Genomic DNA, 72,089 nt, shown 5'->3' with positions numbered 1-72,089 from the left:
TTGCCCTTCTATATCTATCAATAGAGCGTGAGACAAAGGGGGCCCTGAGCGTGATTGGTGTTTCCTCAATCAATTATCGAGAGGTGAGGATTGAGGGATGTTACGGCACTTGGAGTCAGATACATTCCCGTTTCCCTATGTACACACGAGATGGGTTTCTGCTATCACAATAGGGCCCGTCACCCTGTTCTGTACATTACACAACAAGGCTCCTTGGCCTTCCTGCTTGCACCTATGCCAGACAAGGGTGGGACACACTAATGCACCATCAAGTGTGCACATCGGTATACTCCCTTTGAATCATTTCCCCCTTATTTTATTCTAAATCCGGTGTGAGTTATGGGCTCCCATGATTATTCATTGAGCAATGTAAGAGTTGGGGCGAGCAACTGTTTTTTCATCCTCCTCCATGAGCGACAGTGAGTTGAATGTTAAACCTTTCATCATCACCGACGGACTTTCTTGACAAAGATACTCCCTGGGTGCTTCTGCATGGTCTCTGCCACGTTGAACGTATGCTATAAAGACACCTTGGTACCTCTTGCAGCCGACAATGACACAGGATGCGACATTGACAAGCGACTTCACTTTTCAACAACATGGGCCAAGTTTTTCTAACCATACGCTTCTTGTTTATTAGTAACGGTCATGTTGTAAGTGTGGAAACATCAGTGGTTGGTCTAATGTGGGATCCTAGGTGTCTGTTGCTCAGTCCACCCTTCCCGTTAAAGTCTTAAGTATAGGGATGCGCCCTTGTGCATCTACGATGCATACCCTCATGCATATCCCAATTCTAATCATGCATCTATGCCATGGCCTGATTTTACCCTGATGGGGTCCCTTCCCCACCCACCCATCCTCTCTCACCCTACTCTTGAGGACGTTCCTTCCCCGTTTCTTATTATCCCTTAATTTGTCAACCTTCCATGTGAATGCATCCTATGTTCACCCGAATCCATATCCAACCTTATAACCATGTTCCTCCCTTTGACTAGTACACTTTTTCTTTTTACAGCCCCCTATTCTGATTAATGATTCAAAATTTATTTTTGATGAATTTTACATCGCCTTGATGTTTTTCCATGTGAACGCACCCTTTTTTCTTCGAAACCACTAATGGATATGACAGCCATGGCTTATACCTTCCACTTGCCATTTTTCCTTTTTCTTGCCAGTCATTCCGAGGTACAGTTTGTCTGTTATTAATTTTTGCGGGTTTTTATATATTTTTCATGCGTCTTTTTCTTATTTTTCCCATGCGAACCTGCCCTATTTTCCTCAAAACTTTCTTTTGATTTAATAGCCTTGTTCGAACCCCCTTCTTGCCCATTCTTCCTTCCTACTCCGCCCTCTTTCGACTTTCTAATTTTTCATTATTAATTTTTCTGTGTGTTTTCGGGCCTCGTTTTCTTGTTTTTTCATGTGAACGCCTCTTCTTGACCCTGGAAATGCATTCTAACCTATTTGCCCTATTACCCACACTTGTCCTGTCATTTTTCCTTTTATTGCCTTCTGTTCTATAGTACAGATCTTCCCCAATTAATGTCTATGTCCAGTTGCCGATGCATTTTTCTTGTTTTTCCCAGGCAAACGTGTCTTCCCATCCCCGGAACCGCATTCGATCTTTCCCATCCTGTTTGCCCTATCCCTTTGTACATTTTCCGTTTCCATTTCATCACGATTTGACTACTAGATCGTTTTCTATTAATTTTTCTACCTCGTTTCAGATATGTTTTTCTAGTCTTTTCCCTGTGAATGGGCCTATCCCTGATGGAACCATGTTTTGATGTGATAGGCCCATTTGACACGTCGTCTTGCACATTTTTCCTTTTTCCCCACCCTTCATTTTAGATGATGGATTTTTTGCAATTAATTTTTGGTTTATTTTTGCATCCTGACGTTGCGGGTTTGCGTGCACACGCCCTCGTTTCCGTCTTTCGACACGCGTGTAGCGTTCGTCCTATTATCCACCCTCCTTGCACCTGCCCGCATCCGTTCCATGTTCCTGACACTGCAAATTTTTTTACCCCCCACCCGCGCACACGCTTGGGACGGGGGGGACGTTTCTTTTTTCTTCCTATTCTTATTTTTTTTCTTTTTTAAAAACAAAAAACACTATTATTATTCTTATTATTGTTTATTGTTTTTTTTTCTTTTCAAACTTAAAAAAAATAAAATTCCCCCCCTTAACTGCCTCTCCTACGTCCCCTCACCTCCCTCCTCCCTCTTCTCTCTCTCTCTCTCTCTCTCTCTCTCTCTCTCTCTCTCTCTCTCTCTCTCTCTCTCTCTCTCTCTCTCTCTCTCTCTCTCTCTCTACCACTGGCTAGCTGCCCACCTGTCACCACCCAATGCCTTGGGCTATCCACCGTGGTCAACTGTCGCCCAATGCTGTCCACCACCACTTGTTCCCCCCCTACCCCACCCCCCAGTCCCACCTGGCCCGCCATTCCCATCCCTCCCCCCACCACCCCTTTACCCCCCTTTCTAAGCCGCCTTTCCCCCCCCCCCCCCCCATAAACCCCTTCCCCTACTGCCCCTTTATGACCCCCACCCCACCCCCAACTCTAAGCTCCCTTGGCCCCTATTCCCTCATAGAACCCCCCCCCCCCCCCCTTAGCCTCTATTCTTGCAGACCCCCTCCATTCCCGCAAAAACCCCCTCTCTCCCCTAGCCCTCTTTCCCACCATCCCCCGAACCCATAACAACCCTATCGCCTACTCTCCTTTCACTCAATTTCGAACAGAAATAGTCTTACACCAAATACCACAACACCGCTTGCAGGTGTTCATGGGCGCGCATGGGAGTCGCGAATGTTCACATGTAACCGCGTACCCCCATTTTTAAATATAAAACTATACAAAAACCCTCAAAAACACATTAAAACCATTGCAAAATCCCTAAAAAGTCAATAAAAATCTTTAAAATTTACATAAAAATAGAAAAACAATTCTTTGTCGACTTGGAAATTTTTTGAAATCTTTTTCCAAAATGAAATGCTAGCAACTAATTTTTGAAAATTCATAAACTCAAAAATTACTTTTAAAAATATTTTAAAAATAAAAAAAATCATTAAAAATCCATAAAAATCTGAAATTCATCCCTAAATAATATTGAAAAAAGTTTGACCCTTTTCTCATGCTGATGAATGATCAATGGATATCTAATTCCTCAATTCAACACTTAATGACTTTTTTTGTTCTTTGAAAATCGTTTTCAAATGCTAAAGTGCTTGAAAATTTGTTGAAACCTTTGAAAAATGGATTGTAAGTTCTAGAAAAATTTCAAAAAAATAATAATAATACCAATTTTAAAAAACAAAAAAACAAAAAAAAACACACAAACACTAATAACAACCAAACAAACCAACTAGGACCACACTAACCTTGCCTTGATATTTCTTTTTTTTAATGAGATGTCATTTTTTTTTCCAATTAGTGGCTTTTGTTTTTTTTTGGACTTATTGCATCTTGGGACTGATATGTGTGCCTTCAGTTGCTTACATACACACCCCTACCAAGTTTTTTTTTAATTTTTTGCTTTATTTATTATTGGTTATCCCACAACCACGATTAATTGTTAAAATAAAATTTAATCACCCACTTTTCCATGCGCACTCATGCTAAACACACATTTTTCTAATAAATTAAAATAAACGCGTCGCACGCGCTTCATGTGCTAGAGACACGTGTAATTTTAATTAAAAATGAACCAATCATCATAAAAAGTACGCGTTGGTAAAAAAAAGTGCTCCACACACCATTAATTTCCAATGAATGAATCTGTATTTAGAGACCTCAATCGGGGTATTAGAGTCCGGGTTTTGTTTAACACACAGCTTCACCCTAATAATTTATAATTAACATTTTAAGAAGAAACCACCATTTTCTTTTTAAGGTTTAACACCTAATAAAATTTTATCCATTTTTAAATAATTTCTTAAACCGAATCATTCATTAAACTAATTCTCCTCACTACACTTTTTCCTCTTTTCAATAAATGTGCTTCGTGGGATGGGCACGTGTAGTCTTTTGAGTCATTTCCATTGTACAATTTGATTACAAAAGTTCTGGTCATGTTATGAGTAGGTTGTTGTATTCTGGTTTGGTTGCTATGACATATTACATGTACGGTTTGTAGTTTTCTTTTATGCTTAATACGAGGCTTCAGGGTGTTTGTTTATCTTGCATCGCATGAAGCTTTCAGTTGCATATATGTAGAGGTCATGCCGAATTTTTTATGGGGTGTGGATTGCTTGGGGTGGTCAGTTGATCAGTCACGTCTGTGTGTGTTTATTCTAGTTGATCTCTTATTTATGGTTATTCTATTGGGGTCGTGATTGGGTGGATTATTGAAGATACCAAAGAAGATCGAGTTGAGCTCTTTAATGAATTTGTATTCCCTTTTTCTTAGGTCATGAGGACGCTCCCTTATTAAGTATGGGGATATGTTGAATACTGAATTGACTAGGTATTTTTGTTGATTTTTGTTGATTTTGAGGTCTGAATGGTTAACTTTTGAAGGATTTTGAATGATGATTAGTTGTTTTGGAAGTGTTTGAGAGTGTTTTGGATGAGATTGATTATGTTTTGGATGATTTTCAGTAGAGATATGAGGCTTTGTGATATTCTGATAGGTTCTGTTTAGCTTCTATTTTATTCTATTTTGTTATGTTTCTCTCCCGTATGAAGCATGGATTAATGGTTGATGAAGTTTAAGGTTCTTTGAAAGCTCAATGAATTGTTTTTGATAGTTTGGAATGGTTTTAGTATGAGTTATGAGGTTCTAATGCTTTCTATTGACCTTCTGTAAACCCCCTGTTGAGCTTTTGTAGAGTCTCTATTCCTATTCTGTTCTGTTATGTATGCCTCTGTAAGTGTTCTGTAAAATGTATGTGAGACTTTGGAGAAGTTTTCTAGCCTTGGAAAGAGGTGAATGTAAGTTCAAAAGAGCTCAAGAAAGTGGAAGAAGTGGTTGTTGAAGACTCAAGAGAAGACTGGAGTGAAGTGACAGTGATGAGCTATGAAGAGTCACTGTAGTGGCTCTGGTGTCCTTTCATATCGGACACACCTTTTGGAAGGGGTATCCACAACCAAATAATGATTATTATGAGTGATTATTGAGAATTGTAGTAAGGATAATGTCCTATTGATTGAGAGAGAAAGAGAGAGTTAGAGATAGCCAATTTGATGCCAAACAATGTATTTATCTATGAGAGACTGTGAGAGAAAACTATGAAGTCAATGAAGAAGAATACTGTGTGATATTTTTCCATTCAAAGTGGTGTTTCTCTTGTGTTATCTTTGTTGGTTGATGAATTTTATGAAGAATATGAAGAGAATGATGAATTTTGTTGAAGTTAAAGCTGTGGGAGAATTGTTTCTATGATATTCTGTGAAGATTTCTTGCTCGTGGTGTTCTTTTCCTTGTTGTGGTTCTCTAAAGAATGAAACAAAAGCTTGTTGATGTTACAAGATAGATTTTCTTACAGTAGAAACCCCTTTTCCTTGGTGTCTCTCTTGGGGATCCAATGAGCCTTAAAACTATTGTGGTATGGCTAGACAATGCCTAAAGATAGAGCAACCCTACCTAGATCCTCTAGATTTACAACAACCAATCTCATCTCCTCCTTAGTGACATGTCAAAGATGTAGGACGACTAATAGAAAGAAAAGGAACCAGTAATGCAACCTGGAATTCATGCAAGAGTGGCAGCTCTTTAAGAGTCTTGTTGCATACAAAAAGCAATCTGAAATATACACCCAATAGTCTAAATGGTTTTTTTTGTAATGTAGAGTTGGTTCAAGTGTTTTGCAGTGTAGAGTCCCTTCTCCCCAAAGTTCACTGTTGAGTTGTTTCTCAAGTTGTTCTTTTGTTTGTTGTTGTTGCTGCTGACCCTCTTAACAACATTGAACCTCATTGAAGAGCTAAGGGATTCAACCAAGAGCAAAAGTCATAAATACATGAGCAAACACCTAATTCAGGTTCATGCGCAATTGTCCATCCAAACTATTAGAGAATCCAAATAAGTTTACAAGAATTACAAGCTCAATGTCTAAAATTGCAATCCCATCCCACAAACCAAAAGCACCTCTCAAACACTTGGAATATCTAAGCTTAGTACTTGCCACCACAAGATTCCTAATGAAGGTTTGCCTGGCTGCAAATCATTACGAGTACTAAATATATCATTGCAAGTGATGAATGTATTAAGACGTCAAAGTGTTAATTATGGTGGTCGAGTAGGCCTTGTTGATTGTCTCAAAAGCCACGTGGTTTCAACTAAATTATAACCAGAGAACTGAACTACAAATAGAGACAACCGATCATCTATCTCCATGCTATCCCTTGCAAGTTAATACCCAAGCATCACTATAAGCTGAATTGAACCAAGAACTAAATCAAGAGAATTGCCATAGTAGGAATAGGCAACATAGATACTTCCTTCACTACACTCAATGAGTTTAGACTACAGCTTAGCTACTCCAAGGCGTGATGATCACTAAGATCAGTAATGTATGTCCATAGGTATATGTTTTGTTGTTGTCGTTGTTGTTTTTTCTTCTTTTCTTGTTTATTGTAGTGGTAGTGGTAGTGGTAGTGGTAATCTCCACATCGCCCAACTTGTCCAAGAAGGCCTCCTTCATCTTAAAGTGGAAGGGTCTAGCTACAATCACATGATAAGAAGCATACCAGGGCATCCTCCACTTGCAAGCTACATGTTTCAATTCAAACTATAGCCATTTCATCATTTATGTGAAGCAAATGCCATTCTTATTAACACATTCCTTCCTCTGGAAAAAGGAGTCTTGGAGGTTCTGCAAGAACAACATAGAGTTGTTCCAATAGGGCCCTTTATCCCACCAACATTAATGGGCATGAAAGAATTAATGGATAAGTGGATGGGGATAGGTTTGCGGCTAGAATATAATAGTTTCTTACCTTGGCTCATCCATAGCAATCTCCACAGGACAACCCATTACGATTCCATCTATCTACTTCTTGTAGGAGTAGCATTAGCCAGAAGGCAAAGGTAGAACCTCATATAGCCTCACATCATCTGCAAACTTCTTCTCATCTTGTTCAAATTCATCACCTAAGCTGTTGCTTCTCTATAGAGATTTATACGATGTGGAATGACTGTAACAAGGATCCTAATGTGTTGCTTGCAACAAGTAAACAAACCAAAGGCCAAGTAGGTATTAGTATCATGACAAAGCCCTTTCAAGTTCTTCCTTGACCAACATCATAGTTCTTCGTTAACCAATAGCATCCCTTTAAACATGTTTGCATAGATACACCATTTGATGTACTCACATCCACATATAGTCACCTAGTAGAGTTCCCAATTCCACCTTCCAACAATGGGACTCAATTGATATTTGATGTGCATGATGAATATATACTTTAATAATTACTTGATTGTATTGATTTTGTAGTGTAATGAAATGATGATGAGAGAGAATAGGAGAAAGAGAGAGGAACGTGCAAGTAAAGCAAATTGTGTATGTGGTTTCACTCAATTGCATATACTATAAGATGTGTAAACGAGGCACGTGTAAAGAATCGAGGGAGAGGTGGAATATAGATGTATGCGCAATTGATTGAGTAACAATGAGATAATATTGTTGTCCTGATATTAATTATTTGAACAATTTGAAAAACAATAGATTATATGTTTCATCATACCCTCTGTAGTAAGTTCATGCAATAATGCACAATTGAATCTAGCAAAAATATGTGCATTATAGTTTCACTCATGTGTGCACAATAGAAGTACTAATATATTAGGATGTGATTGCAAAACATATACATAAGAGCATAGAGGAATGTGAACGTATATATGCATATGAAAGTTCATGTGCACATGTAAACAAGTAACAATGTGATATTATTATCACCCGATATTAACTACTAAAAGTATCAGAGACAATGGATCTCATGCAAACCCTTGACCCTTGCAAAAATGTGAAAAACAGTTGCATCGTGTGAATCTGTGTTTGAGACTAGGCAAATGAGGATGAGAGAGATCAAGAGAAATAAGGGGAGAGAGAGAGAGAGAGAGAGAGAGAGAGAGAGAGAGAGAGAGAGAGAGAGAGAGAGAGAGAGAGAATGTGTTTGTGAGTGACATTGAGAGAGAGAGAGAGAGTGAGTGAGTGAGAGTAAGAGAGGAAAAAATAGGGAAGTTGCTATGTGAGAGAGAGAGAGAGAGAGAGAGAGAGAGAGAGAGAGAGAGAGAGAGAGAGAGAGAGAGAGAGAATGTGTTTGTGAGTGACATTGAGAGAGAGAGAGAGAGTGAGTGAGTGAGAGTAAGAGAGGAAAAAATAGGGAAGTTGCTATGTGAGAGAGAGAGAGAGAGAGAGAGAGAGAGAGTGAGTGAGTGAGTGAGAGTAAGAGAGGAAAAAATAGGGAAGTTGCTATGAGAGAGAGAGAGAGAGAGAGAGAGAGAGTTGTACTTAAGGTTCTTAACATGGGGGGCGAAACATGGGAGGTGGTGGTGGAAATGGTGGAGGTGGTGGGAATGGAACAAGTGGAGGTGATAGTCACAATGGCAGTGGAGGTAGTGGTGGTGGTGGTGAAGATGGTGGTGGTAGCAGAGGAGCAATAGTGCTACTTAATATATGCCCAGGAGAAGAGGAAGAATAAGTGGACTATGTGAAATAAGAATTGAAGGTTGCCTAGAAAAGCTCGCTTCTTGCACACACTCCTGGCATCAATGCATGAGCCACCTTTGCAATATGCTTGTTTTTTTGCATAGCAACTCCATTTTGCTACAGAGTACATCTATATGTATACTGCCTTTGTATACCATTTTTCTATAGAAAATTAGAAACTCATTAGAGAGATATTCTCCCTCTCCATCTGGCTTTAAGCATTTAATATGCAACACGGTCTCCTTCTCAACCAAATCCTTAAATATTTTAAAGTGAGTGAATACCTCACTTTTCTCATGCATAAAGTAGATCTATACTTTGCAATAATATGATCATCAATGAAGGAAATACATGTCTTTCAGTTGTTGCTGCACATTCACATGACCAATTCTCTTATGCTAAATTTTAATATCAACCACCACAATACTTGAACCTTGTGCAAACATGGCAGCATCCATTTTAGGTAGATTTACATCAAGAGTAATAAACAATCTACCAACACGTTTCCCTTTTATAATCAACCTGCAATCATTTTTAGGATCTTCTACATAACAATCATCGATCCTTCAATCCTTGTTCTACCATCTAATCAACAAAAATCAAAATTTTTGTAATATTTGATACATGCAGCATATCAACCAACTACTTAGTTTTACCATCTTGCATACTTAAAGGAACATTTCTAATATGAGTAATGGGGTGACCCATATCATCCCTTGTCTCCACATAGCCTAGAGACTCTAGATTGCATATCTCTCTAAAACCACTATTCATGAGAAGTCATGTGGTTAGAGGCACATGAGTCTACATACCATACATAATTATTTGATGAACCATCAATAGTCATAGTATTCATAAAATGCTATATAACAAACAGTTGTTTACTTTTGTCATCATTGTTTCTACTACTAGATACATTATTGCCTTAATACTTTTTCCCATTTCTAATTTCAACCTTATTTTTAAAGCAGTTTTTAGAAATGTGGTCTTTCTGACCACAATGCCAGCACTCCCTATTATCACCAAAATTATGTTGCCTATTAGAATCTATAACTTGGCCTCTTTGATTTCCCCTTCCTTGGGATTGTCCTCCTCTATTTTGCTATACATCATAACTTTGACCACAACCACACCTTGGCCTTTGCTAGTAAAGTAAAACACCTATTCATATTGATTATTGCTTTGAGAAGAAGAGGAATCCAAGCCAAGTTTCTTCTCCTCAAGTCTTAGCATAGAAATCAAGTCTGCAAAATCAAGAATATTATCTCTAATATTCATAAATGACATGAAGCTCTTGTGTTCATCTCCAAGTCCATCTAAGTATGCATGCACAACATCATCATCATCAACTACCACACTAATAGAACAAAGAGTTCCCACAATACTCTTGATCTTCAATGCATAATCATCAATGGAAGTGTTTCCTCTTTTCACTTGGTTCAACTATAGCTTTGACTTGAGCTACAGCTTTTTGGCCTTTGTGTTTACTTTGAACAACCTTGACAAATTCTTCCATGCAATAGCAAGGTATTGAATTCTTGCAAATAGCCCATTATGCCATCTATGATACTAATAGACAACCAATACACGACTTTATGTCTGCTCCCAATCTTTCCTAGCCTTTACCTTTTTTGCAATAACATTTCATGTAGGAACTTCAGATACTATAACCACATCTGCTTCAATGTAATTCCAAATACCTTTGCCCTTCAAGAAAGTTGTCATCTTGAACTTCCATGCAAGATAATTATTATTATCAAGCTTCTTATTGACAATCTAGTTGAAGTTGTTAGACATTTTGACAAAACAAACAACATGCAATAAACTATAGTATGCAAGTAAGTTGATACTAGTAGGTGCATCACAACTAAACACATAGCTTTTTCATAGATTGCACAATACTAACTGCAATCTATAGCATGTACATAAATGCCTTATGTGCATGTAGCCTAGCAAACATATGAAATCTTATAGATTTGAAAACTTTAACTTGTGCATTTGTAAATGGTCAACATAGCCAGAATTGAAGTATATCCAAAAATTGTTATTGGGACCACTTAGAGGTGCAAAATGGAGGCCAAAATGACCTTAGATGCCATAAATGACAATGGATAAGCCTAATAGGGCTTTGTTGTAGTATATACACTATTCTTCATGCTCACCAGGTTTCATTGCAATCAAATTGTAGCCCTTCCAGTCTCAATAGCCTCTTGCCTATAATCTAAGGCAAATCAAGCAAAGTGAGAGAGCTTCTTACCCATTGCTTGCTTGCTTACTTTGGTGCTCTAACACCTTCACCTCAGTCTTCAATTGAGCTCTGTGTAAATATGGGATGGCTTTGATACCATGAAAACAAACAAGAGAGGTGATAGATGAAGAAACCAAGAGCATACACACAAAAGAATGGCGACTTAAGCACATAGAAAGGTAGGGCTAAAATCTTCTTCTTCTTCTTTTTTCTTCTTCCACATAAAAGCACTAAGTCTATAATATAATAAAAGGCTAATATGAAAGTACTACTATATACATACACAAGGTTACTAAGTGCGAACTTGCTAAGGAATGAATAGGTGGCACAATGAATATGCCATAACCAAGGATGGACTGCATGGGCATAGTCCAACTGTAAAATCACTGGCATAGCCTCATGTCGGTCACCTAACATGCTAGTGAGTAATATCTTGCCACGTCACCAAGGCACATAGAGTATGCTAGCTCATGTAGAGCTCGACATCTCAACAATAATCGATCACCAAGAGGATTGATCGCATGGCTCTGGCAATATGCTAAAGGATGAAAAGGAAACATGGAATTGATTTAGTGGAGCACGTGACCTAAAAGATCTGGCCCTAACTTGGAGAGGGAGCAAATATATAAGCTTGACATGGCATAATTGACATGTCAGCCCTTCTTGGAGAGGTGTGATGTTTGACCGAATTTATTCATCCTAGGGAGCATGGTGGATTGAGAGCAACATCAAATATCATGCCCTCTATAGGATATAATGGTATAAGACAATGTGCCCATTTTGGTCTCATTCAAAATAATTTTGGTTATTGGTAACTCTAGAGGACCCCCTCCTTTTAGGATGAATGTTTCATTCTTTGAAGAAAAGAGGTTTGTTGAAGTGATGTGCAAGACATGGGAGGATGCAAGAGACCCTCCATGCACACCAGAATTCAAGTGGTTCAAATGTCAGGTGACAATCACCAGGGCAACCAAAGCTTATGGTAAGAGGAAGGTTGTGGCGAGGAGGATTACCACAAGCAAATTGAGAGGGCCAAAGCTACAATACTAGCAACATTTTAGGTATTTTCCAATGACTTTAAATGCAGAACTCCCTAAAAGCTATCAATGATTTCATAAAAAGAGAGTAGAACTCTGTGATGTAGGCAGCAAAAATTCAATTGAAAGGGTGAATGGGATTTGATGGGCAATGCACCCAATGAATTCTACTTCTCTAAGCTTAAGGCTAAGAAAAGGAAGGAAACAATCACTTCTGTGTAGTATAAAGATGGGAAACTGGTTTATGAGGAGCAACAAATCACACAAATTTTCAAAGAGCATTTATCCTCGATATTGGGCATTGAAAACCCTCATGTGATAAACTATGAGGAAAGAATGGGAAATTTTTTCAAGGGGGTTGGTATCCCCCATTCCACAAGAGCAGCTCTTCTACTAGATAAGCTATTCTCCTTGGAAGAAGTGAACTTGGTAGTAAAAGAAGGAAGAAGTGAACTTGGTAGTAAAAGCTCAAACCCAAGGGTGCAAATGGACTCTTGATAGAGGTGTTTTAGAAAATGTGGCAAGTCTATGGCTCAAATCTAGTAGAACTTCTAAACTACATAAGGGCATCAGGTCTTCTACTAGAGGCAATGAACCTAGGAATAATCAAACTTGTCCTCAAGTCATAGGACCACATTAAGCCAATTGGAGGCCCCTTACTATGCTCAACTTCACATATAAAGTATTGGCTAAGGCCTTTGCTCATAGGGTAAATAATCTTTTTGCTAGAATCATATATCCCAAAAAGTATGGATTTGAGAAAGGAAGGACTAAGCACTCAATAGACTATTTGACTTTGTGTTCATAAACATGGATCAGGACAAAGCATACGACCACATAAGCTAGCACACAATAGACTATTTGACTTTGTGTTCATAAACATGGATCGGGACAAAGCATATGACCACATAAGCTAGCCCTTCACCATTTCGGTCCTTGTATATCTAAGATTTGGGCCAAACTTAATCAATATGGGGATTGCTATGTTTAGGAGAATGGAGCATTAGCCATTAACATCAATGGCCAATTCTCCACACCATTCAGCTTATAGAGGTCAATCAGGCAAGGGTGCCCCTTAACACCACTACTATTCGTGCTTATTACCGATCCACTCCTAAGGAAAATAGACCAAGCTATTAAGGCCAGTACTATCAAGGGACTGCCTGTCCTTGGTGGGTCCCAAACAATAGCCTAATTCTTTGCAAATGATAATGCCTCTATTGTGAAGACTAACAAAGAATTTGTTGCCAACCTACTTGGAGTCTATAATGAGTTTTTTGAACCTTCTACCTCTAAAATCAACTATGTTAAATTTGAACAATGGCTTGTTGAGCTAGGTTTTTAGGTGATGAAGCCACAAGAGCTAGTTAGATATCTGGGTGTATCTATCGGGGTTGGCATTACCCTAAAGTAGCACTTCAATTGGTGCCCGTGTAAATTTCAAGAAAAGGTGAAGAAATGGATGGATGTCCCAGTGTCCTTGGTGGGGAGGGTCACAATTTCCAAGACCATGCTCATCTCAATGACAATCTATGTGGGCCCTAAACTGCCTTCCAGCCAGAGTGCAAGGATTGAGGTGGAGAAGGCTATTAGGGGCTTTCTCTAGTCTTATTAAGGAAAGAAATTGATGCCGCAAGTAAGCTGGGAGGCACTCACTGAGAGCAAGAACCATGGGGGTTGTGGGTCTAAACAACCTTGCCCTTAAGTTGTAAAGCGATGCTACAAAATTAATGAAAAGGATGAATGGAGAGTAACCTTGGGTGGTAATACTCTGGTGCATAGATTGGATGCCGCAAGCGCACGTAGTGAGCGTCTGAAGGTCCCCAAGAACAAAAGAACTCTACTTTTTACACACAAATCAATGTAGAAAGCTTTCACGACATGAACAAGAGACCAATTGGGTGCAATCTCCCCCCATGCCTTGTGTGAGCGCTCCAAAAAGCATGTATTTCATATATTAATCATCTTCAAGCTCAAATAATAGCCCAAATTAAAAAATAACACGCTTTAGCTTTTGAGTTTGCTTTTGTGCCAAATAGAAATAAAGCTAATGGGCGCCCAAGAAGTTAGGCGTACCCGAATACAATGTCCAATACAAATATCTAAATCGTGCGCCCATGCGCATACAAAAATAATAAATAAATATCAAGCGCTTCGATAAATAAGCGCGACAAAATATAGGCACCATGCCTAAGACACGTGCCCATCAAAATATTGACGATAAATTTGAATACATGCTATCCTCCAATGCTTTCCACCGCCACTGCTGCTATCTCTACACATCAACTGAAGCATTCACAATCGTTAGTAAAATAATACAATTAAACTGACAAAAGTGAATACCTAGCAATCTTCAGCTACATAAATAAATTGGTTAGAAATCAATCCTAACCTTAATTTATCACGAGTGCACACTCTAAACTCATAAACGTTTATTAATTAAATATGTATTTTGTGGAATCACCCGCTATGGAATTACCCATGTACACATAAAATTAACAAAACACCCGAAAAGGATAGGCGTCCCCATCGACTTCTCGCACAAAGAATCCACTTTGTGTATGAGCCCCGGTAATAAAAGTTTACGGAATCCACCGTGGCACGGAATCCACCGTGAAATATGCCTCCTGGCATCATACTCCAACACTTGATTGTTAATGCTAAGGCGCATGGGACTACTTGGGATGGGGCCCCCTTGTGTTGACCTCATTGTAGGAGTGCAAAGCCCTATCAAGCTACCACACTTTGAAGTAGCCCAAGCAATAGCCAACATAGGGCAGAAGATCCTCACAAATGCCACATGGAAACCTAGGTTGGGTAGAGGTAATGACTTCTTGTTGGATTGTAGTATATGGCTCTCCCCCTACTAGGTATGATCTAGAGTTGACCTTGGATTTTAAGGATTCAAAGATCTCAAAATCAATCTTCAACAAAGGGATCAAGGTATGGGTGGACATGTGGGATCCTGGCCCAAGACAATTAATTAACTCCCAAACTGCGGTCAATAGTTTTAGTCTAAGTAAGAAAGAAACTGCATGGCTAGAGACAGTACTCAGCTTTACGAAAGAGAACTAGCCTACCTCACTGGTCAAGATGATGGATAGCCCACTCAAAGATCTTACCACGCCAAATAAGCAGGCGTGTCATTATCCGTCTATAGTAATGAGTATGCAAACCCGTTGGAGGGAATTTCCCTCGACAACCGTAGAAACTTGGAAAAGTAGAGCCATAAGAGTTTGGAGAGCCACCCAATCCTATAGGTTTAACTTCTTGTGATGGAGACTAATGCACAAGAGATTGCCATTGAGGCATAGATTGAGCAAGATATCTATAATTTCTCCTATGTGCTCGCTCTTTGAGAGAGTAGAGGAAACATAAAAACATTAGTTTTGGGAGTGCATGAAAGTGGTGCCTCTTGTGGAGAGCAACTAAAAGATCGCTAAGATAAGCCAACCTCAGGGATGGCTTTGGTATTTCTATTGCCTTTTTTGGAGATCAAGCTCACTTGGATGACTCCTCGTGAAAGCTAACAAGCCTTGTATGTGGAATTGTCCTCAAGTTTGTATGATCTACGATGAATGCTATGATCTTTAAGAATCCGAAGAGGATGCCATTGGATGTGGATCTAGTTGCACTTAGGCAAGAAGTCCTCATTGTTTTGTCCACAACCAAGCCAAAGGGCTGGATGGTCGAGCTTTTTCACAAAAAAATTGTCTATCAATGCCCAGGTCTTTTACTTTACTCAATATATATTGAGAACGCATTAAACAAAAAAAAAAGTAGCCGAAACTGACTCTTAAGAAAACATTGTGGGGCTCATTAAAGCGTACCACTTCTCCTCTTTTTACGTGAAGGTCTTTCTTTCTCGCTTTCTGGCACCTCCCAGCCTCCAGGCTCCCCGCAGTCCGCCCCAACCCGCCTCCAAGAAAAAAAAAACATGGCCAAGAAACAAAAACAGAAGAAGAAGAAAAGCGTAGCGAAGCCCATGGCCGTGGATGGCGTAGACGAGCAGGAGACGGGGCCACAAGGTACTCTACATATTTTTCCAGCACACACAGAGAGAGAGAGAGAGAGAGAGAGAGAGAGAGAGAGAGAGAGAGAGAGAGAGAGAGTGTGTGTGTGTGTGTGTGTGTATCATTTTCAAGCAGATTCATCATTTCCATTAGCCAGCAGGCGTATGTCAATTGTTGTGCGCTTGTAAACGTCAATCATAACATAGGGGTGTATGGAAAGGTGCAAACAGTAGCTCAATGAGAGTTGATAGGTGAGCATACAGTACTGGGGTCTAGCTCAAGTGAGGGATGCGTTGACTATTATATAGGCTCGTTTTAAAAATGAATTGATGAGTCTAAATCAGTTGATTGGAGAATGAGTCAAGTCTTATATCTCTAGTATTCAATCTATATTGAAGAGATGATCAACTCACAACCTCGATGAAGCATCTAGAAGAGAGTATGTCTGAGAAGACTGCAACCAAAGGTGAGGAAGTTTGTGGAATTGAGATGGCTAGCAAATTTACAGAAGTTGTTGAAGATGCTAGATTATAATAGTAAAGTGGAGGCTAGATTAGCTATGATCCGAGGGCAGAGATCAATGGCTGAGGATGCTTCGATTATGCGAACGGTAGTAGATTTTGAGAAGTTTCACTTAAAAATAGTGCCCAAAAAGAAATAAAAATTTCTCTGATGTTGAGAGAAATGAGGACCAACACAAGTAATAATAATTTTGTATACATTGAGGCCAATGAAGGTGATTTGAGGCAAAAGCCCCAATTTTTAGGCCGCAAGGTGTGAATTTGGACAAAAGCCTTAAATTTTTGTTGAAGATTGAAGCAAAATCTATGAATTTTGAAGAAAATTGATTGGAATAGAGTTGTGAGAATTTTTCCAAAATCATTACTTGGATGATGCCAAATGTTATCAAAAGATGTTGAATGTCACATCTATTGATGAATTGGATATCAATTTTGATGAAGAACACCTAATTCTTGAAAAAAAACCAAAAATTTTGAAGAAATTCGGAGTAAAATTGAGCTTGACTTGGGAAAAGCCCCAAATTTAACCTAATAAATTTTAGCGATTCCTAGATGAATTTTTGGGAATTGATGAGAATCCCCTAATTTGTTTGGGAATTCAGGCCAGATTGAGTGGATTTTACGAAAGTCCCAAATTTGGCAAATTGGCCCAATTGGTGGTTGGAAAAGGCAAAGAATGTGAAAGGGGGCCTTAGATTGTCGAGAGAAAAACAAATTGATTTTAATGCGGTGTTTATTGGAGTTAAGGCGATCTATACGATAGGTAGGTGATGTTTGGGGTAAGTGGCATGACATTCGGTGTTGGAATATGTGTCGTAGCGTGGGCGGCGTGGCAAGTCGGCTAGAACTTGGTTGGATGATGTGTTGGGGGTAAAGGCGCTTGTACCTAGCTGCCTGTGTATTACTACATTGACAATACCCATACACCTGTATACTATGGGTGGTGGGTGTCCATTGCTGCCACTTCATTTTTTTATTCTTTTAGTAACATTTGAATAAAGAGAAGGCCGGTCACACATTGTGACTATTGAAGTTCTCACATCTTGTCTCTCTCTCTCTCTCTCTCTCTCGCTCTTGCCTCTTCCGCCATAGCTTTTGCTTTCACTCGCGTGCTTCCGCTCTAGGCTCACTCTCTCCAACTGGTATCAAAGCCAACCATTTGAGGAGCTTCTTCATCCTTTATTTCAGTCCGGATTCAAAGCTTCAACTCAAGGTTTTATGGTGGTCATTGTTTCTTTCTCTCAAGGTATGCATTGAGTTTTTCTTTCTTTCGGATTGCTCCAACTTGCTCCATGCTTGTTGAGGAGCTTTCCAAGGCTTAGCTGAGCCTTGTTGAGTGGTTATTGAGCTTAGGAGCAGTCATTAATAAAGCGGTACCGAACATCTATGTGTTTGGTACTTGCATGGAACATGGCATTCTTAGCTAAACATATTGCACTCTAGCTATCATAACCAAGCACTGGAGTACGTGAAGAAAGACCAAAATCCTTGACCAGATGGCTAAGCCAAATAGCTTCCTTAGAAGCTTCTGTGGCTGAAATATATTCAGCCTTTTTTGTACTTGGTGCAACAATTTTTTGCAACCTTAAACACCAAGAGATAGCCCCGCCAGCCAAAAGTAAAGACATATCCTCTGGTAGATTTCCTAGTGTCAAGATCTCTTGTCATGTCCGAATCATAGAATCGCTACAACTCTAGTGTACCCTTTCCATAGCATATACACTTCTCTTGTGTACCTTTTAAGTATCTGAAGATACATTTCACTGCTTTCCAATGTGGCTTGTGAGGGTTAGAGAAGAATCTACTAACAACTCCCATTGCATGAGCAATGTTAGGGCGAGTTGCAACCATGGCATATATCGAAGAACTGCAAGTTGATGCATAAGGTATGCCCTTCATAGCACTAGCAACTGCATCATCCTTTGGGCAATCAATTTTGCTAAGCTTTGTATGTGTGGTAAGGCACACTAAGAGGCTTAGCATTAGCCATATTAAATTTGTCAAGTACTTTGCTAATGTACTTGTCCTGTGAGAGAAACAACAAGTGCTGCCCTCTCTCTCTTTTAATCTGCATGTCCAAAATACGTTCAGCTGCCCCTAAATCTTTCATTGAGAAGGCTGAACTCAGGTGCCTTTTAAGAGCATTCAAAGTACTCTTGTGCTTTCTTTCAATCAGCATGTCATTCGCATATAAGACCAGCACAAACTCAGTTGCCTTTTAAGAGCATTCAAAGTACTCTTGTGCTTTCTTGCAATCAGCATGTCATTTTTATATAAGACCAGCACAATAAGGCTTCCATCATTAGCCTTTTTAGTGTATAAGCAATGATCTGCATGACTGCGTTTAAATCCACGGTTGAGCATAAAAGTATCAAACTTTTTATACCACTATCTAGGGGCTTGTTTTAGTCCATATAAGTTGCGTTTCAACTTACAAACCAAATGCTCTTTCCTTGGAATAGTAAAACCTTCGAGTTGTTTCATATACAAGTCTTTATCCAGGTCACCATGAAGAAAATGTTGAGAATAGCAAATGATGCTTAACATGAATGCTTGTAAAGGCTGGATGTGTGCCTAAAAGAGGCTTGCCCATAAGTGGCTTTGTATGAGAGAGAGACAATGATGTATGCTTTAGGAAGAGATATCTAAAATCCCATAAGCACAGAGAGGAAAAGTGGTACTATCTAAAAAGCTATAATTGACACTCATTTCAATACAATGGAACTATCAGTTTGAGTTACTTAAGATTGCTTTTATGAGTCCAAGTTAATCTATCTTGGAATCTAATTCACTCGAGGTACAATCCCTCATTTTGATAATGTATCGTGTGTTTAATTTGCGTCCACCATAGCTAACTAGCTCTAGATCCGTGTTTCTCAACATGGTATCAGAGCCATGGCTGAGTTAGGTAGCTAGTGGGCTCCAGAACAAGTGCTTGTTTAAGATCTTCATTAGCCTCCTTGTGGTAGCCAAGGAATTCCCGTGCAGTGCCTCTTCTTAAATAGGCTTTCACATTCTTCTTGTCGAGTTCAAGTGCCTTGCTGTAGTTAGCCTCTGCTAAAAGGAAACTGGACAATGCTAAATATGCAGCAGCTCGATTACTATAATAAGTTGCATTTGTTTCATCTTGTCTGATAGCTTTAGAATAATACTCTATAGCTGTTCTATATTCTTTCTTTTTAAATGCTGTCATTTCCTCCTCCTCCTTCCGAGAAGTCCTGGTATTCCTCCTCAGCTTGCTCCTCCAAGCACCCTGCATCCTCTCAGTAACCTCACATTATGGCACTCCAGTCAATCCAGCTGCATCATCTCCACTGCTTGGTGGCTCTTCCAGTGGTTCAGCTGCTGCAGTCGCAGGTTGTCTCGTTGATTTTGCTTTAGGCATAGATACTGGTGCTAGTGTCAGGATACCAGCAGCATTCTGTGGTATTATGGGATTCCGTCTGAAACCGGCCTGTTCACTGGAAAGGGCAGTAGTGTACAACCAAAATATATAAATGCTTTCACCCAATTCACAGTCGCCCACTTTACCTGAACTTAAAGACACAGAACCAAGAAGAAATACAGGAAGCTAGAATGCTCCTGTTGCGACACAGACACCCTGTTGGCCCCTAAGTCAGGCGCCCCTTGTGGTATTTCTTTATTCATTAACAAAGGGATAATCCCACAATAACCTGCCTACAAGCTGTCCCTATACAAAGTGGAGAAGGAAACACAGTTCCAACCCGATTTCGACAGCATAACGGCAGTACAACTTGACCTGGTCATTATCCCTACTCAATAGGTGCCTCCATACACCTAAACACACTCAATGAAGTGCCTGGTAAGAAATTCGGCACGCTGAATTTTCTGGTTTTTTGTCTTTAAACTGCTCCAAAATACATGTACAGTGTCCCTGGAGCTTCCTTGAAGCTTCTGGAGCAAATAGACACCAAAAATGTCCAAAAACCTAAACCTGCAAAAATATACAGCAGGCTGTAATTTCCTGTTTTGGGCCTTGTTTTACCTGCCAATCACTTGCGTGCGTAGCCAGCGGGCTCCCACACCTTATGGGCCACCTTTGAATCCTGCGAAATTTCACGTGAGAAATCTCAGGAAAACAACATTTTCCACACAAGTATTTGCTTGGGAATGCAATTAGCAAACCCTGTACCTGTTCAAGAGGCTCTTGCCTCGGCAATTGTGCATAACCCCACAACACTGTTCATGATCCATTTGATCAGCCCACAACATTGTACATAATCCATCTGCTCAGATAAAGAGAGAGTGACCTAGGAGGAGCAAGCTCAACCTCTGTACATGAGTCAGAGATGAAGAAGTACCCTCCATAGTTGATGTATTTGCAGCAATCTGCCCTCAGCCCCCATGAGTTCCATGCTCCAATCTGCCCCTCATGCATCGAAACTCGTCTTTGTGCTGCTCTCTCTCTCTCTCTTTTGGGAATTTATGCCCAAATTGTGACACATGGCATACATGTAACAATTTTCCTGTTTAAACCTTTCGGTCTAAAGTTCTTCATGATCGGTGCAAAATTTGACCTCGGCACAGACCAGAGAATTCATCCTCGTGCAAAAACGAAGATAATGACGCGAACAGATCTTGGGGTCCAAAAATAGTAACTCCCTAAATTTTAGGAGCTGCTTCCATTGCATCCCCACTAGTCTTCTGACCATCTTTGCAGACTATGGCTACATCCAAATTTGCAATGTAGCTCAACTGAAAGTGAATTTCCACTGATGACCCCACATGGACTAATCTCTTGCAGATTTGTCCATCTTCACTTTGAACTAGTCTCTTCCAGGCTAGTTCTTCAACACACTTGTCCATATACACTTTCACAAGTCTCTTCCAGGCTTGTCAATCTACAGTGCCATCAGTCTCTTCCAGACTTGTACTGGGACCTTAACTGTCCAGTCTTGACTCACTGGACATTCCTGTCCGTTTCACATACTGGCCACGCAACTCAGGCGTTTAGATTTCAAGAGGAAACCTTCCAAAAATAAAAACCAAATAAAGTAGTAATAAAGAAATCAGCAAAAAGGTAATAGTTGTCACAGTCTTGTGACATACCTCCCTCTCGAAATCGCAAACATCCTCGTTTGCATGAATGTCATACATGCTTCCAGCTAACCCTACATGCCCGATCGAGTAACCATTGTTACAACATGTATTCAATTCAATAGAAGTAAAAACTGTATTCTTGCAAGCAATACTTACTTCTTTAGCACTGAGAAAACCATATGGACACAATAAGTGTTAACCTGTACAAAATCTGTTTCTGTACATAATTTCTTTCTTGAGCATTGTCACTTTGACAATCTATTTCAGCTTAGAGATACAAGGGGTCAAGGTAGGTTGCAAGCGAAATGCTTCAAGGTAAAGTTCCAACACATTAGGTGACTCTGCAAGTTCACCTTCGTCCATCCACTTAGCATCTATAGCTGGATAGTTCTTGAACTTAACCAAATACCTTCTAGCAACCTTGCCTTTCACTTTCCTTTCCTTGCGTGCCAGTACCTGTTCTGGAACAAGAATTTCATCAAGTTCCTCAACTTCGGGCTGTTCCTCAGCTGGCATATCTTCTGGCACATCACCCACATAGGGTCTGAGAAGACTTACATGGAAAGCATTATGAATCTTCCAATTGTCAGGCAATTTCAGCCTATAGCTGACATCACTAATCTTCTTTGTTACTTGAAAAGGGCCATAGTATCGCATACTAAGCTTAGTGAAAAGACTTTCCTTGCCTTTCCGCTTCTTTAAGCGTGCCTTTTCAAACCGCAACAGTACCCAATCACCAAGTGAAAATAAGAATTCACGACGGTGATGATCAACAGCTTTCTTTAGCTTTGCCTGAGTCCTTTCAAGGGCATGCTTAACTTTCTAATACATTTCATCCATACTTTGCACATACTGATCTGCCTGAAAGATCTTATCCTTTGTATGCAAAATGGGAGGAACCTTTTTACCACCTTCAACAATTTCAAAAGGGGCTTTGTCTGTTGACGAATGCACAGTATTATTGTATGCATACTCAACCAAAGGCAAATACCGCTCCCACTTTGACTTGTGCTCTGACACATAGCACTTAAGCAGATCCAAGACAATAGAATTTGCCTCTTTTGATTGTCCATCATTCTGTGGATGAAATGACGATGAGAACTTAAGCGTTGTGCCCACGTTCTCAAATATGCCTCTCCAAAATAGACTTGTCATCCGTGGATCACGGTCACTGACAATAGACTATGGCATACCATGATACTTAAAGACATTGCACATAAACAAACGTGCCATCTGATCTGGTTTTATCTTCTTCCTGACAGGAATGAAATGAGCCTGTTTGCTAAACCTGCAAATAATAGTCCATATCCCATCATTTCCTGTCGGTGTCCTTGGAAGATCAAAGATAAAATCCATAGCTATGCTTTCCCATGGTTTATCTGGAATAGGCAATGGCTGTAAAAGCCCTGGTGCTTTTTGCTTGTCAAACTTGACCTTCTGGCAAATCAAACACTGCCGCACAAAAGCATCCACGTCTCTTCTCAAAGTAGGCCAATAAAAGAATGTCTCTACTGCTTTGACTGTTGCATCAATACCACGATGCCCTGCGTACGGTGGGGAATGACTTTCTGTCATAACTTTCCATCTCAATGGCGTAGTCACACATAGTCTACCATGCATCAACATGAAACCATCCTTGAGAAGATAATGCTCATGATGTTGTCCATTGACAAGCTGATCAAAGATCCTTGCAAAATCTTCATCATTAGCATACTGTTCCTTCATATCATCAAGCTCATGATGATAAGGAATTGACACAGCTGAAATTTGTGGCTTCCTTGACAAAGCATCAGCCACAACATTCTTTTGGCCTTCCACATGCACAATCTGAAAATGGAACATTGACAAAAAGTTTGCCCAACGCATATGCTTTTCTGACAGCTTAGTCTGAGTTAAGAAATAACGCATGTCTGATGATCTGTCTGGACAACAAAATCTGCCCCAAGTAGGTAGTGTTTCCAACTAGAAAGCGCATGAATCACAGCCAGCAATTCTTTCTCATAGACCTGCATAGTCTTCTCTGGCCCTCGCAAGATTTTGCTTTCATAAGCCACTACCCGGCCATCTTGCATTAGCACTGCACCAATGCTATTGCCACAGGCATCACACTGGACAACAAATGACTTCCTAAGATCTGGCAGAATGATCACTGGACTAGAAGTCATCTTTTCTTTAAGAAGATTAAAAGCTGAAATCTCTTTCTGTGTCCACTGGAAAGAGACTCCTTTCTTCTGTAAAGCATGTAAAGGTGAAGCAATCTCTGCAAAATTACGAATGAACCTCCTGTAGTAAGAACACAAACCCAGGAAGCTTCTAACATCATGGACAGTCTTCAAATCTGGCCATGTTCTAATTGCTTCAACCTTAGCAGGATCCATTCGGACACCATCCTTTGACAGTATGTGCCCCAGGAACTGGATTTCTTCCAAGAAGAACTCACTCTTCTTGCCATTGATAAGTAACCTATTACTACGAAGCTCATCAAAGACTGCTTTCAAGTGTTCTCTATGCTCCTGTTCATTCTTTGAAAAGACAATCATGTCATCAAAGAATGTACCAACAAACTGCCTGTATGGATGAAAAATCATGTCCATCATTATTAAACGTAGCAGGAGCATTAGTAAGTCCAAATGGCATTACCAAGAACTCATAGAGACCAAACGTGGTCCTAAATCTAGTCTTGTGCACATCCTCTCGCTTAATCCTGATCTGATGGTATCCACTCTTCAAATCTATCCTGCTAAAAATTGACGCTCCTTCCTCTTCTTGATGGTACTCTTGTTCAACGCACGATAATCTATGCACATGTGCCAAGAGCCATCCTTCTTCTGCACTAAGAGCACTGGTGAGCAAAAGGGAGATGAACTTAGCTGAATCAACCCTTTTTCTAACAGCTCATTCACCTAGCTCAATATCTCTCTCTGTTGGGCTGCACTAACCCTATACGGAGGTCTATTTGGTGGGCTACTGCCTGGCACCAAATCTATCGCATGATCCTCGGACCTCTCTGGTGGCAACTGTGATGGTAATGAGTCAGAAAAACAATCACTGAATTGAGACAAGAAAGCAGACTTGTCTCTATTTAACATAGAGAAATTTGACTCGTCATTATCCTTGACATCACGTGCAAAAATCAAGTACGAGAAAGATGATTCTTTATTACAGATGTAATGGTAGAAGCCGATACAAGAGGTATAGACTCTCCTTTAAGCTTCACATCAAGCACATGAGTCTTTCCCCTATGTTCCAAAGTCAGTGTCTTGTTAAAGGCATCCAATACACCATGCTTTTTGAACATCCATGGCATTCCCAACAAGACATCACAGCCTTCAAGTGGCATGATATAAAATTCTTCTGCATCAACATAAGACTGTATATGAAGACGCAGCTTTCCAAGAATGGGTGTCACAGACTCTGAGTGGCCAGGACATGCCAACCCTGCCTCTGCTGTGTAGCCCATCTCATCTGCTCTGATGCCCAAAGTAGAAGCCAACTCTGGTGAGATAAAGTTTGCCTTAGCTCTAGGATCAAAGAAAATGAGTACATGTTGATCCCTAACTTTACCCCAAGCTCTGCAAAGCTCATTAGCATCCGAGTGTGGCTTGTCTCCCAGCATATCTGGCACTAAACTTGTTGAAGGTTTGGGCTTCTTTCCTTTCCTGTCCTCTTTATCATCATCAGCTGGTCTCTTATTCTTGTCCGGACAATTAGACGCAATATCACCAGTCTGCTCACAGATAAAGCACTTCCTCTCAGCCATTAAAGCCTTTTTCTCTTCAAGAGACTTGCGCACAAAAGGCTTCTTCTGGTCCTTTGACTGCTGTCCAAAGAACTTGGCTGGCTTCTTCTTGAACTGCCAAGGTTTACCTGTGCTTTGAGAAATCTGAGAAACTTGTTTACCAAATGGCTTCTTTGCTGAAAATTTCTCAGATTTGTCTTGTTTAATGCTGCCCCCAAAACCACTTGACTGTCCCAGCAATAATGCATTTCTTGTGTTGGCATTCTCAATTAACTGAGTCAAAGTGGTGACCTTTGTCTTTGTACAATAATTCCGGAGTTCCTTGGGCAGCCCGCAACAGTATTTCTCTATCTGCTCGGTCAATGGCACAACCCTGTAAGAAGTGACTGGAAGCAAAGCCTCCCAAAACTTCTTGTTATAATCTTCCAGATCCTTGCATTTAGATGCATCCAAATTGTGCCAAGCTGACATAACATCGATCTCAAATTCATTGGTCAACCAAGCAGAAGCAAATACTTGCTTAAAGTAAGTCCAAGTGGCAGGAGCCTGTCCTTGCATCAACAGTGTACTCCACCACTGACTAGCATTGTCCTTAAGAAAGGTGGCAGCTTTCTGGACCTTAGAAGGCTCTGTAAAGTTCCCTCCTGCAAATGCGGCATCAAACTGTTGTAAAAAAGAGAGAGCCTTAGTCCTATCTTCAAATCCTCGAAAGATGTCAAACTGTATGGTTGCACCACCTTCCTTGTATGGCTTTGGCTTCTCATGAGCCATCAAAGGGCCCGTAGGATATGCCTGTAACATAGGAACACTAACAGGTTGTTAGAGATCACAGCCAGGCAGCCAGTGCAGTCGGACAGGAGTGCAGTCGGACTGCTACATGGCAGTCCGACCTGTGCAGGCAGTCGGCTGCATTTAATGCAGCCGACAGGCTGTTTTCTGGCGCCCTATTTTCGCCCAGATTTCTGGCTACAAATAGCCGATTTTTCCAGCAGTCTCCCACACTTCTCTGCTCGCAGATTACAGACCGGTGACACGCGTAGATTCCGTCTCTGTTCGCAGATTTCAGACAGGAGACAGTGCAGACTGCAGCGGACTTTGAGGTGAACAGTAGGTTGCATCGTCGAGGTGGAGACACGCAGTCCAGCGCACTGCGCCCGTGTATATTTCTGCATATCTTTGTATTCAGCACACTTTATACAACAGATCTTCATCTTCCACTGTCTCTTTCTCTCTCTTCTCTCTCTGCGTTCTCTCTCTCTCAGTCCTACGCTTCCGCACCGCTGCACTCTGACATGGTATCAAAGCAGTGTTAGAGGGCTGACTGAGCGCAGAATCAACCTGAAGAGGAGTTTCTATCGCGACACAAATTTGCGTTTTCAGCGTTTGAGGGCAGATAGGAGGGCTGCGCCTCGGAACAAGGCTGAGGCAAGTGTGGGCACACAGGAAAGGAGTCCAGGTGGTGGATTTGCTGCTGTTTACTGCTGTTTGACGCGGAGGAAGTTTGAGTTTTCAGCCTACAAGTGCAGGTTTTGCTTTTTCATCGCCTCCGGCGGGTGAAGAAGTTTCAGGACGCGGAAGAGCCTTAGCAAGCTGAGTTTTCACAGTCAGAGGGGGCTGCTTTTGCGTTTGTGAAGGCATTACAGGTGAAGATGTCTACAGAGATTGACTTGGAGTTCCAGTCGATTATGGACCTGAAGGTGCCTGTCTTACCGGCTCTTCCCGCAGATCAGAAGCTCGACGGCGACAACTACCGCATTTGGCGCGTCATGATGTTGGCCATCCTTGAGTCCTATGATTTGGCGGAGCTGGTACAGGAGGAGATCGACCGGCCCTCGGTAAGAGATGAGTGCAAACTCTCTTCCTATGCTCGTGCGGAGTTGGCCAAGGCTCAGTCTCATTGGGACAAACTGAATGCCATGATTCGTTCCTTTCTTTTTCTATCATGTACTACAGCCGTGATCGCTCACATCGAGCACTTGACGGTGACTCGGGAGATATGGCTGGAGCTTGATCAGATGTACAATTGGATGACCCTTATGAAGCGGGTTTCTTTGGAGGTACAGATGCGGACCTTGTCCGTAAACAAGTCTTCTTCGCTGCGGGAGCACATTAACAAGCTAAGGCAGCTTCAGATGTAGGTTCAGAATGCGGGGAAGCCGGTTTCCTCCGAAGACATGGCGATCACACTTTTGTCCCAGTTGCCGCCACGATTCGGTACATTTTACTCTGCCCTTATTGCTTCGGGGCGAGAGTCTACTCTTCGGTGGGAAGAGTTGGTTCCTATGGTCTTGGACCAAGAGGAACAGTTAAAGGGACAAAATGCTTCCAAGTCGGAGGTGCTGACAGGTCAAGCCTCTCAGAAGAAGGGGAAGGACCAAAAGAAGAAGAAGGGGGATAACAAGTCCAAGAAGGACAAGGATAAGGACAAGGACAAAGAATTCACATGTCATATTTGTGGAAAGACTGGCCTTTGGAAGAAGGATTGCCCTGACAAAGACAAGAAGGACACCCACAAGAAGGACACAAAGGATTCTGGAGCGGTGGCTGCACCCTCATCAGCTGCATTTCTTCATCTAGCTGTCATTGAGGACTCTTCACCGAATGCTTCTGATGCTGCGATGACGGCTCCCCAGGCTCGAGAGTGGATCGTTGATAGTGGTGCCTCCCGGCACATGACTCCTTCATCAGATGGTATTGCCCAGTTGCGACCCTCGCGTGGGCAGATTCTCATTGGAGATAGCTCTTCAGTATCTGTTGCAGGCCGGGGTAAGATGCAGCTTATTCCAGATGGACGAGGGGGTACCCATACCTCAGAGGTTTTGCATGTACCAGGCTTAGGGTACCATCTCCTGTCAGTTCATAAGATTTGCTCCCTTGGCCTTTTGGTGGAGTTTGACAGTACTACGGTGTGAGTCCTTGATCGTGGCTCGAGGAAGGTTCTATCATCCGGATATGAGGAGAACGGCATTTATAAATTGAAGTCTTCCACCGCCCTCTCTACTCTTCTTCTTACCTCTCAGTCACAGTCAGAGTTATGGCATGCTCGGTTTGGTCACCTCAACTATGATTATCTTCGGAGGGCCTCAAGTGGACAGCTTGTTCGAGGGTTGCCGGATATAGTGGTGAGCCAGCAGCCATGTGTCTCCTGCATTCAGGGGAAGCAGCATAGGGATGCCATTCCCCACACAGCTTCGCGGCGGTCTACTTCACCGATGGAGCTTGTATCTACGGATCTATGTGGCCCTACGAGGAATGAGTCCTTGCGTGGGAGCTTCTACTTCATGTCGATCGTAGATGACTACAGCAGGATGACATGGGCCTATTTTTTGGCATTAAAGTCAGAAGCTTTCTCACACTTCAAGGATTGGCTTCTCTTTGAGGAGAACCGATCGGGCCGAAAGTTGAAGACCTTGCGATCCGACAAGGGTGGTGAATTTGTTTCTAATGAGTTTGCTCGGTTTTGTGCAGATAACGGTATTCACCAGGAGTTTGCCAATACCAACACTCCTCAAGAAAATGGCATTCTTGAACGGAAAAACCGCAGTGTGATCGAGATGGCGCGCACCATGATGGAGCACCGACAGACCCCTCAGGTTCTGTGGGCCGAGGCTGTGGCTACTGCAGTCCACATCCTTAATCGATCCCCCACTTCGGCCGTTGCAGGGATGACCCCTTTTGAGGCTTACTTTGGGACCAAGCCCGATGTTTCTTACTTTAGGGTCTTTGGGTGTGATGCCTATGTTCACATTCCCAAGGCTCACCGTGATAAATTTGAAGCAGCTTCCCGAAGACAGGTATTTGTTGGCTACAGCTCCCAGTCCCAAGGTTATCGATTGTATGTTCCTGTCAAGCGGGATGTGTACACTAGTCGAGATGTGCGGTTTGTGGAGGTCCCGGCTATATCAACGGGTGAGGAGCATCCCGTTCTTGGAGATCCAGGGGAGAGTTGGGCTCCTGCTACAGTTCCATTGGAGCCCGTGCCTTTTGATTATGATTCTGTTTCTGACACAGAGTCTACTGTTCCACCGGTCACCCCTGAGGAGTTACCACCGGTGGATATTCCAGAGTCTTCCGTTTATGGAGAGAGACGAGGGGAGGTTCGGCCTCCTCCTCGTTGGGCCTGTGACACACTCCGTGATTCAGGGATCGAGGGGGTTCCTGAGGAGTGGGGACCGCAGGATGGTCCACGGTGGTCATGGCGGCACCAGGCACATTCTACGGAGCTTGTTTGCTCTAACTATTGTTTGATGACCCGTGTTCTGCAGGATCGAGAGCCTACCTCCGTGAAGGAGGCTTTACAGTCCGCACCATGGAAGAAAGCTATGGAAGCCGAGTTGGAGGCTATTGAGAGGAATGGCACTTGGTCACTCGTGCCCCGCCCCCCGAATAAGAAGGTGATTGGCGTCAAGTGGGTCTTCAAGACCAAATACCTTAGCGATGGTTCTTTGGATAAGCACAAGGCTCGCCTTGTTGCTAAAGGTTTTGCACAGCGCCCAGGGATTGATTGTCATGATACTTTTGCCCCCACAGCTCGTATGGCGACCATTAGAGGTGTTCTTGCCTTGGCTGGCCTGTTTACCAGTTGGATGTGAAGTCGGCCTTTCTCAATGGTGATTTGAAGGAGGAGATCTATGTTGAGCAGCCTCCTGGCTTTGGATCTTCAGATGGGAAAGTCTACAGGTTGAAGAAGGCCTTGTATGGCCTCAAGCAGGCTCCGCGTGCATGGAACGAGAAGATTGATTCGTTCCTCCAGTCTTAGTTGGGATATCGGCGTTCCAAGGCCGATCCGCAGCTTTATGTTCACACTTCCGAGGATGGTTGTGTGCTTTTTGTGTTATATGTTGATGATTTGATTGTCACAGGTGATGATGCACAGCAGGTCCAAGAGACGAAGTCAGCTTTACATCGGACGTTCGAGATGACGGACTTGGGTCTACTCCATTTCTTTTTGGGCCATGAGATTTATCAGTCTCAGAGGGGGATCTTTATCTCTCAACAGAGATATGTACAGGAGCTCTTGGTGTCTTTTGAGATGGAGGATTGTCGGACCCTTTCTACTCCTATGGATCCGAACTGGAAGGCCACTTCCCATTCAGCTTCTCCTATGGCGGATGCTTCCCGCTATCGTCAGTTGATTGGGTCCTTGATTTGGCTTCTCAACACTCGGGTTGATCTTTGTTTTGCTGTTGGGCTCTTGGCAGGGTTCATGAGTGAACCTAAGACAGTGCATTGGCAGGCTGCTCAGAGGATACTTCGGTATTTGAGGGGGACGTCTGATTTAGGGATTCATTATCCCTTAGGGACAGATGGTTCAGATCTTGTACTTGCAGGTTGGAGCGACTCGGATTGGGCCGGTGATGTGGACCACAGGCGGTCTACTACAGGTTACTGGTTTACCTTGGGTGCAGGTGTTATCTCATGGAGTAGCAAGAAGCAGCCCACGGTAGCCCTTTCGTCTACTGAGGCGGAGTATCGGGCCGCGTCTTCCACCACATGTGAGGCTGTGTGGCTTCGGAGATTATTGGAGGAGCTTGGGTGCCCCCAGACTCATCCTACTTTGCTGCAATGTGACAATGAGAGTTGCATTGCCTTGGCACGGAACCCTGTTTTTCATGCCCGGATGAAGCACATAGAGATCCAGTACCACTTCATCAGAGAGAAGCTTCTGGATGAGACCATCACTGTGGAGTACTGCAAGACGGAGGACAATCTTGCGGATTTGTTTACGAAGGCACTTCCCCAGGCTCTACTTCGGAGACATTCTAGATCCCTCAGGCTTCTGCCCTGCCCAGGCTCTGAGAGGGGGTGTTAGAGATCACAGCCAGGCAGCCAGTGCAGTCGGACAGGAGTGCAGTCGGACTGCGTAGTCGGACTGCCACGTGGCAGTCCGACCTGTGCAGGCAGTCGGCTGCAGCCGATAGGCTGTTTTTTGGCGCCCTATTTTCGCCCAGATTTCTGTCTACAAATAGCCGATTTTTCCAGCAGTCTCCCACACTTCTCTGCTCGCAGATTACAGACCGGTGACACGCGCAGATTCCGTCTTTGTTCATAGATTTCAGACAGGAGACAGTGCAGACTGCAGCGGACTTCGAGGTGAACAGCAGGTTGCATCATCGAGGTGGAGACACGCAGTCCAGCGCACTGCGCCCGTGTATATTTCTGCATATCTTTGTATTCAGCACACTTTATACAGCAGATCTTCATCTTCCACTGTCTCTTTCTCTCTTCTCTCTCTGCGTTCTCTCTCTCTCAGTCCTACGCTTCCGCACCGCTGCACTCTGACACAGGTGGCATGGAAGTTGCCGGACCATTGACTACAGGGCTTGTAGACACAATACTTGCTTGCTGATTTTGATAACCAGCCATACCAAAAGTGCCCTGTGGCATGCCAAAACTGCCCTGAACTCCCTGAAATCCAGGCTGCATGCCTATATTGCCATACATGGGGTTTGGGATAAAACCCTGTGTACCCCCAAACACTGTTCCTGGTACATAAATCTGGTTTCCAGGTGCATAACCAGCCATACTCTGAAATACAGATCCACCTCCAAAGTACCCTGGATGTACAGAGGTCGGTGGGAAAATCTGTGGTAAAGCCTGAAAACTGCTTCCCTGTCCATTTAAGCCAACATTTGGCTGCTGTAAAGTGGTGAGCTGAACTGGCAATGCCTGTGTAACTAGCATTTCCGCCACCTGTTCCTGGACAGGCGGAACCAATCTTGGAGTCTCCATTGACTCCGCAAGCTGCCTTGTCTGCAGCATGCTTACCCTTATCCTGGACCTCTACTGGATCCGAAATCTTTGCAGATTGCCCAACTTGCTGTAAAGGAAGAGAGGGTTGCAAAAATGCCAAAAACCTTGGATTCTGTATCACTTTAGTAAACATCCTCACAGCAACAACTAACGGAGTCTTGAAAATGTCTTCATCCATAGAAGAAGCCCTAAGAACTTGTGGCTCAACCATAACAGGAGGAGTAACAAACTGTGGAGATCTAGAAGACTCTCCCACCTCATGAACAACAGGGATCTCCTGTGATGAAGACGCTTCCTCTCTGGTGTCTTCCTTTCTATCAACCATAATGCACAATTCTGTGTCTACACCCAAACAGACCCTGGCTCACTCTTTAGGGAAAAAGTGATTCATATCCCGGCAATGGAACCATGAAACCGGCTTGTTCACTGGAAAGGGCGGTAGTGTACAACCAAAATATATAAATGCTTTCACCCAATTCACAATCGCTCACTTTACCTGAACTTAAAGACACAGAACCAAGAAGAAATACAGGAAGCTAGAATGCTCCTGTTGCGACACAGACACCCTGTTGGCCCCTAAGTCAGGCTCCCCTTGCGGTATTTCTTTATTCATTAACAAAGGGATAATCCCACAATGACCTGCCTACAAGCTGTCCCTGTACAAAGTGGAGAAGGAAACACAGTTCCAACCCGATTTCGACAGCATAACGGCAGTACAACTTGACCTGGTCATTATCCCTACTCAATAGGTGCCTCCATACACCTAAACACACTCAATGAAGTGCCTGGTAAGAAATTCAGCACACTGAATTTTCTGGTTTTTGTCTTTAAACTGCTCCAAAATACATGTACAGTGTCCCTGGAGCTTCCTTGAAGCTTCTGGAGCAAATAGACACCAAAAATGTCCAAAAACCTAAACCTGCAAAAATATACAGCAGGCTGTAATTTCCTGTTTTGGGCCTTGTTTTACCTGCCAATCACTTGCGTGCGTAGCCAGCGGGCTCCCACACCTTATGGGCCACCTTTGAATCCTGCGAAATTTCACGTGAGAAATCTCAGGAAAACAACATTTTCCACACAAGTATTTGCTTGGGAATGCAATTAGCAAACCCTGTACCTGTTCAAGAGGCTCTTGCCTCCGCAATTGTGCATAACCCCACAACACTGTTCATGATCCATTTGATCAGCCCACAACACTGTACATAATCCATCTGCTCAGATAAAGAGAGAGTGACCTACGAGAAGCAAGCTCAACCTCTGTACATGAGTCAGAGATGAAGAAGTACCCTCCATAGCTGATGTATTTGCAGCAATCTGCCCTCAGCCCCCATGAGTTCCATGCTCCAATCTGCCCCTCATGCATCGAAACTCGTTTTTGTGCTGCTCTCTCTCTCTCTTTTGGGAATTTATGCCCAAATTGTGACACATGGCATACATGTAACAATTTTCCTTCTTAAACCTTTCGGTCTAAAGTTCTCCATGATCGGTGCAAAATTTGACCTCGGCACAGACCAGAGAATTAATCCTCGTGCAAAAACGAAGATAATGACGCGAACAGATTTTGGGGTCCAAAAATAGTAACTCCCTAAATTTTAGGAGCTGCTTCCATTGCATCCCCACTAGTCTTCTGACCATCTTTGCAGACTATGGCTACATCCAAATTTGCAATGTAGCTCAACTGAAAGTGAATTTCCACTGATGACCCCACATGGACTAATCTCTTGCAGATTTGTCCATCTTCACTTTGAACTAGTCTCTTCCAGGCTAGTTCTTCAACACACTTGTCCATATACACTTTCACAAGTCTCTTCCAGGCTTGTCAATCTACAGTGCCATCAGTCTCTTCCAGACTTGTACTGGGACCTTAACTGTCTAGTCTTGACTCACTGGACATTCCTGTCCGTTTCACATACTGGCCATGCAACTCAGGCGTTTAGATTTCAAGAGGAAACCTTCCAAAAATAAAAACCAAATAAAGTAGTAATAAAGAAATCAGCAAAAAGGTAATAGTTGTCACAGTCTTGTGACACCGTCCATCCCATGGAGCTGTATCGTGTATTGGTGTTGTTCCTATGCCACAAAGTTTTGACACAGTGGGGCTGGTTTGCTAGGGACCCAGATGTATTGCGCACTGTGGGCCATGTCTTATTACAGCAACCTTATGCTGAACCAAGGCAGCCAAAGCTTGTGCTCATTGCCAATGATTGTTTTAGGCTGAGCTTGAATGCTGAGGACACGCTAATGCCAATAGTTATTAATTCTGTGGAAAGTACATACGGAAGGCAAGTTGTGACCCGCATTAAGCTTGGACAGTACATATCATCCAAGATCCCAAGCCTTAAAAGATTCAAAGCAGATGTAGATAGTGAGAAAGCTGAACGCGGTGGTTCTAGTTTGAACTCTTTGAGAAATGCACTGCAGTTGCTTCAATGGTATGAGATTAAGACAAATCATGAAGAGTGGGCCAATAGTGTGAAGCCTTCTTTGGGCCCTGGAACTTTTGATCGAGTGAATGCTGCCATACAAACAAGTTCTGAGCTTGTAGCGGACGCATTTAAAGTCCGGAATGAAGCTCGTGTTGTTTTGAATGAACTTCTAACGAATGATGGGATCTTAGTTATTCCTACCTCTCTTGGTCCACCTCCAAAGCTGCGTTTAAAAGAGTCTCACCTTGTGGTGATTGTCTATCCATTGAGCCAAATAAAATCCAAAAATTCGTGTATTCCGAAATTTATCTCATGTATGAGAGTTTGTCAAACCAAGCCCATGTACCAATCAGTATGTTCACTTGTAAAAGCACGAAGCAAAACAACTGTGTTAAGAAGATTGAAGCAAAAAGAGAAGTACCACGCACCAACAAAAGGGATAAGAAGCACAATGAAGAGTGCCAAAGAAGCACAAAGAAGATACTTTCTGTTGTTGACAACAAAGAATTTCCCATAGTGGATCTCCCTTAGTAGATCTTGTTTCCCATAGTGGATGTAAAACCCTAACTAAGATGTAAAGTTTCAAGCCTTAACTTGACTAGGCTACCAAAGAGCTAGTCTCCTGGTCCATGTTTACATGCAGGGGGGGCAAAAGGCAGCAAGGGTAGGAACTCATCATTTGAGGGGGGGTGTTGAGAATAGCAAATGATGCTTAACATGAATGCCCGTAGAGGCTGGATGTGGTGCCCAAAAGAGGCTTGCCCATAAGTGGCTTTATATGAGAGAGAGACAATGATGTATGCTTTAGGAAGAGATGTCTAAAATCCCATAAGCACAGAGAGGAAAAGTGGTACTATCCAGAAAGCTATAAAGGCATGTACTTGACACTCATTTCAATACAATGGAACTATCAGTTTGAGTTACTCAAGATTGTTTTTATGAGTCCAAGTTAATCTATCTTGGAACCTAATTCACTTGAGGTACAATCCCTCATTCTGATAATGTATTGTATGTTTGATTTGCTTCCACCATAGCTAACTAGCTCTAAATCCGTGTTTCTCGACAAAAAGCAGGCTTCACATCCATCTTATCTAACTCAAAATCCAAGGATGTAGTAAGAGCAAACAAAACATGGAGCGTAATCATCTTTACCACTGGTGAAGAAACCTCCTAGAAGTCTATGCCTTCCTTTTGTGTATACCCCTTAGCAACCAAACGTGTCTTGTACTTGGGCTTCCCATCAATGCATTTCACCTTGTAAACCTATTTGTTAGGGATAGCTTTCCTATCGTGCGGCAAAGGTACAAGCTTCCATGTGTTATTTGCATACAGAGACTTCATGTCTTCTTGCATAGCAAGCTTCCACTTTCTCTTGTTTTCACATGATTGTGCCTCTCTAAATGTTAGAGGCTCACCTTCATCAGTCAATAAAATGCAATTCAAAGATGGTTGAAATCTCTATGGCTGCCTTCTAACACGTGTAGACTTTCTTACCCCATGATTTTGTATTGTTAGGCAATGGGCCTACATCCTCAGGTATGTGCACACCATCACTTGGTGGCTGATTTTCAGCATTTTCTTGCTGCTGTAACTTGTTTTCAGCATGTTCTTCTTGCTGTCCTATTCCATCCTGTGTATCTATTTGCTGTCCATTATCTTTTGGTTGTAGCACAATAGGTTGCTGCTTATTTTCAGCATCAAAAGGAACAAAATCTTCAGCTAATGGTTGCTGAATGGCTGGCTGTTTAGACTGAAATTTGACTTTCTTTTTGTTAAGATCGCTCTGTGTAGCATTTTTCAGCAACTTTGCCTCATTAAATACTATGTCTTGGTTGCGTACTATCTTCTTGTCTTGAGGAAGCCAATCTCAATAACCCCTCTCTTCCTCATCTCCATATCCCATGAAGATACCCTTGAGGGATTTTATGTGTAGTTGGGTCCTTTGATTTATAGGAACATGCACAAAGGTATCACAACCAAAGACACGCAAATGGTCATATGAAGCAAGTTTGCCAGGCCAAACCTATTTAGGAATGCCATTTTGCAATGTACGATTGGGAGAGCGATTGCATATATGAACTGCAGTTTTAAGAGTCTCTCTCTAGAAGTGCTGGGGGAGATTAGCTATGGACAGCATGCATTTGAATCTCTTACAAAGTGTGCGATTATATCTTTTAGCCACGCCATTTGATGCAAGATTATAAGGGGCTGTCAACTCTTTCTTAATGCCATGCATCTCAGAAAACTTTTTGAACTCATTAGAGACATACTCACCCCCATTATTTGTTCTTATAGAACAAGTAACATCGTGCTGTTTGCCCTTGCTTTTACTCTTGCTCTTTCTTGTAGTATCAACAATCGGGATTGCCCACACTGATAGCAAGTAACATCCTGCTGTTCGCCCTTGCTTTTACTCTTGCTTTTGCCTTTATTTCCTGCATTAACCGACTTCTTTTACGTGCCTCTAAGATGATAGGCTGAACCATTGCTTTCTCCATTGGACTTTTTTCTGATCTCCTCATTGAGAATAGAGCCCCTAACACCATCAAAGGTTAAAGCAGGGTTGTTGCTTAGTGAAACAACAAAAAATTCCTAGCTATCAGGCTAAGTCACCAATAAGAAAATAGCCTTTAGTTTATCATTGAAGGGCTGCAAACCAGAGTCTTGCAACTGACCCAAAATCCCTATGAAAGCACTCAAATGCTCAAATTTTGGCTTAGACTCATCCAACTCCATGTTGACAAGCTTACGCATGAGATACACTTGATTCATTGGAGTTGTGTTTTCATAAGTGTCCATTGACTTTTTCCATATGGCATAAGCCATATCAAGATGCTTAATGTTTGTAAGCACATCATCAAACACAACTATTTTTAATGTATGCAATGGCCTTCTTGTTGAGTTTAGCCCAGTCCTCGTCTGTCATAGCTGCAGGCTTGGTTTCCAAGAGAGCATCATCACAGTCCTTGAGAAACAAAATGCCTTGCATCCTGTCCTTCCACAGATCAAAGCCAATGCCATCAAACCTCTTGCTTTCAAGAAGGGATTTAGTGTCACTGTTGCTAGAAGCACTAGTGGCCATTATTCAGCAAGGTGCTTAGTACCAATGCTGTATTTTATGACAGTAAATATGAGGCTGAATATTCAGCTAATTTCAGCTCAAAATTTCAGGAAATAAGAGCAAGATTTGATCCGAATACATGTACAGCAGTAGAAAGGATGACTTTCATCAATATAATTGAGATGTCAGCATATATTCAATGCATACATCACTGGAAGGTGACTCCCACTTCAGCAATATCACCAAAAATACATTTGCAACAACCCTAGATCTGCAAATGATCACTAAGACTGCTGCATCATGGATATTCAGCAATACATCAACTCAATAGGAGCTGCTCAATATGTGTATTGCATACATATGTGCCCAAAAGCACTAATGATACACAAATTTCAGAAACATCAAAATTCTCTGCAATTTCTTCAAAATCTCATAAGTGGGAGATAATGAACTCGAATTTCACTACTCACAGCACCAAGATTGCTTCAGCAATGTGCCGAATGTGCATTTCACACATCAAATTTGGCAAAATTCACAAATTCCAGCAAAAGCCCCAAAATTTCATTGACTAATCTGTCCCAATTACATTAATACATGTTCCTGAGAGCATAAAACAAGTAAATTTAGCAAAATTTTGCAAAAGCCCTAAATTTCTCAGGTCCAAATGTGCACCAATGTTAGTAAATTCGGCTCAGCTGAGCAAAATTTCATAGATACATGAAAAGCCCCAAAAATTTTCAAGGCCAATGTGCACAATTTCTGCAATTTCCAGGTCCAATGTCACTATTATGCATGAATAGTATCAAATTTGGGAAAAGCGCCAAATTTTTGGGTACAAATATGCACAAATCTGAGAATTGTGCTTACACGCGCGAACCTTCGTCAAAATGAGCAAAGGCTTGCTTGCAAAAAAAAAAAAAAGAAAATCTGCTCGAAACGTGATGACTAAGGCCAACCGTTGACCTGTGTTGCCTACGCCTAACTGAAATGTGGTGAGGAACCAACCGATGATTTGTCGCCTGCTTGTGATTGATTGTTGCCGGCCTGAAAAGTTGTCGCCTACACAACTTGACCTATTGCCTGGTCCGCTTGGTCAAAATTGACCTATTGCTTGGTCCGCCTAGTCAAAACTAACCTATTGCTTGCCTTGCCTAGTCGAAATTGACATGTCGACTGCCTTGCTTGGTGCACACGTATTTGAGAAGTGACAACCTGACCTGTGTGAGCAGAAAATGAGCTTGAAACACTCGGCAGATCGTTGCTTGCCTCAGGAAGTGTGCATACTTTTGCCGTAGCTTTGATACCAGTTTGTTGGGATGAGTGCGCAATGGAATGCAAGACAGAAATGGAGCAGGAGTAGGGTTGAGAGTGAGAGTGAGAGAATCCCAAGATGAGTGTACCAGCAAATCATGGTACACAAAGAATAAAGTGTGTTTATATGTTAGGGTATAAATAAGAGGGTGTGCACACACGTATAAGTTTATACACATGGAGATTAAGGGACTTTACACCCAACAAAGGCTTCTTCTCCTTCGAAGAAGCAAGTGCCGTATCCTCCATCTCAAACAAGTATACGAAGATAGGCTTTGTGGTAGCAAGTGTGGCCTTCAAATCCTTGGATCCCTCCTTAGACTTCAAATGGGGGTACTTCTAGTAGCACTTCTCGTTAGGATGAGTACCTTTCCACAATGTGTGCATTTGGGCGGCTTCTTCTCATCATCCTTGGAATCATCTTTCTTCTCCTCTTGTTTCTTAGCCTGGGGCTTCCCCTTCTTCTTCCCAGCCCCTAAACCCAGTAAAAGCCTTCATGGAGCTTGATCCATTAGTCCCCACCTCTTTGAGTTGCTCATCATGCTCCAAGACAAGCAGTGAAAACTCCTCCCAAAGAAGCGTATCTCGGGTCCTTGATGTTAGAGGGTTGGTGTAGAAAACATCGTACTTAGGAGATGGCAACTAAGTCAGTAGAATCAAATCCTCTCGAGGGATGCAATCTTGTCTTTCTTGCATATCCTCTAGTTTGTTGATGTGATTCTTCATAGAAGGAGAGTTATCAACACTGAACATCCGAAGCTTCTTCTCCAAGGAGATCTTGTGGGAAAATGTCTTGTGATGGTAAATAGACGCAAGCTTCTTCCACACATCCACCGCAGTCTTCAATTTGTAAACATGAACCAAGATAGAAGAGGGTTGCATGATTCATCGATGTCCCGTGTGTGGGGTTTTCCACAGGCCAGGGAATTGGGAGAGAAATAAACTTGCAAATGATAACGGCAGCAGCAACACCGGCGAAAGAGTAGTATGCTCAAAGTCGGAGGAGCAGCCTGCAAAAGATGATCTGGCCCAACCAAAGTGCTTGCTATAAACTGCATTTTGCTGCAAGGCAGCCTCCTTCCTACTAGGCAGCATCTTTGTGAGGTGGGCGGCAGCCTTTTACGCTCAATGGCATCTAATCAGCCTAGGGTGGCTTGACTGCAGTCCTTTTCGGCTAGGTCTCTTTACCTTCACAACCACTTACCTATGCTAGGCAGCATGAGACAGATCTATTACTTGTTGCACTATCATTAGGCTAGGTCTCTTGACCTTCACAACCACTTACCTAATGCTAGGCAGCGTGAGACAAGTTTCTTCCTCTCTTTTCTTGGCTGGATATTTGTGTTTACAGCAGCCAGCCCTCTTTGCCTGGCATTGTATGTTCCTTTCGGCTTTGAGTACCCCTTGTCTACCGTGCCTCAATCCATCTTCTTCTGTATGGTGGCCCAATGGACCACGATTATCCAAAGGACACCTCTGATTGGTTGTTTTCTTTCCAATTGCAGAATCTTCTTTGCAGGTACTATTAGCTTGCCACTTTTAGTGTTGTCAGTCTATCATCTCTCACTTGTGAGCTCTTGTCAAAGTTTGACGAAGACATGGGAGCTCTAGCATTTTAGTGTGTATTTCTCAAGTTTCTTGATTATTTTCTGCATTTCCCAGCCTGTGCCACCCTATTGGACATTTCTTGCCTCCCCAAATTTTACTGCCACATGAGCTGACTTTTTCAGTATTTTTATTTACTGTCGACTGCAATAAATGCAATCGGCCAGCTGGTAGCTAGTCAGCCAGCATCAGGGGGGACTGCCTGCAGTAAATGCAGGTCTGATCTTGTAGAGTGGTGCTGCCAAGGTGCAGATTGAAGCCACCTGGGTGCATGAATAATGCTGCCCAGCCTGTTAGATGCTGCTCGAGGCCAAAAAGGAAAATCTGCCCTGGTAAACACAACAAGAAAGGGCTGGAAATAGGCAGCTTTGCCCTGTTTGACTCCAAACGCAAGGTTTGCAGCTTGTAAGGATGACACTTGGCAAGTTTTGTTGTGGACAGCACGCTCCTCTTTGAAATCTCTAGCCCCCATGCATGGCTCTGATACCATCTGAGAGTGCGCAATAGAAAGAGGAAAGTGAACACGGAGAGGAGACAAAGAGAGAACGTAGGAGAGAGAAGGAACGATGTGACTGTGATGGTTGAAGGTACAAGGTTGCAACAGTCAGCCCCAACATGCAGCTCTATGCATTAGTGTGGGCACCAAATGGTAGCAGGGGGAGGTGGGAAGGAGGAGGGCTTGTTGGTCACGAAGGATCAATGATGGATAATTAGAGTGGGAGGGCAGGTCGCGTATATATAGGCAAAAAGTGGCAAAACCCTAAAGAGGGTCAAAACCCTAAAAATGGCCAGAAGTGCCCAAAAAGAAATTCACCAATATGCCCTCCATCCAAAGTGTTAAAACACATAAAATGACAGACAAATACAATGTTGGAGCTTCTAATGTCCTTGTCTGACTTAGATTGAGACTTATAGATAGGAGACCATGTTGGGATAAAGGCCCAGTTTAACCCCCGTGTATAGTACACGCACACTGTACATGTGAATGCACCCTTTACGTGCCCTAAGTATAAATACATTTTATTCTTTGTGTACCAACACATTGTTGGTACACTCTTATCGAATTGTACTTGACTTTGCTCTCTCTCTCTCTCTCTCTCTCTCTCTCCAGCCGTCACACTCACTCTCACTCCTCTCGAACTTCTATCACTCTTAGCTAAGCTCCAACAACTGGTATTAGAGCTTAAGGTTCTGCGCGCTTTTCTAGATCAAGGTGCAGTCGAGTGACTGCGTGACAAGGCTGACGTCCAACGAGTAGGCCCAGGTGGAAGCTGTGACTAGCTGACGAGCCGACGACCAGTAGGCGATAGGAGACAGGTAGTGGGCAGATAGAAGGCCTGGGCAGCACGCAACAGTCCAGCGAGTGACCTGGTGATAGTTCGACGTGGAGACCAGTCGTTAGCATAACCAGTCGACGTGACGGGTGAGGTTCCTGGCGACCAGTGTGATGGAGCTCAATGTGACGGTGGCTGGAGTTTGTTGCGGACTTGCTACCAGCATAGATCAGCGGGCCGACGTGACAGGTGTCGCCAGTCCTGCAATGTGACGCCTAACGACGGGTCAACGGAAACAACCCCAACATCCCCCCCCCGTTGCACGCCCTGCTCGTCATTTTTTTTAAGTCAGAAAATTTCTTAATTTCTCTCAAACTCCTTCCTCTAAATGGAGTTTACACGTTGGAGGCACAGATTTCAAATTTGTGCGAATTCAAGCTCGGAAGTTTGGGGCTTTTCTCGGATTTGATCTTGTCCATGCCTGGCAGTGGCATTCAGGTCAAAATTTGCAGACTTTGCGTGTGGTGACCTCAATTAAATTGGGGATTTGACCAAATTTGGCAGGATTTTACTATTTTGAGTAAAATATCTTGACATTGGGTCCCGGAACATTGAGGCTTTTCATGTATTGATAAAGTTTTGCTCAGCTGGGTCAGATTGGCTGACATTCATGCAATTTTAGACCTGAAATTTTGGGGATTCGTGCAGAATTTGGTAAATTTCTGCATTTTTGCCCATGTGGTGGTTGGTTCATGTATAAATAGCAAAGATTTATTTCTGGTTGAGGAAGAACAGCAGTGTGTTTTCTGGTTGAGCTTGTGCTTTTGCAGTTTAGGGGCATTTACTCTTGCGTTCGTGATAAAATGATTGCAACTTCTTCCAGTTCATACATCAAGAGTTTGATGGAAATCAATCGGTTTGATGGTCATGGCTTTGACCTTTGGAAAGACCGTATCCAGGGCATTTTGTACCTAAAGGATTTTGAGAATGCTTTGTAGGAAGATAAACCCACACTAATGTCTGATGCAGATTGGGCCACAGTAAATAAAAAAGCTGTGGCTTACATTAAGATGGGTGTCACTGATGACATCTTGACAGACATCAAGGGTTTAGATACAGATTATGCAATATGGGAGAAGCTGAAAACTACCTATGAGATCACCACACTTGTTAATCAGGTGCATTTAATGCGCAAGTTGGTGAATATGCGACTGGATGGGTCAAAGCCTGCAATTGAGCACTGAGTGCATTTACAGGGATTCTAAATCCGCTCAAAGATGCAAATTTGAACTTGGATGATAAGTTGAGGGCGATCTTTTTGATCATGACACTGCCTGACTCTTCGGAGACCTTGGTGGTTTCACTTAACAATAACCCTAATCTCTCATATGATGGGGTGAGGGGTTCTATCTTGAATGAAGAAATTAGACGTATGTCTAGTGGGGAAGGCAACAACTTAGCTTATAATGTAAGAGGCAGGGTTGAAAAGAAAAATGCAAATGCAGGACAGAGAAACAGTAGCAAGAGCAAAGGAAAGGAAAAGAGTGACATGCTATCACTGTGGTCGGAAGGGCCACAAGAAACCTGATTGCAGGTATTACAAGAAGGAACAAGAGAGAAAGAAGAATGCAGCAGATAAAAAGAAGAAGGAAGATAAGATAGATGCATCTGAGGAAACCAAAGGCAAAGAAAAGGCCAATGTGGCCTTTAGTGTGGTCATAGAGGAGCTTTCAGATACAGAGACTGATGTATTATATGTAGTTGATTATGATGCCCTTGTATGTCACATGCAGGATATGCAGATTACCAAGGCTGATGTGATTGATGCACTCTTGTCAGTTGATGATGGTGTCACTCAGACTTGGATTGTAAACTCTGGTGCCTCTTTCCATGTGACTCCTTGCTTGGAGTGTTTTGCTATGTTCAATGCAGACAGTTATGGAAAGGTGCATCTTGGAAATAACCATGCTTGCATCATTGATGGGATTGACACTGTATACTTGTCTTTAGACAATGGTCAAGAGCTTGTGTTGAAAGATGTCAGATATGTGCCTGGCATTAAAAAGAGTTTACTCTGTTGGTCAGCTTGACTTGCATGGCTACACCACACTGTTTGGTGGTGGTTTGTGGAAAGTTAAAAAGAGTTCCATGCTGATTGCAAAAGGAACCAAGAAGGGCACTTTGTATTGTTGCACTGTAAAGCTTTAAATGGCAAGTTTCTTGCAGTTGTTGAAATTTGCAGCCACTTGGAGTTATGGCATAAGAGATAGGCCATACGAGCCAAAAAGGACTTGATGTCCTTACCTCTCTGAGGAGGGTTGATGGAAAAGGCTCTAATCTTGACTTTTGTAATAAGTGTCAGTTTGGAAAGCAAATAAAAAATTCATTTTATTCTGGTGTCTCTCGTAAGTCCAATGTCTTGTACTTAGTGCATTCTGATGTATGTAGTATGCCCGTGAAATCGTTGGGTGGTGCTGCATATTTTTTCTCCTTTATTGATGATTGTTCCAAGAAGATTTGGGTGTACTTGTTGAAAAAGAAAAGTGAAGTGTTTGCTGTTCTTAAAACTTTTCATGCATTTGTGACCACTCAGACAGGTAGAAAGCTGAAATGCTTGAGAACTGATAATGGGGGTGAGTTCACATCGGCTGAATTCAAGTCCTTTTGTGACTTGCATGGTATTAAGAGAGAGCTTACAGCCCCTTACAACCCTTCTTCAAATGGGGTGACTGAAAGATATAGTAGGATGTTATGTGAAAGAGTGCGGTGCATACTGCCCGTTGCTAATCTCCCTCATGAATTTTGGGGAGAGGCACTCAAAACTGCGGTTCACATTTGCAACCGCTCTCCAAACAGGTCCTTAAATAATGGCATCCCTAAGGAGGTTTGGTTTGGCGAATCGGCCTCATATGACCATTTACGCATATTTGGCTGTGATGCTTTTGCGCATGTTAGGGATGAGCTGAGGAACAAACTTGACCCAAAATCCACCAAAGGCATTTTCATGGGCTATGGTGATGAGGGTGAATTTGGCTATAGAGTGTGGTTACCTCAGTCCAAGAAAATTATTCGCAGCCGTAATATTGTGTTTAATGAGGCAAAATTGCTGAAAGGTATTTTAGCCTCTAATGAAGATATGAAAAAGGTGAAATTTCAGAGTTTGCAGCCACCTATTACTTCAGAAAATGAGCCTCATGGTGCTGTACCATAGGCTGAAACTGATGATCAGCCGATTATTTTTGAGCCAGATGATGATGGATAGCAAATAGGAGCACAAGGAGGTCACGAATAGCAAGATAGGCTTGTTGATTATGAAAATGCAGGTGCTGGTAATGAAAATGAAGGTGCTGTATAGCATGAACTGCATGCTGAAAATGGCTTACAGCAGCCAATAAATGTTGAAATTAATATACCTCCAGATGTAGACCCAATTCTTGAAAATGTTGATCATTGGGTACGCAGGTCTACACGCATAAGAAAGCAACCACATAGGTTTGACCCCTCCTTGCATTATGTGATGCTTACAGATGAGGGTAGGGCGCTTACATACAAAGAGGCCAAGTCATGTGAGTTCAACAGTAAGTGGGAGCTAGCTATGCAGGAAGAGATTAAATCTCTATATGCAAATGATACTTGGGATCTTGTGTTGTTGCCCAAAGGAAGGAAGCCTCTTCCAAACAAATGGGTGTATAAGGTAAAGACAGTTGATGGGAAACCCAAGTACAAGGCAAGACTAGTTGCCAAAGGGTATGCACAAAAGGAAGGGATTGACTTCCAAGAGGTCTTCTCACCTGTTGCGAAGATGACCACTCTACGTGTGCTCTTTGCTATCATTGTTGTATTGGACTTAGAGCTGTATCAAATGGATGTAATAACAACTTCCTTGCATGGTGACATTCATGAGAAAATTTACATGAAACAGCCCGAGGGCTTTGTAGTTCTTGGAAAAGAGCAGATGGTGTGTAAGCTAAAACACAGCCTGTATGGGCTGAAGCAAGTACCACGGCAGTGGTACAAAAAGTTTGACACTTTTATGCTATCTCATGGGTTTACACGCAGCCATGCAGATCATTGCTTGTACATGAAAAAGGATACATATGGCAGCCCCATCATACTTGTTTTGTATGTGGATGATATGTTACTAGTTGGGAAAAGAAAGACTAGCTTGAATGCTCTCAAAAATCAGTTGAAATCAGCCTTCTCTATGAAAGATTTGGGGAATGCAGAGCATATTTTGGGCATGAGGATTCGTAGAGATAGAATGCAGAAATTGCTGTTTTTATCTCAAGAAAAGTACATTGAAAAGGTACTAGACAGATTTAACATGGCTGAAACTAAGCCTTTTGGGGTACCCTTACCTCCTTATCTCAAGCTTAGCAAAGCCAACAGCCCAAAAGATGATGTGGAAGCAAATGCTATGAAGGGAGTTCCTTATGCATCAGCTTGTGGCTCTCTTATGTATGCTATGGTTGCTACTCGTCCGGACATTGCTCATGTAGTGGGAGTTGTTAGTAGGTTTATGTCAAATCCTGGCAAGCACATTGGGAGGCTGTCGAGTGTATTCTGTCGAGTGTATTCTTCGATACCTTAAGAGTACACAAAGAAAGTGTATTTGCTATGGGCAGGGTGCACTTAGTTTGCAGGGTTATTGTGATGCAGACATGGCAGGTGACTTGGACACTCGTAGGTCCATTAGCGGGTATGTCTTCACAGTTGCTGGTGGAGCTGTTTCTTGGTGTTCTAGGTTGCAGAAGATCGTTGCACCGAGTGCCACTGAAGCTGAATACATATCAGATACTGAAGCTTCTAAGGAAGCTATATGGTTGAGCAGACTTGCAGAAGATCTCAACATGTCTATGGGTACTGCAGTTTTAGGATGTGATAGCCAGAGTGCTGTGTATCTGGCTAAGAATGCCATGTATCATACATGCGCAAAGCATATAGATGTGCGATATCACTTCATCAGACAGATTTTGGAAGATGGTCAACTCACATTGACCAAGATCAAAACACAAGACAACCCTGGAGATGTTCTCACTAAAAGTCTAAGCAAAGCTCAGCACGAGCATTGCATATGACTAGGGGGAGTTGGTTAGTTAGAGGTTCACATCGGACCTTTAAGTCGGAGGTTGTTGGGATAAAGGCCCGGTTTAACCCCCGTGTATAGTACACACACATTGCACATGTGAATGCACCCTTTACGCGCCTAAGTATAAATACATTTTATTCTTTGTGTAACAACACATTGTTGGTACACTCTTATCGAATCGTACTTGACTCTGCGCTCTCTCTCTCTCTCTCTCTCTCTCTCTCCAGCCGTCACACTCTCACGCTTACTCCTCTCGAACTTCTGCCACTCTCAGCCAAGCTCCAACAAACGAGACACACGACTACTAACAATAACCACTAGTTGAAGCTGAAAGATTGTTGAATTGAAAGTGCAGCAGACTAGTAACCAAAACACAACAGTTTGGAGGTTGAAATCTGGTAAATGCAGCAGTGTACTGCCGATTGGAGGTGGGAAACTAATTACCAGAGTTGTAGACAGCAAAGTGATAGCTGTAGAAGTGTAAGCTAATGCAGGGTGGCCTGTTGGAAAGCAAAATGCAGGTTGTAGCAGGTGCAATGATGATGCTAGAAGCTGGGGCAGCAAATGCAAACTGCATGGCAGCAACACAGCTTTTGGAGGAAGGGGATAGCTGGTTTATGTCTATGGCAATAATTAGAGGAGTAGGTGGGAGCAAACTGGAGTGAAACACATGTTGATTAGGTCACTAGGCTAACAGGTGTTGGTTGTGTATTACCTTGAGAGTTAGAGAAGGGAGAGCTGATGGCTGAAATTTGCAAAACCAGGATGACTTGCAAAAAATAGGATGGGCTGAATATGTTAGCTTGCTTGTGTTAGTCATGTGAGTCTGTCATCTCTTGGTTATGAGCTCCTGTTAGCGTCTGATGGAGACATAGGAGCTTTGGTAGTTTAGGTGCATTTTCTTTATTTGTCGGCTTCCTATGTGCATTCCTAGGGCAATTATTGCCTTCCACAGTCTGTCTACACCTGTTCGACATTGCCATTGCCATCTGGGATTTATTTGGGGTGTCCCCTATTTTTCTTGGCATTTCTTTCTATGTGACCAGCATTTAATGCTGGTTGGCTAGCACTTATGGCCTTTGCTGGATCAGGTCGGCTAGTTTTTTGGTGCTCCTACTATTTATAGCTGTACCACTTGGCAGATATACACACCCTTCAGTCTTCCCTTTCCAGGTGCGCACTCCGATAATTTTCATTGTGGAGGAGCAGCCTAGATTTCCGAAAAGTAGATTTTCATCTTGCGTTTATTGCGTTTATAGCCCTAACAGGTGGTCCACTGCCCGTTTTCACCTCGAGGCAGCTAGGTGATAGTCTCCAAGGACCAGGCGGCATCAACCTTTGTGGTTTGACCAAAACACAATTTGTGTTTTTGTCGGTGTTTACTTCCTATTGCAAGTGTCAGCATATTTTTGGAGGTGACAACTTCCTCCACCTTGGCGACAACTTTCTATTGCGGGTGATAGTTTTTTGGGCAGGTCCCAACCTCTTGGTGGCAGGGGACAATTGTTTTTTATGTCAAATGCAACTTTCTGGTGATTACAGATCCGAAGATGTCTTACCAGTTCACGAGCTTTGATGAATTAGAGGAGGAGCTTCTTTCCAGACACTCTTCTGAGCAGAGACGCAATTATAATCGGCATGAGGAGTCCCTTGTTTGCACCCATCCCCCTTCTATTCATCCCTTCAATCTTTGGGCTCTTGTTTCAAATTCCATCCCGTGTCCTAAGGAGGATCCTGCATATGGAACTTCTATGGACTGTGTAGCCTTGTGGGATCGGCTCAACACTGGAGCTCGTTCCTTCCTCTTTATGAGTTTGTTGGATTTTGTACTTGTGCATGTTCGCAGGTTGAAGACCACAACGGAAGTGTGAAAGAATCTAAGTTGCGGATGCTCAGTCTTGATGATCACTCCTCTACGGAGCACATCACAAAGATAGATGACATGAGAGGTGAGCTTGCCTCTCTTGGTCGGATGATATCCTTTGAAGACATGGCTATGATTCTTTTGACTCAGTTGCCATCTTCATGGCTCAATGTCTTTTACACCAGTCTTATCATGTCGAGGACCCACGAGATGCTCTTATGGGAGGAGCTTTCACCGCTTGTCTCAGAGCATAACGAGCGACTCAGAGAGGTTGGGATTCATAGCTCTAGCCCACCCAAGGCATTTACTACAAGTGCAGGTGGCGGAAAGAAGAAGGTACATGTGAAGGATAAGAAGTAGGAGGACAAGAAGGAAGAGAAGGAGAGGCCCAAGTGCTCATATTGTGGGAAAGGCACTCATCTCGAGGAGAAGTGTTGGAAAAAGTACCCCCATTTGAAACCAAAGGAGAAGGATTTGAAGGCTTCCCCAACGATGATAGAGTCTTCTTTGTGCATATATTTGCTAGGAGGATACAACTCTTGATTCTTCCACTACGGAGAAGCCTTGGCTCGTTGACAGTGGGGCCTCTTCTCACATAATCTATAGACTGGATTGGCTTTAGGACCTAAGTGCTAGAGGGGGCATCGTCACCATTGGTGACAACTCTACCGTTCCTGTTTGAGGAGTAGAGAGTATTGCTCTATTACCGGACAGGTAGTCTTCTTTGGCCAAAGCTCTCTATATACCAGATTTAGGTTTTAATCTATTGTCTATTCATGTTCTTATACAGATTGGTACCCGTGTGGTCTTTACACAGGATGCGGTGACAATGGAGAATGCTTCTACAGGTACTGTTCTTTGGATAGGATCTGAGGAGGGTGGACTTTACATGCTCAAAGCCTTAGCCGCGAGGTCTTCCCACGAGCTTGGGCTGCTTTGGCATGCTTGTTACGGTCATCTTCACTTTGATGCGATCCAACAGTTTTCTTGGAAGAAGATGGCAGAGGGACTTTTTGATTTCTCTCCTGTTCACACTTTGCGCTCTAGTTGTTTGAGGGGCAAGCAACATAGGCAGCCATATCCCCGAGTTGCCACTAGGAGAGCTTCTACCCCGCTTGAGTTGGTTCACACCGACCTTTGCAAACCTATGGGCACGCCTTCCCTTGCGAAGGCTAAGTATTTGATGTTGATTATAGATGATTTCAATTGTTATGTATGGCCTTATTTTTTGGAGTACAAGAGCAAGGCATACTTTTGTTTTTACGAGTGGAAGGCGTTTGTGGAGACACATACTACTTCCAAAGTTTGTGGTGTACGAGCAGATCATGGTGGTAAGTTTACTTCGAATCTCTTCTTTTAGTTTTACAGGGATTACGACAGTCGAATGGAGTGTATCCATTCGAACATACCTTCAGAGAATGGTGTGGTGGAGCGTGCAAATTGGACTATGCTAGAGATGGCCCAATCAATATTGGAGTATCGGGGTCTTCCTTATACCCTTTGGGGTGCGGTGGTGGCTTCTGTGGTTCACATCCGCAACCACTCCGCGACTTTTGCATTACAGGACATGACTCCTTATGAGACTTTCTTTGGTCAAAAGCCTTTCGTGTCTCATTTTCGTATCTTTGGTTGTGATGCTTTTGTCCATATGGACAAGAAGAAGAGGCAAACGAAGCTTGATTTGAAGTTAAGGAAGTTCATCTTTATAGGCTACATCACTACCATAAAAGGGCTATTGACTCTATGATCCGACGACACGAAAGCTTGAGGTGAGTAGGGATGTGATCTTCAATGAGGCTTTGGTCTTTGAGGATTTGATTGATGGTTCTATTGCAGGTGATTCTTCGCCATCAATTGATCCTTCCCTACCCTCAGTTCCTCTTCTCCTCTCTAAGTTCTCTTTGCACCTCTTCTTTGTCTTTGGCGGCGGCGGCGACTGCTGCTGCTGCTGCTCCTCCTCCTCTTCCGCCTCCTCCTCCTCTACTTTGGCTTCCCTACTACTACTGACGGATGCGGCGACTTCTTCTACTTCGTTGCATACTTCCACCCCTTCTGCCTCCCTTATGGAGTCTTCTTGGGGTGCTTAGCCTTCAAAGGGGGAGCCTTCTTCATACGGGGAGGATTTACCTTCCCTTGGTGAGGGGGAGTCCCTACCCCAGACAGTGGCATTACAGGTACTAGAGACTAGGTAGTCTCCCTTGCAGCAAGATGAATCTATTCGGATTTCTTGTTGGTATCGACAACTCATGTAGGATTCATATGTCTCTCACTTTTCTACTTCTCCTATAGGTCCACGTAGATCAGCTCGCTTACAGGTCCAATAGAATAGTTCACTTTGTGTAAACTATGCTCTTGTGTCACAGATTCTTCATGATCGTGAGCCTCCTATGGTTGAGAAGGCTCTTGCACAGGATATATGGTGTCAAGCCATGCAGGAAGAGCTCGATTCTATCAAGTATAATCAGACTTGGAAGTTGGTTCCGCGTCCCTCGAAGCGGAAAATGATAGATGTAAAAGTGGGTCTTTAAGAGGAAGTACCTTGTAGATAGTTCCTTGGACAAGCACAAAGCTAGGCTTGTTGCCAAGGGTTTTTCTCAGAGAGCAAGGTTGTACTATTTTGAGACTTTTGCACCTACGGCTCGGATGTCTACTATGGCCCTTGCAGCCCACCACTGCTGGTGTGTTTATCAGATGGATGTGAAGTAGATTGCGGAAGGCCCTCTATGGTCTAAAGCAAGCTCCTAGAGCTTGAGACTAGAGGATTGATCGATTCTTTTTTCAAATTGGCTTCCGTCGATCAGCTCATGTCCCCAATCTATACTTGTAGGTTGAGAGTGACAAGTGTGTTTTGCTCGTTTTGTATGTGGATGATCTTATCATTACAGGGAGCCATACTCAGCAGGTTGATTGTACTTGGGAGATTTTGCGACAAGAGTTTGACGTGATGGATCTAGGGATCCTTCCCTTCTTCCTTGGCGTGGAGATTCATGAGATGGCATAGGGCATCTTTGTTTTGTAGCATAGGTACATTTCCGAGCTTCTCTCGAAGTATGTTATGGCGGATTGTTGGCCTCTTTCATGCCCCATGAACCTAGAGTCCAAGCTTTTGGCAGCTGGAATTCCCCTACAGATGCCACCTATTATAGGTGTCTTGTTGGCTTCTTCATTTGGCTTATTAACACTTAGCCGGATATTTCTTTTGTTGCGGCTTTGTTGTCTTCTTTCATGAAGACTCCCACTCAGGAGCATTGGAGCACGGTTTTGCGCGTTCTTTGTTATTCGTAGGGAACTCCATCCTATGGAATCATGTATGGAGAGGGGTTTACTCTCTTTGGTTGGAGTGATTTTGACTGGGCAAGTGATGTGGATTTACGGAGGTTTACTACAGGTAATGCATTCTCCCTTGGATTGGAAGTTATCGCATGGAGTAGCAAGAAGCAGTCTATTGTAGCCCTTTCTTCTACAGAGGCCGAGTATCATGCTTTATGTTCTACAGCTATGGAGGCGGTTTGGCTTTGCCGTATATTGATAGAGATTGGCTTTCCTTATCTAGAACCTACAGAGTTGTGTGTGGACAATCAGAGTGGTTTAACTTTGTCCAGTAACCTTGTGTTTCATGCTTGCATGAAGTACATCGAGGTTCAGTACCACTACATTCGAGAGCGGGTAGTGGATTTCAAGCTGGCGGTGGTCTATTGTCTCATGGAGTATAACATAGTTGATCTCTTCACGAAGCTTTTGCCCAAGGCTTCTATGTTTCATTACATGAGGTTGTTGGGTCTTTACACACTCCTAGAATTTGAGAGGGAGTGTTAGCGTGCCTGTGTTAGTCATGTTAGTCTGTCATCTCCTGGTTGTGACCTCCTATCAGAGTTTGATGGAGACATAGGAGCTCTGGTAGTTTAGATGCATTTTCTTGATTTGTTGGCTTTCTATGTGCATTTCTAGGCAAGTTACTATCTTCCATAGTTTGCCTACACCTGCTAGACCTTATTATTGCCATTTGGGATTTTTTTGGAGTGTCCCCTATTTTTCTTGGCATTTCTTTCTATGTGACTAGTATTTGATATCCAGCTCTTCAATCTCTACCTAAATTTCAACAAATATATCCTCAGGCACATCACCATGAAAAGGTCTCAACAAGCTTACATGAAAGGCATGGACAATTATATATCTGCGAATGTGGAGGTGAATTTAGCCTATAAGCATGATCATTAAGCCTCTCCAACACTTGGAAGGGCCATAACATCTCATACTCAACTTTGGATACAACCACTCTCTATCTTTCATCATTTTTAGCCTTGTGTTTTCAAAACACAGTAACACATAATCACTCTTTGCAAATTGCAAAGCATGTCTATGGCAATGAACTGCCTTCTTTTGCTTCTCTTGAGATCTCTAAAGAGCATACATAACCTTTGCATGGGTTGCATTCATGTTTCTATATACCAATCAACGTGAAAGATCTCATTCTTTGTGTGTAAAATAGGGAGCACTTTCTTGCCACCTTCCATAATCTCAAACGGAGCTTTGCCAGTGGAACTATGCATTATATTATTATATGTAAACTCTATCAAAGGAAAATATTACTCCCATTGTAACTTATACTCAAATACATAGTATATCAAGAGATTATGCATTGTAGAATTTATATTTTTTGACTGACCATCTGTTTACAGGTGAAAATACGAATAAATTTTTAGCATGGTACTATCATATGATCAGTCTGTATCTTCTTCCTCATCGGAAAGAAATGAAAATGCTTATTGAAGTTGCAAATAATGGTCCATATCCCATTGTTCCTTGTGGGTGTCCTAGAAAGCTCAAAGATAAAGCTAATAGCAATGGTCTGCCATGGTCTATATGGAATAGGCAAAGGTTGCAATATACTCGACATCTTTTGCCTATTGTATTTGACTTTATAACATACAATGCATGTCTTGATAAATTGCTCAACCTCATGTTTCAAAGAAGGCCAATAAAAGAAATGCTCTACTATTTTTATTGTAGTATCAATCTCTCTATGTATTACATAAGGAGGAGCACGATTGTTAGTGATTACCTTAGGTCTCAACTACTTTTTGACACAGAGTTGTTTATGCATCATAAAAAAACCATCTCTAAGCACAAAGCTTTCTTGCCTTTGGCCATTTGCAAAGCTAATTATATACTTTTGTAAAGTCTAAATCATCAACATATTGATCTTTTGTGGCATCCAATTTACTGTGATGTACTATAGTGATGTTCAAAATTTGAGGCTTATGTGACAACGCATTAGCCATCACATTCTATTTTCCATTTATGTGTATAATTTGAAAGTGAAATATAAATAATAAATTGGCCCATCTCATGTGCTTCTTAGATAACTTAGTCTGAGTCCAAAAGTGACACAATATTTGATGGTCCGTTTGCATTGCGAAATCAACTCCAAAATTTTGAAAGTGCATGAATTATAGTAAGTAACTCTTTCTCGTAAACCTATAAATTCCTTTTTGCACCATGGGGAACACAACTCTTTTATGCCATAACTTGGCTATCTTGTATTACAACAGCCCTTATGTTGTTTTCTACATGCATTACATTGAACAACAAATGACTTTAGATTCGAATCTAAAGCCATTTGTCGTTTAGTGTGATGTCTGGATCTAAAGTCATTTATTGTTAGTGCGATGCATGTGGAAAACAACATAGGGACTGTTTTAATGCAAGATGACTAAGTTGTGTCATATGAGAGTTGTGTTCTCCATGGTGTAAAAAGGAATTTGTAGGTTTATGAGAAAGAGTTGCTTCTTGTAATTAATGTACTTTTCGACATGAAAACACTCTCTTAGGGGGTGATTTCATAGTGCAAATGGATAAAACATTGTGCTACTTTTTGACTCAGGCTAAATTGTTTGAGAAGTATATAAGATGCACGAACCTCTTACCTATGTTTTACTTTTAGATTGTGCATAGATGGAAAAAAGAATGTAGTGGCTGATGCATTATTACACAAGCCTTGTATTTCGATCGTCATTATGGTATATCACATCGAATTGGATGCTATGAAAGATTAATATGTTGCTGATTCGAACTCTGCGAACGTATTTGATTAGCTTTGCCATGGCGAGAGACATGAACACTTTATGCTTATAGATGGTTTTCAGATGATACATGGATAATTGTGTGGCACAAAGAAGTTTAGGCCTAAGTCGATCACTGAGAGTTATCCTCCTTATGTAGGGCATAGAGGGATTTATACTTAAGTTAAAGCAATGGAGCATTTCTTTTATTGTCATTCTTTGAGACATAATGTTGATAGACCTTGGCAAAGCATTGCTATGGAGACATAGACTTTATGTTTGGGCTTCCTAGCATACCTATAGGGAATGATGGAATATGGACCATTATTTGTAGGTTTAATAAGCAAGCCTATTTTATCCGATGAGGAAGAAAATAAAGGCTAATCATATGACACACTTATTTTTGTAGCATGGTATGTCAAAGTGGATGATCGTTGATTGAGACCCTTGGATGACTAGTTTGTTTTGGAAGGGGTTGTTTGAAAATATAAGTACCATGTTGAAATTTTCTTCGTCCTTCTACCTGCAAATAGATGGTCAATTAGAAAAGGAAAATTCTACAGTGTTTGATCTCTTGAGATGCTATGTATCTGAACATAAGTCACAATGGGAGTAGTATTTGCCTTTGATAGAGCTTGCATATAATAGTAGAATGTATAGTTCCACTGGCAAAGCTATGTTTGAGATTGTGGAAGGTGGCAAGAAAGTACCCCCTATTTTGTACACAAAAGGACAAGATCTTTGAGGTTGATTGGTATGAAGAAACATGGATGCATCTTATGCAAAGGTTAAGCATGCCCTTTAGAGATAAAAGAAGCAAAAGAAGGCAATTGATGACCATAGACATGTTTTGCAGTTTGTAGAAGGTGATTATGTGTTGCTGGTTTTTGAAAAGACAAGGTTGAAAATGGTGAAAGATAGAGAGAGGTGTATCCAAAGTTGAGTATGAGATATTATGGGCACTTCCAAGTGTTGGAGAGGATTAATGATGGTGCTTATAAGCTGAAATTGCCTCCACATTGGCGGATACATAATTGTCAATGCCTTTCATGTGAGCTCGTTGAGGCCTTTTCATGGTGATGTGCTTGAGGATATATCTATTGAAATTCAGCCAAAGATTGAGGAGCTGGATAAGATTTTGGTACCTGAGCAGATTTTGACACATAGATAGAGAAAGATAAGAGGTAAAGTTTCAAGAAGGTATTTGGTGAAGTTTTAGAATTATGCACCAATGAATGCTAAGTGGATGGAAGAGATTGACTTAGTAGACCATTCTTAGTTATTGCAACTTTATCTTGAGGCTTTTCGGTTAGAGTCAACTTTGGATTGGGCTCAGTTAGGGTTAGCAAAGTAAGGGTCCAGGGCATTGCTTGATGCTCAAGGGGGAGACAATACTTCCACTCCTCCAGTGATGGACAGCTCCTGTGTATAGTGAATCTTGGATGTATTCAGCATGCATTGAGGGTATTGTGCTGATAGTATGTTTGCCAAGAGGTCACTATTTAGTGTACTAGTCAATGTAGTTTTGTATGTAGATTGATATGGTTTTCACTGCAACTCTTAAACTATATGTTTACATTGGTTTGTGCTAGTGTATGATCATCAGAGATTGATTATCAGTTTCTAGTTTTCAATGGATGATCATTAGTTCTTAGTGGTATTTAGTTGGTTTTGTGAACATCAATGTATTTTATGAATACTATTGATAGTTGAATTGTGGTTTATGCTTAGTTTATGCTTTGCTATGGTTGCTTGGCCATAATAGTTGAGATATGCTATTGAAAAATACATTCTATGGGTTTTTGGCAGAAGTTTTGGAATCTTTATGGATCTTATGCTTTATTTATGTTGGCTGAAAATTTTTAGCAACTGTTTGGTATTAGCATGGTTAAGCAGTAGTGGCCGATATTTTTTTCACTATGATGTATTTTGAAAAATTCTAGTGCAGTATGTTTTGCTTTGGCACACTGCAATGCAATCGAGGATGATTGCAAGGATTTCAAGGGGAGGTCTGTTATGGGGATGTGAAATTTTGATGCTTTGCTTTAGCATTTGATTTGCAAATGTGATCTACACATGTGAGGTGCAAATTAATTATTTCACAACGTGGGACCCAGGATCTCGAGATGTCAGTTAGTGCCAAAGGCAAAAGTTGTAACAAGTTATAATTGATAGGTACTAGGTAGTACCTAGTGTCAATTTGGGCCTAGAGTGTTTATTTGATCCATAAGTGTCAGTGGTGACACTAGGATTTGGGCATTAATTAATTAAGTAATGCTAGTTTGGGGAGGGCGGGGAAGAGAGAGAGAGAGAGAGAGAGAGAGAGAAAGAGAGAGGGGCCAAATAATACAAAGGGTCACTAGGGGTCAAAATGGTCTAGCCAATTTAATTGCGGATGGATACAATTAATTTTTTGGTTAGGGACAAAGGTTTGAATTTATTTTCAGCAACACAAGCATAGGATTTGAAGTCATCTTTTCCTTTAGCTTCCAAATGCTGAAATTTCCACTACTTTCCATTTAAATGGTATATCCTTTTTTTGCAAAGCATGTAGTGGAGATGCAATTTCAGCAAAACTAGGAACATAGACCCAAGATAGTGCGAATCTCATACACATTCCGCAAAGGTGGCCATGGGGGTACTACCTCAATCTTCGTAGGGTTTGTACTAATGTCATCAATCAACATAATGTGACCTAAAAGGTGGATCTCATATAAGAAAAACTCACTTTTCTTGTCATTTATAAAACAAGCTTGTGCTTACGCAACTCATTGAGCACAATATCCAAACACTTTCTATGTTCTGCCTCATTCTTTGAATAGACAATCATGTCATCAAAGAAGGTAACCAAAAATTTCCTATGTGGCTGAAAGATGCGATCCATCATCCAGTTAAATGTGGCAAGAGCATTTGTAAGTTCAAAAGGTATGACAAGAAACTCATACAATCCAAAACATATCTTAAAGGCTCTTTTAGACACATCCTCTGGTATAATGCAAATCTGATGATATCCACTTTTCAAATCAATACCGCTAAATACGACTGCCCCTTGCAATTTGTCCATAATATCATTGATTTGAGGGATTAGAAATCGATTCTTTATTATGATTTTATTCAAAGGATGATAGTCAATGCACATACGCAGGAGGGTTACTTCGAGGTATAAGATCTATGCCATAATCTTCAGGTCTTTCAGACGGTAGCTACCTCGATAATGACTAAGAAAAGCAATCAGCATATATTTTCAGAATTGACACGTGATCCTTTTCTAACTTAGGCGTGTTTCCAATATTTTCATTATCAATCTTATGCTTAGTGAAAACCAAGTATGTTGAAAGGTGTTTTTTCATTACTTTAGAAATGGTTGTAAAATAGAAACAACTTCCCCTTTCAATTTTACATCCAATGTATGGGACTTGCCCTTACGCTGAATGATGATCACTTTAGCATATCAATCACTGCATATGCACAATAGCACCAAGGCATACCAAGCAAGATGTCACAACCCTCAAGCGGTACTGGAATTGGTCAATTATGGGCAGTGTGCTCAAATATAATTTGTGTAGTGTGGACACTAAGATGCCAAAGTAAAGTGTGTCTAGGACTTTAAAAGTAGTGACGCTAGACTCAAGAGTTAATGTAAATTAACTCCAATTGAGTTAGGGATAGGGCTAACTTACTTAAGATCTATTGTACTTTTATTCTATTATTCTAGTACTTGCATCTTTTGAGTGTGGAATTGCTGCCCACTCTTGCTTATTAACTTGTGTCCACTCTTGTATTTCTTGCTATTTATAGAAGGGTGATTTGGTGGCAGCCATCATTCACAGGTTTTTTGCTACAGCCATCATTTACGGGTTTTTTGCTACAGATCTCAGCACACTTTAACATTTAGGGATTCTCCTCCATTTTCCAGTGTTTCCTTTTTTCATTAGCTTGATTTGGTGCCCTCATTGACGCCTTGGGCTGTGTGCAGGGAGTGATCAATCCTCTTTGTATTCAGTATTCTTTTGGAGTTCAATGCAGATTTTCTTCTTCCATTCTCTTCTTTCACTGTAGTCTCTCTTCCCTTCTTTCTTTGTGTTTGTGTTTCCTCCTCCGTTGCACTCTCACATGGTATCATCGCCAAAGAGAAGACTCGGAGGTTCTATCAAGAGAAGACCACACTTAGCTTGTTGTTTGGAGCAGATTTGTTATAAAGAATGCAGATTTTTTACCTTGTTTGGTCGTTTGATGAAGCGTGTGGGGCATTTATAACTTATCTTAGAGGGTATATCTGATTTTCCCTTTGTTCGATCAGTGTGATCTGAAAAGGCAGGATTTTTTTGTGTTTGCAGGTGTAATTGAAGAGTTATGGAGTACCATTGTAAAGATCGACATTTTGAGCCTCGTTCTTGCTTTGATAGATGGAGAAGATCGAAGCTACCTTCTGCCCCCTTGCTTCTTTACATGTTTCTCACAGGGCCTGTACTAAAGGTCCTTGCATAACTATGATGGCTCCTTCTGTTTAGATGCCAATGCTTCCTTCTCTCCTTAAAGAATGATCGACTTGATGGTGTGAACTACTCCCTTTCATCTTGCAAAGTGGAGTGTATCCTTGACACCTTTAACTTGTATTGGTTCTATGATGGACTAAGCAACCCTTTGGGATCAGCTCAAAAGTAGAGCTTGATCTTTTCTCTTCATGAGTTTGCAAGATTTTGTTCTTGTATATGTGCACAGACTTTGACCGTAGCGGAGGCGTGGACAAAGCTCTCTTTCCTCTACCATTAGAAGACATTTTCCCACCGTATCACCCTAGAGGAGAAACTTTGGATATTTTTTGTTGATGATTTCCCTTCTATATAGAATTAGATCAACAAGATGAAGGACATGCGGGATGAGCTTGCATCCTTTGGCAGGACAATTTTCATTGTAGAACATGACGATGATTCTCATTACTCAATTGCCATCTTACAAGTATGATGTCTTTTATACCAGCTTGCTTACCTCGAGGGAAACTCTTTATGGGAAGTGCCAACTTTGCTTGTTTTGGAGCATGAAGAGCGACTCAAAGAGATTGGTGCCAGTGAATCTAGCTTTTCTAAAGCTTTTACTGCAGGTTTGGGAGGGGGTGACAAGAAGGACAAGAATAAGAAGAACAAGCATATTAAACATTTGGAGTCTTCTTCAGGCCTTGACACTGATTGGACGAAGCCTAAATGCCCACATTGTGGGAAGGGCACTCATCCTGAGGAGAAGTGTTGAAAGAAATACCCTCACCTTCGTTCAGGAGTGAAGGATAAAACATCTAAGCCCTCCTCTACTTCTTCACCAATGGTTACACATGAGTTTGTGTTCATTCACATCCATGTGATGGAGGAGCCTTCTTCAGCGGCTATAGAGAGGCCTTCACTTATTGACAGTGGTGCTTCGAGTCATATGACTTGAGGAGATTTTTTGTAGGATCTTCGTCCATTAGAGATATAGTCACTACTGGTGACACATTTTTGGTGCCTATTCATGGTGTTGGCACTTTATTGCTATTGCTTGACCATCCATCAAGCGTGGTTATGGAAGTTTTCCATGTTCTGGACTTGGGCTTCCCACTCCTCTCAGTTCATGGCCTTACTAGCTTTGGTACCGGGGTTGTCTTTATTGAGCAGGATCCTTCTAGAGGAGCCATTTTAGTGATAGCTTGGCAGGAGATAGGGCTTTACAATTCCATTTCCCTTTCATTGTACAGGATTCTCTAAGGCAGACCGGTCTTCCGTAGCGGTACTCTTTCTCGATTGTGCACCATCTATTCCATGGGTTCCATCCCATCCCCCACCATCTTCTCTGGTGGTCCCCTTGTAACCCTATCCTGTCACAGGGGGACGATATTGAAGATGCGATTGTGGATTCCTTGGTTCCTTATCTTTTAGAGGGGGATTCCTAGGATCCTGAGGAGCTTCTTCATTGATGGACTTCATCAGCTTTGGCACTTCTTTTGTCACCCTTGGATACATTCTGTCTTCTTTGGCCTTTAGCCACATCCAAGATCAAAGAGGGGGTATTAGGAGTTGTGTGTCTCTTGCATGGTCATCTCTTTTCTGTGAGCCTTAGTTTGAGTTAGACGGAGACATTAGGAGCTTTGACACTCCGTCTATCATTTATTTTGATGGAGAGGCGGCTTTGCTTAGAGCATGCATTTCTTTTCTAGTTGGTTTTAGGTGTGTTCACACTAGTTGAGTTATTTTCCAGCCTGTGCATTTCTTTTTCAGTGGATCTGGACTGCATTCACAGTGGCTAGTGGATCTAGACTGCGTTTACAATGGCCAGGATGAGGTGACCAGCTGATCCAATAGGTGACAACATTTTGTTGATTATTTTATTTAGGTCGGCTGGCATTTTCGGCGCCAGTTTGACCAGGTTGGCTAGATTTAGGCATTTCCTAGTAGGATGATCTGGTGGCAGCCATCATTCATAAGTTTTCATGCAGATTTCAGCACACATTGACATTTAGGGATTCTCCTTCATCTTTCAGTGCTTTCTTCCTTCATCAGCCTAATCCGGTACCCTCATTGACACCTTGGGCTATGTGCAGGGATTGATCATTCCTCTTTGTATTCAGCATTCTTTTGGAGTTCAGGGTAGATTTTCTTCTTCCATTCTCTTTGTTCATTGCAGTCTCTCTCTTCCTTTATCTTTCTGTGTTTGTGTTTCCTCTTCTATTGCACACTCTCAAATCTAGAACATAGAGGACTCCGGCTGCTGAACAGGGATTCTGTTGGTTGGAAAGAAGAGGAATGGTGCTCACGAATAGGCACTGATGAGATGCCATGGATGGTGACTGAACCCCCTGTTATGCAGATTCCAGGTTCAAGCATGACTCAGACATTGCATTTGATATTGGCCAGTATCTAGTGATCGTATTCTTTAGAGCTTAGTAAGTCGTACGCCAGGCCATTAATTGTACTTCATGCAGTAGCTATTTAGGCTCTTCCAAGTGTCCATCCAAAAACAGAAAGTTTTGTAGTCAAAGGTTGAGAGATAGAGACTAGAATCTGATCCAGGAAAGATTTTACAAGCAGCTGGTTGCCAGCACAGCAATGAAGCATACACATGCAATAGCAAAGAACAGTCAAACTGAGCTTGGGTAGTCATGATGCATTTGCGTTTCCCCTGCTTTGCACACAGATGATCATGCATGCTGAGCAGCAGCAAACACATTCATAAGCAGTCACAGTGTGCCCATGCACACATACTGCTGTACATGCGCAGCAACTGAAATGCATACGTGCTTGCACTCTGATGTGACTTTTAAAAAAGGAACCGCAGCAAGAATTTGGCTAATTGATGTGTTGCCAAACAGCCACCAAAATCTGCAGAGAAGAACTCGCCCATGCACAGGAAGGATAATACAGGTAAAAATTCAAATATAAGCAAATGGGTGATATTTAAAGCCCTATGTTTGAGGAAAATTTTGGATTTCTAGTGAGTTGCAAGGATTTGTCGTAGGTCTCTACTCTGCTGAAAGAGCTCATTGGGACAAGGGCTTAATAGCAGTAGCATTATCTACACCAATTCGACTATATACAGTACTCTGTCATGTTGACCCAAGTGCCATGAGGGCTTGTGATTGTCACCCCTTTGATAACCTTGCAAGGAGTTAAAACTCGCAAGTTTTAAGGGTTATGGGCCTTCCATGCTTTAAGATATGCAGTTGGCTCCTTGGTGATTTTGCGGTTTGTTTCTTAATCCAAGGTTTTCCACTTGTTCTTTTTGGTTATTTTGCAGCCATGGATACTTCCGAGCCTTCATTGAAAACAACAATGAACCTCAGGTAGTCACCTTTTCCTGTGTGCAGCTTAACTTTTCCTTAACAGTTTTATGAAATGTAGTTCCTTTAACCCCCCCCCCCCCCCCCCCCCCCGCGTCAATAAATGCTTCTTCAGAATACTGGACCATATTACAAGGAAACGCCATACTTTGTTTTGCTGCATTTGTGCAGTGGAATGAAGAAGAATCATGGCAAAAGGAGGGCCCAACGGCTTCGAAAAGAAAAGGCCCTCGAGAAAGCTCTTGCTTCTAATGAAAAGCTGCAAGAACGGGCACAAAAGAATCTATTTAAGACAGAGCGAGTTCAATCACTTAAAGGCCTGTATTGAATCTCGTTTTTGTACATCTCATGCTAAGTCTTGCTGTGATCATGCAGATGCTAAGAGATTATTCAGATTTTGTTGATCCAGATGAAAATGTTGTAGATAGATAATGGGCCCTACTTGGTAGGCCTTATTTTGCCTCTCCATAGTGATAGGTTTTATTTTTGCCACAAAATAGTCTCAGGCATTGTACCTCAAAACATGAGGCTTTACAGTGAATCTGTCCCATTTCCACCTATAATGTCCTATCCTCACTTGTTAATGTAGGAAATTTTGAAGTGCAAATTGTCTCCTCAAATTTCTTCCCTCAAGTCCTGCATTGCCACCATATGCTCTCTTTCTTCAAAATTTCTACTCTTCCACCAACCATGGGCTTGAGGCATGAAAGGAACAAGCTCCAATACCAATCTCGCTCCCTTTAAACATGTTTTGTTTTCTTTAGAAGCTTTCTGGTTTGCTCTTTGCCCTTGGGTAGTATAAGTTTGTTCAGTAAAGAGTATCCATACAAGTGTTTGGATACAAAAACAATGACCTCTCAAATTCTTAGTACATGTTTACGATCAATAGTTGAGGATTAGGCCACAATACTTATAACCGTGTTGCATACTTTGCTTGTCTTCAATTAAAAAAGTGAAATTAGTGAAATGGTTATGGTAGATTGATACCAAAGTAATAGGTATGTACATCTTTTATCTTGAAGTGTTGATTGAAATAAGGGGCCAAGTTTAGAAATCACTAGTGGTTTGTTAATTTGTTTTTGTAAGGAACTCCCATATTAATATACCTTTACAAGCTCAATGCATGAAGCACATGGCAAGTTATTTACCATAACTACAATAGCCATGTTGCATTGGTATGAGATTTAAAAGCTATGGGATGGTCTTGCATTGAATATTGTACTAAATCCTTATGTCACAGGGACATGCATTTTTAATGCTTAGCTTTGGCATTATTAAGTTCTGTACATAGATATGCGTGTGAAGTGCAAGTTGGTTAAGTCATAGTGATAACCAAATGCTACAAAACTTGTAAGCCCAATTTCACATTTTTATGTGCAAATTAATTTGGTGAGATACATTTGAATGCTCAATAATTCATCTAAGTATATAGTGGGTGATGCTAACAAAAGTTGTATTAAGGTATGCTAGATATGTACTTGTGGGTGTGCTGTGTCAGTTTGGGTCTAGGGTGTTAATTGGGCCCTTAAAATGTTATATAGTGATATTAGGACTAGGCATTAATTGATTGATTGATTAATTAATACTAGTCCAAGACCAATCAATGTGTGGAACAACTTAAAGTTCCAAAGGGGCTAGTACATTAAATGTGGAAATAATGAGTAGGGTCAATTGGATAATTAATTACTTTATAAAAAATTAATTTAAAAAAGCAATGAATTAATATTGAAAGTTGCTTCTAGAAGGCTATTAGTTGGCAAACGTACGCATGCAAGCTAAGAGAGGGTTGCTTGGAATTGGTCGAGTGTGGAGCATTTCTTTAGAGGTTGAGGGAGTAAGGAGAAGCTATTGAATTAGCTTTGAATAGGCAATAGCTGAGTATTCGATGCGGCAAGACAGAGGTAGCAAGTCTTCTTTGCCTTAATGAGAGGTGGTGATAAGAGGAGGAAGGCTTGGTAGTAGCACTGCAATTTTACCCCTCGTTAAAGTTGTCGGTGCCATCAGAATTGCTAATCGAGCTACTGTTTAAAATTTTCTCTAGTTGATTTTCTCTCCCATTCTTAAATATTTTCTCATTATTTCTCAACACATTCTAGCCCTTGGTGAGGAATAATGAATTTTGCATCCAAAACACTAATTTATAGCAATATTTAGGGTTTCTTAGCTAGCTCGGGGTCCATGTCCAGCAAATGAAGACACTATACTTAAGAGTAGCAGTTATAAATTGAGAATTTACAGTTGATTTGAGGGAGAAGTCCATTCCCACTTTCTTTGGTTCGTATGCAATGGTCCAAGGATTGATTTGTGCACAAATCTATAGCCAAAAGGAGCAAACTATTTGTTGTTGTTGTTGGCCATTTGTTATAGTACTTTGTTTTGAAGATTGAAGGAGATTAGTCCTAAATCTCAATGTACTTCATCTTTGAGCAACACAAGATAAAGAAAAACCATAAGGGGCTCTAGTTGTTAGGATTAGGTGTCATTTGTCCAAGATTATTAGGTAAAATACAACTTTCAGAACTGTGAATTTTATTGCTTACTGTAATTTTGTGTAAAATTAGGTCATCTACCACCCTATTATAGAAGAAAGGTTGGTTTCATGGTTCTATCGTTGGGATATATCAATCCCCTTGAGTAGATAGGTGTGAGGTACTTCTGTGCAAGCGAGTGAATTTTCTCATTGTTAAATTTGTGATTAGCTGAAAGCAATTTAGCAAGCATGCCATCATGCTATAGTGAAATGGATTCAAGTCATAATGATGCTTCATAGTTTGAAGGTTCGTAAAGCATTGGGGGAAATGCAATATGGGAAACATATTGAGAATGTTTTGACCAAAAGAGGGTCTCTCAAGGCCTCAAAATGTTGATAAGCAAGAAAAAGAAGATGTTTGATTTTATGCACAATTGAGGACATCGATAAATCTCTTTGCACAACTGATAAAGAACCCTTGATTTGTGCAAATCTTTAGTGCTTCTTCAAAGGATAGCAATGATAATGAGAAGTCATCTTCTATGTGTTCAAGACAATATGATCTTCTAAAAGAAGACCCCTTTAGCCATAAGATGCACACAATGTTTGTAATGATCAAAAGAAAGTGGCGCCATTGGGATAAGAATAAAAAATCCAATGAGTTTTAGATAGCAAGGCATGTATACTAATGTTGAGCATTTGGGATACTTTAGTGAAAGATCGATTTTCCATGCAATGGTTGGTCAAGGATTCCCTATGGGTACATTGGTCCGATTTCTTATGATATGTAGTAAGTAATGCATGGAATGCAAGGTCCAATGTATTTGGCAATGGCAAGTGGAATGCAAGATCCCATGTATCATAATGCGACATGATTCTTGAGGCACAAGTAGCATGCTTGATAATGCATTGCTAACCTCGATGTGTTTGGGGCTCATGGAATGAATACTGTTCATGAAAATGATTTGTATAGTATTGGTCATGAGGGAAATGCAACCAATCTACCATATTTGGTAGCAATGTGAAAGATTCAAGGATGTGCGAAGTCCAGAGGGACAAAGTTCGAGAACCTAGTAGATGTTTCAAGGTAAGTGAAGTTAGAGATAAATTTTTCATGTGCCACTCGATGAAACATCAAGATTGTTTCATGTATGAATGCATGCAAATTGATGGAGGAGGGTGGTCTAAGAGATTATCCTCAATGATATACTTTATCTATCTTGATGTGTTACTTCAGTTAGAGCCAAATTTGGATCTTTGGGCTCATTTAGGTTCAACATAGCACAGACAGTCCAGAGTATTGCTTGATGCTCAAGTAGGAGGTCACATATCCGCTCCCTTGGTGATGGACAATTTAGTTATGTAGTGGATCTTGGGTGTACTTGGTTTGCATCGAGCATAGTGTATGTTGATAATATTTCTATAATCAGGATCGCTATTTAATATACAAGTCAATATGAGTTGGTATCCAAATGTGTATGGTTTGCACTCACGCTCTGAAACTATATATTTGCAAGGTTATATGTATGAGACACATGGATGATATGTAATGCATACTTGCAAGTCATGTAAGATAGAGTACATTTTTCTAAGTTCCATGCAATTTGCAATTGATATATGCTTTATATGATTACCATGTGGTACATCATTGGTGAGAGCGGATTTTTGGAGCCCGATTTAATGCGCAAAAAGTGGCATAGGAGGCATAAAAGAGCAAATTTTCACAGAAAATGAAATGGTTGTGGATCGATGAGTTGGAGTTTTCCTTGAAAGATTTTGATGCCAGGAACCCAATACAAGTCTCTGTTCATCGATCGGAGTCCGTTTGACCCCCCATTTAATCATCACAAGGTTTCGAGTTATAAAGCAGCTATAGGATGTAGGAGCCAAAAAGAGTGCAATGAAGGCTAGATAGATAGATTTCCATGCTAGGAAGCTAGTCATCCAATCACAACACAATTTTGAGGCCGTTTGCACCCTCAATGGAGACGAAACCACTTACCAGATAGTGTTAACATGGAGAAGGGAGGGGGCGCAGTTTTTTGGCGCCTCATCGATTGGAATGTTGATGGTTTTTCAACTAAGCCAAGTGATTAGAGATTGAAGGCATATCCGCGATCTACACATTGAGGGCTTCAATCTGTCTATATGCACGCGTGATATAACGTGAGGAATGAAAATATCTGATTTCAATCTTTCTCTCTCCTCTCTGCACCTTGTTCTCGTGGCTCAATCTATGTGAGAGAGGGGTGGGATGATTTGAGAGATTTCAATTGGGAGATGATGCTAAGACATGATGGAGCGTAGATCGATGTTTGGAGGAGTGTTAGCAGCTGTCAGTGAGTGTCAGCGGCATTCCAAATACGAGATACGTATGAAATAAAGCTCAATTTTATGAGTAAGTGATAAATTTCATCATTTTATGATAAAATTTGATTGCAAATGGTTAGAAATGGTTGTTATTAATGGCCAATGATCTTTTTTATGAGAAAGATTAAGAAAATAAGAATCAGTCATCTATTAATTTTTCTATAAACACGTGAAACTCGTAAATTTTGATTTGAAAGTAAATCATGGATTTGGGAGTTTTGATGTGTTAATGGTATTTGCATGGAATGAAATGAGGAATAAAATTATTCTCAGCAAGTCTAACCAAGTCATATCAGAAAATTAAAAAATATCAGTATTTATTAATAAATAAATAAAAAAAGAGAGAAAAAATTATTTTTGCACTTGAAAAAATAAGAAAAAAAAATATGTGTTTGTGAATGTATAGTATGGTTAAAGCATGAGGTTTATTAGTCTCAGTTTAGCCCTATCTTTATGTTAAAGTGAGTATTTATCACTTTTTATGAAAAAAATACATCAAAATGCTCGCTAAACCTACCATCGAATGCACAACTTTAAACGACAGGGAGAGGAGGGAGTAATAAGTGCTGATGAAATGCTAAAGCTATTTTTAAAAAAAATGCACATTGGAGTCCCAAGAGGAACACCAAGGAAAATGAGATTCTACTGCAAGAAAATCTATCTTGTAACATCAACAAGTTTTTATTTCATTCTTTTGATGACCAAAACAAAGAAAACAACAAATCTTTACACAACATCATAGTAGATATCTCCCACGGATTTAATAGAATCAACCATAATCTTCAACATCTTTATAGAATCCATCAATAGAACAAGGAATATAAAAGAATACACCATTTTTGAATGGAAATCAATCACATAGTATTCATCTTCAATGTTTTCATAGTTTTCTCTCTCAATCTCTTATATACAAATACACTGTTTTGATAGAATTGACTATCTCTGGCTTTCTCTCTCTCTCTCTCTCTCTCTCTCTCAATAGTATATCATCTCCTCACTAAAATACTCTATAATGACTCTCAATAATCCTTCTTAGGTCGTGGATGCACCTCCCAAGAGGTATATCTGATGCGAAGAGGCACCAGAGTCACTATAGTGTCTCTTCATAGCTCACTACTGTCATTGTCACTTCAGCCTTCTCTTCAGTCTTCAACAGCTGCTTCTTCCATTTGTTTTAGCTCTTTTGAACTTAGATTCATCCTTTTTAAAAGTTAAAAACTTTCTCAAAGTCACACATACATTCCACAGAACACTTACAGAAGATCTACAGAACAGAACAGAACATGAACAGAGCAGATACAGAGCAGAGATAGAGGCTCTACAGAGGGTTACAGAAGGTCATCAGAGAACATCAAATCCTCATAACTCATACTAAAACCATTCCAAACTATCAAAAACTATTCAATAAGCTTTCAAAAGATTTCAATCTTCATTAATAATCAATCTATGCTTCATATAGAAGAAAATCAGAACAAAATAGAAGCTATACAGAAGGTATCAAAACCAATCAGAACCTCAACAGAACCTATCAGAACATCATAGAGCTTCATATTTCCACTAAGAATCATCATGAGCTTCCAAAACATAATTAATATCATCCAAAACACTCTCAAACACTTCCATTAACAACCATACATCACTCTAAATCCATCAAAAAGCAATCATTCAGACCTAAAAAATAACAAAAATCAGTAAAAAATTCAGTCTTTTTTCACTCTCAATATATCCCCACACTTAGAAAGAAAGCGCCATCATGACCTAAGGAAAAGAATAATATAAGTTCACTAAAGAGCTTAATTTTGATCTTCTGTAGTGTCTTCAATAATCACTCCACCACGACCCCAACTTATCACTTGTATCTGATAGAAAAGAATACTACTAAAGGAAAACTTCGTTATTCATTAACAAATCTGATAAACAATAAAAAGTATAACAAATTTGTAAAGGATATAAGAGGTTCTTCAACTTTCCATCGTACGCTTGCCATCCACCATCAGCATCAATAGTTGAAAAGAGAGCTCTCGAACAAATTATTTAACCAGTACGAACTCATCACATACAAATTATTACAACACACACACAAACACAACCATCTGAATGGCACCTCCAAAAGATCTCTCATTAAGAAGCACAGAATATACATCCAGGGGTATCAATGAAGATGATCCCTCTCGAAGGCTTGATGATTTTGAAAGCAATCTAGGGATAAAGACTCATCTACAAAATATTTTGGAGGATTCTGAAAGAACTGAAGGCAACACATCCGTTCTAGCAAAACAAGGTATCTGCTAGGTAAACAAAGGGCATGAAAATATAGGACATCCAACTGTTGGGAATCAATGTTCACATTGACATTCATACAAAGCTTTGGAATGGCCTTTTGATCATTATGGGAATGCCTATGCATATATGCTAAGTACCAAGAAAAATGGGCTGTCAATCTCACTGAAGGATCTAGAGATTGTGAATATTGTTGAGAAAAATGGAGGTAATTTTGGTATGTTTGACTAGCAGTTGTCCAGTCCCCTGGAATTAATGGCCAATTAATCTGTGGTCCCGTGAGAGAATCAGTTAAGCTCCATCCTCTTCTTCTCGGAATTTGCTGATCAAATCCTTCGTACCCACTAACCAACTGAGGGGGTTGAGAAATAGAAGTGAGAGGAGATGGAAGTGGAATAAGTAAAAGAGGATGAAGAGATGGGTAGGCAAAATCATAAAATGAGGAGTGAGCTAAAGAAGAAGTGGCTGAAAATTTAAGCGAATCAGTTAGGAAAGGTGTCAACTGATAAGCAGGGAAAGTAGAAGGTATATGGATAGATGGAGAAGGGCATGGCAGAGAAGGGGAAAAGACACGATCTTCAATGAAAGAACAATAGGTAAAGATTGGAATTTGAGGAAAACCCTGAGGTTGGAAAAGGAGAGGTAAGATAGCTGCTGAGTTGGATTGATAAAGGAAAAAATAAGCATCATAGTGATGGGGTCATTTGTTGGTAGTACAATAAGCTAGGAACAGAGGGACCTAAAACAGATCATCGATGGTAGGCATCAAAGAAGGATGAATCAAATGGATGGTTCTTGGAAAGATAAGCTAGGAGATCCACCCTCAGTTGGTTAGTACTCTGCACATAAGTAGAAGTTGTATTCTGGCATTGGTTCAGGACTACAGAATCAATCATTGAATGCCATAAAGTGTCAGGGCAAGTAGCTACTTTAGAAGAATAGCACTAGAACATGTCATCTATCCTCAACTCCAAATGATTGACATATAAGGCAGCTTGTAAGACCACATTCCCCACATATACCAAGCCAGATCTACATCATCTGAAATTAACAGATCACCTCGTAGATACATATAAGACAGCAACATGGTATCCGTCGTCACATCAAAGGCCATACGGACAACTTCTGTCAACAAATCAGAAGACCGAGCTCCACTCCAACCATCCTCTGGAAGAGGGAGATCCATCGTTGAGAGCTTAATATAGAAGGCTAACTTCTGCAACTGATAGTGGACAAAAAAAGAATGGTCCGAAGGAACATACTCCTAAAAGTGCTCAAATGTAGACCATAATAAATCCATCCTGGATTGCAATCTTTTCACTTTATCTTGAAACAACGGACATAATGTGGCCTGTCTCTGGAGGACTGCCAAGTCCTACTGAGATATAGAAGGAATCATAGGAACACTGGGGCTTGGAGGAATGGACCGTGACTGCGCCAGTTGGTCCTACAACTGCTTAATCTGGGAAGCTTGGGATTCCAATGTATTGTGAGCAGTCTGTAAAGATGACAATTTTGTATCTAAAAGAGTCTTAAACTCTTAAGCTTCTTTGGACATTTGCTCTTTCTCTTCCAAAACTCTAGTGACCTCTGACTGAGCATTTGCGAGCTGAATTTTCAAAGAAGATATTTCTTCTCTCTGGGTCTCAATCATTTGTGTCTGCTGCTCCATCTACTTAAACAGATCGGCAAGAGTGTCTTTAGCAGAGGCTAACTCTGTGGTTGCCTTATGCATCTGGTCTTTGGATTGCATCAATTCTTCATAGAAGGAAGCATATAACTATTGAACACAAGCTGTCACTGAGAGTTCAATAGAACTCTGGATGTCGTTACAAAGGAAAGGAATGGTATTCGCTAACACTAAACTATTCAGCGAAGGAACTGATATTTCCAAAGAACCCTCTCGATGTGTCCTGAATAAATTATTGCATGTGAGGTAGGCAGGGAGGTCACTTCCAGAGGTAGCACAAACTATTACTGAAGGAATGATTGGGAAAATTTGCTTTGCCACACAATTCAAGCGCTTTCGCTGAATGACCAATGGAGGAGGGGAATCAAGATCCTCTATGTCAATGGATTTTGAATTTTCTGAAGGTGGAGGGGGAGATACTTGATCAGATGGAGGAGGGGGAAGCACACCCTTCTTAAGGCGTGAATATGTCAAGAAAGCATATAAATATGAACCAAAGGTTACATTGATAACATTCCCTCTGGTCACTTTGACAAAATGTTGGTCCATCTTCGTAAGAAGGTAAGTACTCCAGTCAATGGCAACCCCTTTTAACACCATCTTGGAAGCTATGAAGAGCTCCTTGGATAAATAGTGAGATGGTGTTTTGGCAGGCATAAACCTGTCGTCTTGGAGAAATTGGTAGACTAGCTTCTAAAGAGGATTACTGATCATTGAAAAAGACACTCTTGAAGTGTTAATCACCTTCTTGACATCAAGGA

General features: G+C 41.4%; 3 protein-coding genes and 1 pseudogene across 5 annotated transcripts in view; 1 reads left to right on the top strand and 3 right to left on the bottom strand.

Annotated features, from left to right (window-relative positions):
- Positions 1 to 15,782: 15,782 nt before the first annotated feature.
- On the top strand, positions 15,783 to 63,263 carry LOC148039591 (uncharacterized). Of its 3 annotated transcripts, XM_087692077.1 has the most exons (4): positions 15,783 to 15,963; positions 62,051 to 62,102; positions 62,476 to 62,521; positions 62,690 to 63,263. In XM_087692077.1, exons 2-4 carry the CDS (start codon positions 62,081 to 62,083, stop codon positions 62,844 to 62,846), a joined length of 225 nt encoding a protein of 74 aa, XP_087548203.1. In that variant the 5' UTR covers positions 15,783 to 15,963; positions 62,051 to 62,080; the 3' UTR covers positions 62,847 to 63,263. The 3 variants fall into 3 exon arrangements, with proteins under 3 accessions (XP_087548203.1, XP_087548192.1, XP_087548195.1); XM_087692066.1 differs by lacking the exon at positions 62,051 to 62,102; XM_087692069.1 differs by lacking the exons at positions 62,051 to 62,102; positions 62,476 to 62,521; positions 62,690 to 63,263 and adding an exon at positions 59,052 to 62,044.
- On the bottom strand, positions 21,789 to 22,370 carry LOC148039593 (uncharacterized; annotated as a pseudogene).
- Positions 24,664 to 31,656, bottom strand: LOC148039592 (uncharacterized). Its single transcript, XM_087689873.1, has 2 exons — positions 31,547 to 31,656; positions 24,664 to 26,077 (listed from the first exon to the last, which is right to left on the bottom strand). The coding sequence occupies exons 1-2, from the start codon at positions 31,654 to 31,656 to the stop codon at positions 24,664 to 24,666; spliced, it is 1,524 nt and encodes a 507-aa protein (XP_087545999.1).
- A 5,829-nt stretch (positions 63,264 to 69,092) lies between the features above and the next one.
- Positions 69,093 to 72,089, bottom strand: part of LOC148039590 (uncharacterized) — a 14,867-nt gene continuing 11,870 nt past the window's right edge. The window contains exon 3 of the mRNA XM_087661704.1: positions 69,093 to 69,116. Coding sequence (XP_087517830.1) covers positions 69,093 to 69,116 — 24 coding nt within the window. The remainder of the gene's footprint in view (positions 69,117 to 72,089) is intronic.

This window comes from Lygodium microphyllum, chromosome 2 (assembly GCF_053477565.2).
Source record: "Lygodium microphyllum isolate KBCC chromosome 2, Lygodium_microphyllum_v1.1.10, whole genome shotgun sequence".
In the NCBI taxonomy this organism is placed as follows: domain Eukaryota; kingdom Viridiplantae; phylum Streptophyta; class Polypodiopsida; order Schizaeales; family Lygodiaceae; genus Lygodium; species Lygodium microphyllum.
Note: the sequence above shows the minus strand (reverse complement) of the source record. Positions and strands in the feature narration are given on the sequence as shown.

Bases quoted from the DNA above. Each gene is read 5' to 3' on its own strand.
- LOC148039591 (XM_087692066.1), top strand. From the start codon at position 15,873: ATGGCCAAGAAACAAAAACAGAAGAAGAAGAAAAGCGTAGCGAAGCCC. The intron at 15,964-62,475 runs GTACTCTACATA...GTTATTTTGCAG, and splicing joins GCAGGAGACGGGGCCACAAG to CCATGGATACTTCCGAGCCT. The intron at 62,522-62,689 runs GTAGTCACCTTT...GCATTTGTGCAG, and splicing joins AAAACAACAATGAACCTCAG to TGGAATGAAGAAGAATCATG.
- LOC148039592 (XM_087689873.1), bottom strand. From the start codon at position 31,656: ATGCCACAGGGCACTTTTGGTATGGCTGGTTATCAAAATCAGCAAGCA. The intron at 26,078-31,546 runs GTGCAGCGGTGC...ACAACCTGTTAG, and splicing joins TCCATGCCACCTGTGTCAGA to TGTTCCTATGTTACAGGCAT.